Source organism: Schistocerca piceifrons, chromosome 1 (genome assembly GCF_021461385.2).
Source record: "Schistocerca piceifrons isolate TAMUIC-IGC-003096 chromosome 1, iqSchPice1.1, whole genome shotgun sequence".
Lineage (NCBI taxonomy): Eukaryota > Metazoa > Arthropoda > Insecta > Orthoptera > Acrididae > Schistocerca > Schistocerca piceifrons.
In genome coordinates, this window is record NC_060138.1 from 471,704,465 (window position 1) to 471,776,553 (window position 72,089).

Below are 72,089 nucleotides of genomic sequence, written 5' to 3' on the forward strand. Positions count from 1 at the left end.
GTCCAAAAGAAAGACATGTACCTTTGAGTACTTATCGACAATTCTAGTGGTTGTGTGGTATTACACACGGACAGTGATGACTTCGTAACGAGCAGCAAGTTACCTGTTATCTAATAGCTACACCGATGAGACAAAACATCATAACCACATGATTAATAGCGTGTTAGCCCACCTTTGGAAGTGAATGTAGCAGCGACTCTGCGTGGCATGTACTCTCTAAGTACTTGGTAGGGTTCCTGTGGTATATAGCACCAGATGTCTACACACAGGTCCTACAAATCCCGTAAACTGTGGGCAAGTAGTTTGTGGGAGCGGAAGAGGCATCACGTGTATGTTCCATCGGGTTCATATCAGATGAATTTCGTGACAAAAACGATGTCTGGCATTGGACACTGACATTTATTCCCCTACAGCATCCCATCGCTGTAGGGGAAGACATCAAGGTAATTCGAAATAATGTTCACGTAGTCCACAGGTGTCAAGGTATCTCCGACTACTGGTACCACTTAAGGAGCCATAGAGGCCCCTGTGAATATACCCAAGAGCATAATACTGCCCCACCGGTCCTCGTTCATGGCACGGTGAATATTGCGAGCCTGGATGGTAGGAACATCGATCTAGTGTAACTATAAACGTGATTCATCTAGTGAATTTAGAATTATTGACGGTCCAGTATCGAACATCCGGAGCTGAATGCAATCGTAGTTGACGATCTCATTGGGTCAGCGTGGGAAAGCGTGGGGGTCATTTGTTGGGGAGTCCAATGCTTACCAATGTATGCTGAACGGTGTCCTCCAAAACACTTGTGCCTGACCAGCATTATGACCTGTCATCATATCTGCCACAGATCGCCACCTATTCTGTCTTGTACATCGGGCAAGCTTCTGACATCCAAGTTCTTTGATGAAGCGTGGACGTCCAACAGCCTATCTCGTACTCATGCTTCATCATCCTTCAACCGCTTTCCATAGATGCTGTGGCGTGCGAACAACCGACAAGTTTCACCATTTAATAGATGCTCGTTCGCAAGTGCCCGAACACAAAAAGCTGCCCTTCCTAAAACTCGTATATGTCAGTGGATTTCCCCACTTTTAGCCCATATCGTCACCTCTGGTCTGATTGTATACTTAACGCGCCATGTACCCGAAACGCCAGCAGGCGGCATTCAGTCTCGCAGTGGTCAGTGGTCATAATGTTTGGCTCATCAGCGTATGTCTACTGGGTCAATTTCAACATTGACAAGTAGAGTGTCCCCAGATAATACAGTCATTGTCTGGTGTTCCACTATTTGAGAGTCAATGCAGAGGGCGCAAGGCCTGCTGAAGTATATCCGGATCTACGTCTACCCCTACACCAATACTCCTCAAGCCACCTGACGATGTTTGTCTGAAGGTACTTCTGTTACCAGTAATTTATCTCCCTTCCGTGTTCCATTCGCGAATGCCACGTGGGAGGAATTATTGTTGGGAAGCCTCTGTATTAGCTTTAATTTCTCGAATTTTCTCGTCTTAGTCATTTCGCGAGATGTGTGTGGGACAAAGTAATAAGTTTTCCTACACTCCCCGGAAATTGCTCTCTCGAAATTTCAATAGTAAACCTTTAGTCTATGTGATGCACAACACCTCTCTCTTAGCGTCTGACACTACAATTTGTTGAGCAGCCCTGTAACTTTCTAGCACCGACTAAACGAACCTGTGACGAAAAGTGCCGCTTTCGTTATCTCTTATCTACCTCTTCTATCAGTCCTACCTGAAAATGTACCAGATTGATGAGAAATACTCAAGAATCGGTCGAATAAGCGTCTTCGGAGCCACTTCTTTCATGGATGTTTACATTTCCTTAAGATTCTTCCGGTGAATCTCAGTCTGGCGGTAGCTTTTCCTACTTTCTGATTTACGTGATCATTGTATTTAAGGTCACTCGGTCAGATACTCCTAGATGTTTTGCCAGAGATATTGTTTCCAGCAATTTGTCATCAGTAGTGTAGTTGTATAGTATTGGAATACGTTCCCTCTGGGTGCGCAATATGTTACACTTGTTTACGCTCAGGGCCAACTGCCGGAGCCTGCACCATCCTTCAATCCTCTGTAAGACATTCAGCAAATCGATAGTGTTTTGTAGAATTTCTGTTTTCTTATAGACAACCACATTTTCTGCGAACAGTCTTAAAGAGCTTCCGACGCTTTCTACTTTTTTTGTGAGTAGATGATGTAGATCTTCTCTACGTGCACCAACATTGATTCCAGAAATATAGCTCTTGAGAAACAGGTATCGCTCCCTTAGTTCGTATGACCCAATAGAAAATAGTTATATGGCATTAGGAAACATGAAGTACTGACACACACACACACGTATAGGCGAAGATTGTAATGCAAGGAAAATTCTAAAACACGGTTGTGCTGGAGCTTTCACGCAAGCCACTGCTACTGGAAATGTTGGTGATGCAGCATAGGTAAAGATTTCACAAAATATGAAATTCATCAGTTCCATGACAATCTGTCGAGATCACTGCCACAGACTGAAGCCATACGAGACGCAAGGGAAACTCGCGTCCGGTGAGGCTACACGTTTTGGCTCCTGCGAAACAATTCCTCTTGCCATTGGACGACCTGCGTTTGTCACTTTGTCGGCGTTTTTTTCTTGTGGTCCCTCGAAAATTTTTGTATCTACATTTCGTCTGCGATTACAAAATCCTTCCTCGCAATTCTTTTTTACTATTTGGCAGCTTCCCTGTAACAAAGTACGAAAGTCAGCAAGCGACCCCTCCCTTAACACACTCTCGGCTGTCCAGAAGTTTAGCCGTGTTTCGCAAAATTATTCCTTTTATTCTGACAGCGGTTCTCGACTGTTTCCAGGAGTTCGCAACACCGATATAAAAAACAGGTCTCACCTTGTTCACGGACTGACGTGAAAATTTCTGTGGGTTTTCTTTTATTCCCAAGTCGCGTAAGAGCCATAGCCTTAGGCGAAATTCTATACAATAGAGTCCCAGTCGGAGAGAAGGCGTGTTTCACGTTGAGACAGTACGCAACAACTGTTATATTTATACTTACAAATATTCATTTCGCGAGGCACCAGTTTTTCACCGAGATTGTTCGCTACCGACCTCTCACATTACTAACAAATTAAAAGAAGGAACAAATGCAAAGTATCGGAACCTGCAAGTCACATGACACAAAATCCATTTCGAATGACGTGTGCCAGTTGACAAAGAAATTTCAATAAAGTTTAAAGTAAGGCACGAAAAGATCTCTGGAAATAATTTTTGGCTTCGGATTTTAATCAGTTTAAGCAAACGGTGGAACGTCTACTTGAAACACAATCTCATGTGTAGTCATCACAAATAAAGCACATCTCATTCCAAGAATTTACTTAGGCATATCATTCAGTAAGTTAGAAAGCACCAATGAAGTAACACTGTAGGATTACTTAACTGATCTAAACCAAGCGAAACTTCCCCTAGAACCACGTGGAAATCATACAGAAAGAAAACTTAGTTTAAATGTACGAATATTTAGATCGCGAAATAGAACAAATGTTTTACATGCGTTTGCTAAATGAAAAAATCGAGTCTGGAGCACTCCATGAGCCTATTTGGAACTTCCATACATTACAAAGCCCATCTGACCATAGGTGGTTGTAATCGCAAAAATCTATAGGAAAATACTGAGAAAAAAATCACGGAACGTCGGCTAATGATGCAAATCACCGACTAAGCAAATTTAAAGCTGAAAAGACCAAAAAATTTTTAACTGCGTATACATAATCCCACAACCTAACATTCTCAACCTTGACGAAAGTTCACAGAGGAGCAGCACTTCACCTACATGCTTGGTACAACGTCTGTCAAACCTGAAGACAGAAAGCCTGTCTTACTCCCACCACAAACAAGCCGCGTACCCCACTGATTTCTCTGCCCACACCCATTCAAAGTTCTCGCGTGTTGTTACGCCCATCGTTAAGTGGAGGGATTTTGAAAGCTGTTCACACATTGCCCTAACTATTCTAATTCAAATGGACAGTAATGGGGTGGGAATCAGACAAGACTGGGTGAACTCGTTTTAAGTGCAGTCATGTGATTTATCGCTGAATACAGTACGACGCCATTCATCAGTAGGTTATGATTCGTGGTCACTGCACCAATCTAAAGCTTGCGCTTTGTATTATGGTACTAACGGCGGCTACGTATGGGAAGATATTTCCCTAGTCCAGCTGCTGTTAGTCTTCGACCACTGGCGTGTGACAACACAGAATGTCGCCTTCAGTCCATTACTTGTCCTCTGATGGCATGCACATGTGAATGGGCTACGATGTGCTTGGTGCACAATACTGGATCTCCCTTGTGTTAGTCAGACGTGATCGACCGGTACCTTAACATTGATTATCACTCCCCTCACTTTTCCATGCAGTCCAGCTTCAGGCCACTGTCGCATCCAAATGCCCCACACATTAGAATACTGCACAATTCTGCCAGGTGGCCACAGTTTAAAATCTTTCATACTCTGTATGGTGCTCATAGCACTGTGTCACACAAGAACGCAGCACCACTCAATCTTTCAAAGTGCTCGCACTACATCTTCTGCTGTTCTTGCCTCTTATATATCCTACCACGCATGATGACGCCACTGCCCATTATCGTTGCTAGTGGACTCTAATAACCTTCCCACATGTCACACAAGATTCCAGCCCTTAAACATTTACGTACCCGACACTGATAATTTGAAATTCGACATTATCTTCTCGGTGTTTCACTTTTCTGTCAAGCAGTTTAGCTACATTTCTGCACTTTAGGCAACGAAGCCAGCATTAGGACAGTGGTAGCATCACGCCAATTTTGATATCAAATTGGTATGCAAATTAATTAAAATGATCAATTAATGCCCCCCAACCAACCCCACCCCCATCACGCCCTCCCCCATCTCCAACCACGCCCATCCCCATCACCAGATGGCTGTTTTCTCGGCCTGCGAGAGAGCCTCAACGCTCCCCCTCTCTCACGTACCCTACTTTCGGTCTTGAGTGACCTGGTACTCCAAAATCCTCCTCAGTTCTCCGCATTTTGTGGTACTTTATCTCTAATTTTATGTATTCTCAGTGCATGTAAGTAATTTTGCAAGTTTTTTTCGCAGTTTTACATGTTTCGTCGTATTTCCCTTAATTTTACGTATTTACCATAGATTTGTCGTAATTGTACCAGGTTTTCGTCGATTTTGATGGATTTTATGTCTTCTTTCATATTTTTTTTAATAGTTTACGATGCGTATATGGTCATATTGCAGGCATGCCTATGCGTTGTTTGATTTCATAAGAGGGTATTTGCTTGTCCTATACAGTAGCTTACTAAAACTCCTAAGGATTGCCCTCTTTTCATGATCTACACGCATCATTTAGGGTAGGAAATACGTGAAAAGTATAACAACACTCTCCTCATACCTAGACGAGACTCAACAAGTGGTGCATATTGGAAACTCATAGTCTGGAAACAAATCAGTGTATTGCTACAGGACATCAGAGAACTTGTCTGCAAACTCGTGCAGCCACCCACCTGATGGAAACTCAAAGTCTGACACAGTTCTACACGTTTTTCTGACTTCCACCCTACCGTGCACAGATCTGCAACAGGGAGTTGACATATGTACAGAGGAGATTACTGATGCTGCTCTGATATTCTTTTTCCCCATAAGTATGTACTCATACCACTTACTGTATGAGCTTCGCTGCTATTGTTTACACCATCCAACTCTGATAGGCCCACACAACCACGTCAGGACATCTGAAAACGGTAGGTTGCAGGTACTTTTTTATCCTAGTAATAAGTTATTCTGTGGTTGACAGTGTATCGACTGCACGTAGCATCCTGGACCAAGAGAGTTTCCCATACCTACAGAGTGCGCACCCCCCACAGCATAATTTGAAGATGAACAGCCACCAAGTTGTGCATTTGAACCACAACCATCTACCGCTTACAGCACTAAAACATACATGTAGACACTATGCATGCATATTACCATTTGCGACGTCTCGATTTCAACCACTTGTACGATATTTTCGATGGTGCTACAGCCCTGCAAATAGTGATTCCGTAGAGGATGTAAACACATTTAAACATCCTGATAAAGAGCATAACATCAACCAGAAAGCACAATGCTATCAGCGACTTGTATATGCCTGTAGACTCAAGACAGCATTTTATGCTGGGTGATGGTAACATAGTCGCTAAATTCGTGTTTTTAATAGTGTGGTCCTTATGTGAAATGTATGGTGTGGACTGTAAATGTCGGTTCTCAACAGTGTTCTTCGAAAATTAACATCATCTTACCTCCGTGGATTCCCATTTGACCTACCTCGTGAGTGCAATCCAACCACTGAAAAAACAAACTTACTCACTATGCAAACTGAGACTCATTATCAATTTAATTACTTTGCCTATGAAATTGGCTCTCATGATTCGTTCTTTTAGATGGTAGTACGATACAGCATCGGATTAGTAAAATGGGACATGCCACAGTGTACAAAACAGATAAGTCCTCTTGAATTGTAGCTTCTTGTTGTCGAACGTAAAATGATTTTTTTTCGACATGTGAGCCAATGGCGTGAAAGAATGTATTCTCTAATGTTATTTCACATGTCTGCAATGTCTGTAACAAACACAAGCACAACAGTTTATTTACAGACTCTGAGAGTGATAGACGATCTCAGCTCGTGTAATTTGTCCATCAATCTGAAAGAGGACATTTATTATCATCATCACAATTGTGTTCTCCTTTTTTAACAGATGCTCGATTTTCTCCATCACAGAAAGGTAGGCGAGGGGGTCGAGTCTACTGTGGCTGGTCGATAGACATAGCCGTGGTCCGACTAGGGGTGTGGCAGTGTTACTAAATTTCCCTTTTGTGTTGGTACACAGCTGTCGCCTCAAGGCAGGCCGCATACTGTGAGCGACCGTGGAGGGTAGCAGAAGGCCTGGTGAGACTAGTGACTGCAGAAGGGTGGCAGTGGGCCCTAGAAAAAGCGCTCAGCGGAGCAGCTAGCCGTGTGGAAAGGCAATCTGGAGCGTTCTCTGGAATTTCGTTGTTGTTGCAGAGGGATAAGGTCTTTCAGAGAAATACGTTTAATAGATTGCAAGAATGTATTGTGTTGACAATAAATAAAATTGTTCTCCATCGCAGAACACTGGGCTACTAGGGTTGAGGGGTGTGTGTCTACTGTGGGTGGCTGCTGGAAACAGCTGCTGAGTATGGGGCCTGTGTCACACTGTTTTAAATGAAAAAGTTGCACTTGGGGAGGCCGTCCTTTTATGTCCAATTGTTTACATGCTATTGTGTTGGCGAAGGAGTGCAGCCTCGAGGCAGTTATGACCATGCGAAGCACGGCAGAGCAGCTGGCCGTTTGAAAAAGCCTGTGTCCTTCCTGTAGGTGGATGGATGGTGGGAGGGAGGGAGGGAGGGGTGGCTTGAGAAGAGGTAAGAGGGCCTCGATTTTCAGCGGTTTGTGAGCGCCTATCGATGAGAAAGCACGTTTCACTACTGCCACCACTGGGTAAACGCACTGTAGCGATCCTGGTCATTGGATCGAACTAGCACTCATGTTCGCAGCTAGTGTATAACGGCAGCAGGCTGAACGTCTCGGCCAGACAATACATTAGACGATTTGTCCATGTGATTGGCATAATATGTTAGGATTGACTTGTTTAAACTTCCTGTGATTTGTGTTTCCTTTGATAAAAACACAGAATACTATCATGCAACTACCTCCTTGAATATAATCCTTGGATCTCGTTTTTCTTTGAAGGCGGAGCGATATGGGTTTTTCCTTCAGAAGTTTTGGAAGGTCTTGCTATCGTCCTTTCTGTTGACTGTCTCTGTTAGTGTCAATATGAAACACTCGTTAACACATTAATATGCTGGAAGGGACATGATTAGCTCTCCAATACGTTGTGGTGTGTCAGAGACGTTCTACAGTTCTTGTAGAACCCGTTGTTGATCTATCGAACTTCTTTCAGACGTAAATGCAAAAATGCAATCGAAAGAAAAACCGCAACTCTACACAGTATTCTGAGGGACTAATTGAGATGCTTCGCGACCAGGAAGTGTTATAAAGACCTCAAATACAAAGCAATAACTACCCAACAGGCACTGGATTGTAAATTACCCCTAACCTGTTGGCTTATATACTTTATGAGTCGCAGCCCTCGATTGTTTTCTATTATTTTCTGTTTCGTAATACAGTTAGTCCGCAGGAAATGATTGTTGTAGAAATGATATTTTAGGAGAACCAATTTAGAAGCAGAGCGAAAATTTTTCCAAGCGAGGAGAGAAAGACGGGAAACTACCAAGTTTTAAGAACAGAAGAAGTAATTGGTAAGATAGTTTTAAATTCCACATGATTCATAGTCAGCCAGAATAGAAGGAAGAAGCGATGAAGGAAAAGGAGAATGACATATTCACATATACAAGACGTAAGTTGCTTTATATTTCGTTATAAACATTAGGATTAGTTAGGAATAGGAGACAGGGTAGGGAATGAGTTAATGTGAACGGATGAATGATAAGATTGTTCACAGCAGAATCAACAACAAATCAACGCCAACGACAACTGTTCAGGAATACACGATGACGTCACAAGCAGAAGGTGAAGAGGCAGAGAAAGTATATGTGGATACTGCACTGGTAAAGGGAGATGAAAATTTGATAATCATGGGGGGTTGGAGCGCAATAATAGAGGAAAGTATAGAAGAAAGTGTTGCCGGAGTATATGGGCTTCGTAGTTGCGGTCAGAGTGAACAAGAAGAATTCTATTGTTAAACGCAGAGGAGAGAACAGGTAGATAGATGGAGTACATTTAAAGCTTCAACGAGACAGAGGAACTGTCTGATGAGGTAATACTCGTAGAAGTTTAAATGGAAGTCGGTTATGAACATAAAGGGGAGTCAGAGTTTCACAAAACTTTTGGAGTACTTGTGATCGAGTATTATGGAAGACATAGAAAACATTACCTCGGAATTTATGAAATCACTGGGGAAAGTGGTAACTAAACGTAGGCTCAGATTGGTTTTTAGAATCTATGAGACTCGAGACATACCATCAGACTTTCAGAAAAGTATCACCCCCTGCAATCCAGAAGATAGCGAAGTTAGGTAAGTTTGACAACTACCGCAAAGTAATCTTAACAGGTGATGCCTCCAACTAGCTAATGAAAGTAATATACAAAAGAACGGAAAAGAAAACTCATCATCTGTGAGATGACGATGAGTCTGGCTTTAGGAACGGTGAAGGCACCAGAGACGCAGTTCTGATGCTGCCCTTGGTAATGGAAGCAAGTCATAACTTAAAACGAGATACATTCATATGACACGGCGACCAACAAAAAGCTTTCCACAGTGTAGAATGGTACAGGATGTTGGAAATTCACAGGAAAATAGGTGCAGCCTCCAGGGAAAGACGGCTAATGTACAGCAGGTGCAAGAAGCGAGAGGGAACAGGAAGACTGATTCAAATGGCTCTAAGCGCTATGGGACATCTGAGGTCATCAGTCCCCTAGACTTAGAACTATGTAAACCTAACTAACCTAAAGATATCACACAAATCCATACCCGAGGCAGGATTTGAACCTGCGACCGTAGCAGACTCGGGGTTTCTCACTGAAGGACCTAGAACCGCTCTGCCACAGCGGCCGGCAAGAAGACTGGTAGACCTAGAACGAAGAGCTCTGGTTAAAAACATACAGGACAAGAATAAAGTCTAGTGTACCTACCGTTTAATGCTCCTACTCTTCAGTGCATTCATTGGGGAACCAAAGACGGAAACAAAAGAAACTCGATTGCAGTCTGCAAAGACTATAGACCGTTTCAGGTCCATGTTATATTCCACCAAGGTCATCACCGACGAAAAAATCTTACACGGCCTGCCGTTATAGAGCGGAATATCGGACGTACAGATATCCACAATATATGAATTAAAGTGTTTACCTTTCTCTTTTTGACCATACTGACATTTACGGAATTCATGACTCATTATATTCTAGTAAATGATCATTTTATTTCATTGTAACCACAGTCTGAAAGACATTAACATTGTCATATTGTAAGTCTATATGGTCTTTGGTGATGGCTCTCTTGAAACAGCGACTGCGATTTCTCAAGGTTGAACGGAGTGAGCGGTGACATAATCACTCGTATTCACGAGAAAAGTGGTTAAAATCCAGTTCTGGCCTACCAGTTTTTCGTGATTTCCGTAAATCTCTTTAGGAAAGCGGCTAGGATAGTTCCGTTGAAAGTGATAGGGACTTTCTTATCCATCCCTCCTGAATCTCAACTTGTGTTTCGTTCCTAATGGCCACAGCATCGACGGGACTTCAAACCCTAAACAAGTTTTATTCAACACCATTAATATTCGAATGTATATAATTACACAATGTATCTACTACTAACCATTTCAGTGGAGAAGTTTGTCGTCTCGGCTGTCATTCGTGTACTATAATAATATGTTTTTCTCATGTTATCTTGCGTGTCCTACATTTCTTCATCTCCGTGTCAGATGACCATCAGGCTACGTGAGCATGATTCGGTTCACAGCACCTACATCTGTACCTACCTCATATTTGATGCAGAGGATTCGTGATGGCCCTTACCTCTGTAGCTCCAGTCGCAGCTTGGTCGATATGCGAAGTTTATGAACTGACATACAGTCTAACAAGCTAAACAGCAAAGACCTCCTACGAGAGAACCTGTCATGTTTTAACCTTCAAACAATGTTGTGGCAAACGGCACATAGAGTAGTTTCCTCGTCAGGTATTGAAATTCGTGCCGTTAATCCCCTACCAGCACTTTTGGATGCGAACATTGCATAATTTTTTTTTTCCTTTTTGTGATTCTAACCCAACCCTTTACCTGAAAGCAACGTTTTTCAAGTGTGTTAAATCGCTATGTTTATTCATGAGGGAAACAGCCATATCCGTAGGCAGCATGTTGGACAGGACTTACACACCACGAGATATAAGAAATGTACTGCCTGTTGTAATCGTCGCAGGTATTAGATGTCTTGCAACTGTAATTTTACAGTGTGCTCCTCAACAGCTATGCATACCAAAAACTTTTTGATATCGTCAATGTATCCATTCTGAGTAGCACCATTTAATTTCCGTGTAATCATACAGAGTTTAAGCAATATACAAACACAGTTCGATGCCAGGACAGCGCGTTTCGGGCGTGAGTCATTGTCAACTTCTTTCCATGTTAAATGAGTCAGTTTTTCGCTGTAGTCTAATGGTAGCCAATGTTTGTATTATGTGCTATGTTTTACTGATTAATCATAACGAACACCATGTGTTCTGGTGATGATCTTACCAAGTGAGAAGTGGCCCAGGCTAAGAGAGCGGACTGACATTGCAAAATGATGCTTTTAAAAACCCATTCGACCATCCAGATATGTATTTCATGATCTCTCTGAATTGCTTCAAGAGAATTCCGGAATGGATTGTTTGAAAGGTAATATAAGGTTTCCTTTCCCATGCTTGTCCGATTGGAGGTTGTGCTCCACTTCTAATGACTTCGTCGTCATTGGTCACTAAACATTTCTCCATTTCCGTGACAGTACGACTAGTCCGGAAATGATCCACGCTTCTGAAAAGATGTATTATCTCAAGATACCTGCAAAATCATCATCTGCTCCTCATTTACCGTTTACTAAGTTATTATAGTTTTTAGCCCAAGCAATGCCCATCCGAATCTCGGCGACGGGAAGATTACAAATGGTTCAAATGGCTCTGAGCACTATGGGACTCAACTGCTGAGGTCATTAGTCCCCTAGAACTTAGAACTAGTTAAACCTAACTAACCTAAGGACATCACAAACATCCATGCCCGAGGCAGGATTCGAACCTGCGACCGTAGCGGTCTTGCGGTTCCAGACTGCAGCGCCTTTGACCGCACGGCCACTACGGCCGGCGGGAAGATTACAGTTATTGTATATTGGACGTCAGTCTGTGACGTCTTTCCGGCAATACCATTCGTGATCCCTTTGATCTTATGCCAGTGTTCTGAGCGAACTGTTAAATGTCTCTAGGTTATATTGTGGAATCAGTACACAAACATCTTTAGATATCTGCGCTTCCTCTAGCTAGGAACGTTATAGGAGGGGCTGTGGAAAGACTTGTCATGCCAATATTTGTTGCAGTTTCCTGTTCGTGCGTGACATTCGTCAGGCGCCTCTGGCGACCGTTTATGATTTACGAATAAAAAATCTTCCCCAGTGCATATTCTCTGGAACTGTAAGCTAATATTAAAGCAAGTTTAATTATGTACTATCGTTCAACGTGCAGGTTTTGTATTGTTTTATACTCTTGTTTGCCAGCCTAGCGAAACCTTTTCTTGAGGAAATCTTCTAGATTTATCATACTGGAACGGAAAAAGGTATGCAGTCAACTATTTAAAACGTAGCCTCAAGATGACGCTGTTACCCAGTGATAACCCGAGAAGTTGTAATCAGTGAAAGTCGCTAAGAAGACCTGCGTTGTCGTGTAACTCATTTTTTTCCGAACTCTGGTTTCCTTTGGGTCTAGTCACTCATTCTTGTTATATTTATCGAAAGCAATAGGTGTAGTGCTACCCGATACTGCCTCCATACTGACCAGATTAGTCAACAGCGAGGAGTTACATGTAATAGATATAAGCACAAATGACTCGCGACGAAGAGTCGAATGTGTGTGAGTGCGACTACGTCCATGCTCAGCGGCTGTGTATTGTCGAGTGATTACTCCGAACAGTTAGTATCAGACTAAATCGTAATCAAGTCAAAAACATAGAAAAAAGTAGTAAATTACCTTCTGAAATTCACAGGGATCGATAGCCTATTTCTAAATCTGAAATACATTATATTTGTCTGATTTACCTGAGGATGAAAGCTAAAGACAAAACTAATCAGTTTAAATTATCTTTAATCCTTACATTGTAAATTCGTATATTGTCTACTGCTTCGACAAAGACGCTTAAAGGCTTTTTTTATTGATGATTATCACGACGGTAGGTAGCAGTCGACATGCACACATATGGGCAAGTGAATTACGGGTAGCAGCTGCTGTGTTGATAAGTGAGCCATCTTGATCTACGGCGAATGGAACAATATGTTCTGTCACTGGTCTGATGTGTTTGTACTGTATTGCACTGTATGGAACTGGGGGCCTAGAAACGACGGAGAGGCTTCGTCCCCGCCGTATCCTGCAGTGGTACCCAACCCCACACGAGGCTACAGCAGTCCACTCACCCCACACCGAACCCAGGGTTATTGTGGGGTTCTGCCTCCCAGTGGACACCCTCCCTCCCCCCCCCCCCCCTCCCCGGGAACGTGTCACACCAGAAGAGTGTAACACCAATGGTTGCGTGTTAGAGTAATTATGGTGTGCACGCACGTGGAGAAAGTGTTTGCACAGCAATCGCCAACACAGTGTAACTGAGGCGGAATAAAGGGAACCAGCCCGCATTCGCCGAGGCAGATGGAAAACCGCCTTAAAAACCATCTACAGACTGGGTGGCACACCGGACTTCGACACTAATCCGCCGGGCGGATTCGTGCCGGCGGCCGGCACGCCTTCCCGCCCGGAAAGCAGTGCGTTAGGCCGCATGGCTAACCAAAAGGGCACCGGGGTCGAATCGCACAGTAACCCTGGGCTCGGTGTGGGGCGGCGGAGGGGTGGACTGCGGTAGTCACCTCTGGGTTGTGGACCACTGTGGCTGCGGTGGGGTCGGAGCCTCTCCGTCGTTTCTAGGTCCCTGGTTAACATACAATACAATACATACAATGGTCATTCAGGCCGCAGACCACATCACGTAAGCCTATTCTCAGGCATACAACTGAAAAGTATTCTGTGTTAAAAGATACTTCTGAACTTGTAGAATTTCTTGCCATTTTCGAGACTCTTGGTTCTCAACATACTGTATCCTCCGAAAATTATCTGAAAAATTTGGAAATTAATATGTGTGAAAAATATGAACGCTCTTAGCAAAATATTGTGTGGGGGTGCGAGTCACGACTACTGTGATTCTCTACCCCCGCCCTTCCTGCTTTGGATCCACGCTTAAAAGTGTGCAGAACGTTTACATGTGATGAAATTGGCGCCTTGGTTACTCTCGTATTGGAAGAGACTGCCCAACCACGTAAATCCATTTGTTCGACTACAGCATGGCACCTCTGAGCGAGACTAGGTTCAAATGGTTCAAGTGGCTGTGAGCACTATGGGACTTAACTTCTGAGGCCATCAGTCCCCTAGAACTTAGAACTACTTAAACCTAACTAACCTAAGGACTTCACACACATCCATGCCCAAGGCAGGATTCGAACCTGCGACCGTAGCGGTCGCGCGGTTCCAGACTGTAGCGCCTAAAACTGTTCGGCCACTGCGAGACTGGGCTTTCATCGATCAAATGAGTTGTATGTGGAGCTTGAGTAGCCATGCGTCAATATGATTCCCCGTTACTTTCAATGCCCTGTAGAGTGCATACAACGCATCACCTTCTTCATCAAGGTAAAAGGGAGAGGTGTCTGTAATTTAAATTTTTGTGACTGTAATCCGAGAAAGTCAAAAAATATGTAGATAAATGTGCAACTCCATCTTTAATAACAATTCTGAAACGCTTCAAAAGTCGTCTGGATCTAATTCACTGTGTTGTTTTTCACGCAAGATAACTTTCGAAGATCCAGAATGAGATTTTCACTCTGCAGCGGAGTGTGTGCTGATATGAAACTTCCTGGCAGATTAAAACTGTGTGCCCGACCGAGACTCGAACTCGGGACCTTTGCCTTTCGCGGGCAAGTGCTCTACCAACTGAGCTACCGAAGCACGACTCACGCCCGGTACCCACAGCTGTACTTCTGCCAGTACCTCGTCTCCTACCTTCCAAACTTTACAGAAGCTCTCCTGCGAACCTTGCAGAACTAGCACTCCTGAAAGAAAGGATATTGCGGAGACATGGCTTAGCCACAGCCTGGGGGATGTTTCCAGAATGAGATTTTCACTCTGCAGCGGAGTGTGCGCTGATATGCAAGGTTCGCAGGAGAGCTTCTGTAAAGCATCGTGAAGACAGTTTTAATTTACAGCAATATATTGCAATATTGTAAGCATTCTAATTCTACGATCCAGCGATTACTAGAGCTACACATGGCAATTCTAATTATATACGCTTAAAAAAAGAAAGAAGGGGCAGGGAGGGGGGGGGGGGGGGGGAAGGGGATCGACGCGCCACGAAAAATCCGAATGGGAAAATGGATGATTTATTCAAGAGAAAGAGCTTCATAAACTGAGCTCGTCTGTTTTGTATTGCAATTTTTAAACATGATACCGGGAGAGAAGCAAGTGCATTCCCATACATTTTGTTTCTGTAATTTAATTTCATCCTCTGCACTTCACTTTATCTTTAGAGTGTGTCTTGTCTTAAATCTAATTTATTTCAGCAGTGCACCATAATACTGTATAATTAGTATTTATACTCCTGAATAGCGCAGATAGCACTTTGGAATATATTATTATATGTAGCTACTTCCCCCATATTAGGTTAAAAAAAATTGTTCAAATGACTCCGAGCACTATGCGACTTAACTTCTGAAGTCATCAGTCGCCTAGAACTTAGAACTAATTAAACCTAAGTAACCTAAGGACATCACACACATCCATGCCCGAGGCGGGATTCGAACCTGCGACCGTAGCGGTCGCTCGGTTCCAGACTGCAGCGCCTAGAACCGCACGGCCACTCCGGCCGGCCCCCCATATTAGGGCTTGGTAAAAAGATATATCTTGGGTTTATGAAATAGCGTCTTGTGATGTATTGTCCAAATTTGTCGAGCTGCTCTGTTGACTGTATCATTTGCGAGCATTTTGTGTCTTCTTTGCTTTTCCTACAGGTGCAATGTGTACGCAAAGTAATACGTAAGATTTACGTTGCCAGGTTTTGTATGAGTATTCAAGTCAGAGTGAGTGCTTTTGAACAGATAACACGTATACTTTTACGCTACTCTGTTGTCAACAAATTTTCCTATCACGTCCCCTTGCACCTAGAAAGCTGTATGTCGTCAACAGATGTAGAAAGGTGTTGTTATACGAAGCTTACAAATGCTATCAGCGCAATATACTATCACTGATAAGTGCAGAGGCAGTTCGACTTTTGAATGTATTTTCTCGCCAACGGCCTTGGTCAACATTGAAACAGTGTGTCAGAACTTGATTTGAGGCGCTTTATGTGAAGTATGTTAACATTGGTAACAGTTTACGCAATTTACATCATTTCACGATGTATAGATCTTCGTCCTCTTTTGAGTTTACTGTATTTATACACTGAAGAGGCTGATTTTTGACGATGATGTGTTTGCAAGCCGAAGAATTTTAAATCCTGTCATATGCTGAAGCTAAATATAAGACATTTGTTATTTTCATGATTTTTGTAAGATATTACTATTTACATGACGTGTTTGTGCAGTTTTGTATATACACTCCGTGATTTATTTTTGCGTTATTTCTGCGTTTGCTGTGACATTTGGAAATGGCCCAAGGGTCGAAATTGCAATTATGAAATAAATTATTTCTACAGACAAGGGCGATTATCATGTTTAAAAAAAATTGTTTCTTACTACATGTAAATCTCATGTGCCTATTTCCGTCCCATTCGGATAATTTCACCTTGGTGCGTCTTTTGTGCGTCCTTTATTTTTTTAAATTTTTGTTATTTTTTTTAAACATTGTAATTGTGCCCTTTGCTTTCTGTCCTCAGGCTTACGCAGTCGGTAAGCAGGAGGGTAGGCATAAAATTTTAATTACCATCTCGAAAAGAAAAGATACGTAATTAATATTTTGTTTGTTTCCAGGTACATGTCTGCATTTTTGGTAGAAATTGAAATCGCAGCTCAACAGTACCACCGCACTCTGCTAGAGAAGACAAAGCATAATTGCGAGGTGGTCCATTTATAAGGCGGAGTGTCATGCAGTAATTCGTTTCCAACACCAGCAATAATGAAGTAACTATGCTCGTAAGGGGCAAACAGTCAGAGAAGAACAAAAAATAAAAAGCTACTGAAGAGGTTATTGGAGCCTTTCAAGACGAAGCGTTGCGGGAACCTGTCGAAGATCGGGTTTTCGGTTCATGACACCGCTTCAGGTTACTATGTATGGGATGCGGTCACATATGCCGCTTCTTTCGACTATCAGGTTTTGCCTTCCTGGTCTTACCCATCTCATCTTTCCCATTTTCCTCACGTGGCACTGAGTACCTTCTTTCTTTTCCGCTAGATTAAGAAACCATTGTGCTGTTAAATGAAGACAAGGTGATTGTCAAGTGAAACGTTTCCTGAAGAAACAAAATGCAGGTTCCTGCAACAAACGCCTCCACCAAGTTATTCATCATCGGAAAAAGTGCCACTCTCAGGGTAACAGTAGTAGGGAAAGCGAACGGTCGAATTCGGTTTATTTGAAGAATTTTAGGAAGGGGTAGCTCATCTATTAGCGAGACCGCATATAGAACACTAATGAGACCCATTCTTGGGTACTGTTTGAGTGTGTTGGATCCCTAACAGGTCAGATTAAACGAAGTATTGATAGGATCGAGCAGCACGTAAATGCTACGGAAATACTTACTGAAACTAAATGAGAATTCCTGGAAGGAAAACGACATATTTTTACGAGGCATTATTTAAGAATACAGGTACACGAAATGTATCCGCAATTCCGAATATGAACAACAATCGGCTTTATATGGGAATGAAGACAATGTAAGCATGTGCCAGAACGGTGCATCTCCGAAGGAACATTGCACCGTACTTCTGAAAAACACAACCGCTGCTATATCGTATTTATTCGTCAACACCACACCCTCGGCCGCACGGGCTAGCCGCGCTGTCTAGGGCGCCTTGTCGCGGCGCTTGCGGCTCCCCCCGTCGCAGGTTCGAGTCCTCCCTCGGGCATGGGTGTGTGTGTTGTCCTTAGCGTAAGTTAGTTCAAGTTAGATTAAGTAGTGTGTATGCTTGGGGACCGATGACCTCAGCAATTTGGCCCCACAAGACCTTAACCACAAATTTCCACACTGTCCATTGTCAGTAAGTACGAGTATGTCCTTACTGGACGGGAATATACGTAACGTACGAGTGCAAGACTTTCGGCGTAAGAAGTCACCCTCATTCTGCCAATTGCCTTGTCAAAGAGGGCGGACGAGCGGACAGAGGTTCAGGGCACTCTCTTGTCCTAGGGGTGGGAAACGTCCCCTAAAGGCGGAAGAATCAGCAATGATAAACGGCATGAGGATGCAGTAGGCAATGGAAACCACTGAATTAAAGACACGTAACGTGTATCCATAGGACATGATCTCTCCATTGGCAAAAGATTTCGGAATAGTCCCCCGTTCGGATCTCCGGGAGGGGACTGCCAAGGGGCAGGTTACCATGAGAAAAAGACTGAATAATCAACGAAAGGATAACATTCTGCGAGTCGGGGCGTGGAACGACAGTAGCTTGAAAGTGGTAGGGAAACTAGAAAATCTGAAAAGGGAAATGGAAAGGCTCAATCTAGATATAGCAGGGGTCAGTGAAGTGAAGTGGAAAGAGGACGAGGATTTCTGGTCAAATAAGTATATGGTAACACCAACAGCAGCAGAAAATGGTATAACGGGAGTAGGATTCTTTATGAATAGGAAGGTATGTCAGGCAGTGTGTTATTGTGAACAGTTCAGTGACAGGGTTGTTCTTATCAGAATCGACAGCAAACCAGCACCGACAACGATGGTTCAGGTATGCATACCGACGTCACAAGCTGAAGATGAAGACATAAGGAAGGTATATGAGGATATTGAAAGGGTAATACAGTATGTAAAGGGGGATGAAAATCTAATAGTGATGGGGCACTGGAATGCAGTTGTAGGGGAAGGAGTAGAAGAAAAGTTTACAGGAGAATATGGGCTTGGGACAAGAAATGAGAGAGAAGAAAGACTAATTAGGTTCTGTAACAAGTTTCAGCCGGTGATAGCGAATACTCTGTTCAAGAATCACAAGAGGAGGAGGTATACTAGGAAAAGGCCGGGTGATACGGGAAGATTTCAGTTAGATTACATCATGGTCAGACAGGGATTCCCAAATCAGATACTGGATTGTAAGGTGAACCCAGGAGCAGATACAGACTGAAATCACAATACAGTAGTGATGAAGATTAGGCTTAAGTTTAAGACATTAGTCAAGAAGAATCAGTACTCAAAGAAGTGGGATACGGAAGTACTAAGGCATGATGAGATGCGGTTGAAGTTCTCTAAGGCTACAGACACAGCAATAAGGAATAGCTCAGTAGGCAGTACAGTTGAAGAGGAATGGACATCTCTAAAAAGGGCCATCACAGAAGTTGGGAAGGGAAACATAAGTACAAAGAAGGTAAGCACGAAGAAATACTTCAATTGATCGATGAAAGGAGGAAGTACAAAAATGTTCCGGGAAACTCAGGAATACAGAAATACATGTCGCTGAGGAATGAAATAAATAGGAAGTGCAGGGAAGCTAAGATGAAATGGCTGTAGGAAAAATGTGAAGACATCGAAAAAGAAATGATGGTCGGAAGGACAGACGCAGCATACACGAAAGTCAAAACAACTTTCGGTGACATTAAAAGCATGGGTGATAACATTAAGAGTGCAACGGGAAATCCACTGTTAAATCCAGAGGAGAGAGCGGATAGGTGGAAAGAATAAACTGAAAGCCTATATGAGAGGTAAGATTTGTCTGATGTGATAGAAGAAGAAACAGTAGTCGATTTAGAAGAGATAGGGAATCCAGTATTAGAATCAGAACTTAAAAGAGCTTTGGAGGAATTAAGATCAAATAAGGTAAGAGGGATCGATAACATTCCATCAGAATTTCTAAAATCATTGGGGGAAGTGGCAACAAAACGCTATTCACGTTGGTGTGTAGAATGTATGAGTCTGGTGACATACCATCTGACTTTCGGAAAAGCATCCTCCACACAATTCCGAAGACGGCAAGAGTTGACAATTGCGAGAATTATCGCACAACAGCTCATGCATCCAAGTTGCTTACAATAATAATACGGGAAAGAAAATTAGGATGCGCTAGATGGGGATCAGTTTGGCTTTAGGAAAGGTAAAGGCAAGAGAGTGGCATTTCTGACGTTACGGTTAATAATGGAAGCAAGACTAAAGAAAAATCAAGACACGTTCATAGGATTTGTCGACTTGGAAAAAGCGTTCGACAATGTAAAATGGTGAAAGATTTTCGAAATACTGAAAAAAGTAGGGTTAAGTTGTAGGGAGAGATGGGTCATATACAATATGTACAATAACGAAGAGGGAATAATAAGAGAGGGCGACCAAGAACGAAGTGCTCGTTTTAAAAAGGGTGTAAGACAAGCATGTAGCATTTCGCCCATACTATTCGATCCGTACATCGAGGAAGCAATGCTGGAAATAAAAGAAACGTTCGGGAGTGGAATTAAAATTCAAGGGGAAAGGATATCAATGATACGATTCGCTGATGACATTGCTGTCTTGAGTGAAAATGAAGAAGAATTACATGATCTGCTGAACGTAATGAACAGGATAATGAGTACAGAGTATGGATTAAGAGTAAATCGAAGAAAGTCGAAGGTAACGAGAAGTAGTAGGAATGAATACAGCGAGAAACTTAACATCAGGATTGATGGTCACGAAGTAGATGAAGTTCAGGAATTCTGCTACCTAAGCAGTAAAATAGCCAGTGACGGACGGAGCAAGGAGGACATCAAAAGCAGGCTAGCAATGGCAAAAAGGGCGTTCCTCTCCAAGAGAAGTCTACTAATATCAAATGTCGGCCTTAATTTGAGGAAGAAATTTCTGAGAATGTACGTCTGGAGTACAGCATTGTACTGTAGTGAAGTATGGACTGCAGGAAAACCGGAACAGAAGAGAATCGAAGAATTTGAGATGCGGTGCTACAGACGAATGTTGAAGATTAGGTCGACTGATAAGATTAGGAATGAGGAAGTTCTGCGCAGAATCGGAGAGGAAAGGAACATGTGGAAAATACTTACAAGGAGAAGGGACAGGACGATAGGACGTTAGGACGTCTGTTAAGACTTGAGGGAATGACTTCCATGGAACTAGAGGGAGCTGTAGAGGGCAAAAATTGTAGAGGAAGACAGAGACTACATCCACCAAATAATTGAGGTCGTAGGTTGCAAGTGCTGCTCTGAGATGAAGGGGTTAGTACAGGAGATGAATTCGTGACGTGCAAGAGAAAAAAAAAACAGAAAAACGAGTGCAAGTTTGACACATGGCCGACGATGTATGGAAGTTTGTGTTTGGCCATAATTCGTGCACTGATAGCGGAAGCAGTTAAGGCGACCGCTTGCGTAAAGCGAGAATTCTGGGTTCGAGGCCTGGTTCGGCAGAAATTTTCATTGTTGTTATTCCAATATACGACCGATGGTATCGCACATTCGCAATTGCGATTGCAAAAATGTGTGTGTGAATTCCTAAGGGACCAAACTGCTGAGGTCATCGGTCCCAGGACTCTTTAAAGTAACTTATGCTAAGAACAACACACACACCAATGCCCTACGGAGGACTCGAACCTCCGGCGGGAGGGGCCGAGCAGTCCGTGACATGGCTCCTCAAACCGAAGGAACATTGCATTGGATTTATGAATAACACAGGCACTGCTCTTTTGTAATATTGATGAAACTTGAAGAACTGGCATTTGAGGCTGATTGCAAAACGATTCTGTTGCCGCCGACATACATTTCATGTAAGGGCCACGAAGATAAGAGAAGAGATATTGGGGCTGGTACGAAGACATGTATGAAGATAGTTGTTTTGTCCGCGCTGTATTTGCAAGTGGAACAGGAAAGAAAATGCATAGTTGTCGTACAATGTACCCTCCGCTACGTCCTATTGGCGGCCTGTATGTTCAGAGTATTTCACATTTCATGTTACACCCTTCTAGAGCTTGTATAGGGGACTTAGAAGATAAAGTTTTACATAGTAAGCCATGTCCAGAAACGCCAGACAACTTCGCTCCAGAGCGGGAAGGCTGTAGGCGGCGGCGCCTGTAAATACTGATATATGTAGGGTGATTCCGTGATGATGTTACAGACTTTCAGGGATGATAGAGAAGGATATGTGTATAAATTTGAGGTAAATATCCACGTACCGGAAACGAACGAGTCGAAAGTTATAGTCGAAGACGTTCTGATACCTCTGTTAGTGGAATACATGTAAGGGTACTGTTGTTGCTAAGATTGTGGGGTATGCAACTTTCAGAGGTGGTAGCATGGACCTAAGTAAGGAAAAAAGTTAAGTAAAAATGGACTCTAAAATGCATATTTTTAGAGCTATGGTCAATTGTTCAGTAGAGGAGATGTGTTCCACAATAGCTAAAATGAAGAAGGGCTCATAGCTCATCAGGTATGCATTTCAGGACCCCTGTTTACTGAACATTTTTTTCGTTTCTTGGTCCGTACTATCACCTCTGTAAGTTGCATAGCCTACGTTTTTAGTGACAACAGTACCGTTATTACATACACTCCTGGAAATTGAAATAAGAACACCGTGAATTCATTGTCCCAGGAAGGGGAAACTTTATTGACACATTCCTGGGGTCAGATACATCACATGATCACACTGACAGAACCACAGGCACATAGCACAAGCAACAGAGCATGCACAATATCGGCACTAGTACAGTGTATATCCACCTTTCGCAGAAATGCAGGCTGCTATTCTCCCATGGAGACGATCGTAGAGATGCTGGATGTAGTCCTGTGGAACGGCTTGCCATGCCATTTCCACCTGGCGCCTCAGTTGGACCAGCGTTCGTGCTGGACGTGCAGACCGCGTGAGACGACGCTTCATCCAGTCCCAAACATGCTCAATGGGGGACAGATCCGGAGATCTTGCTGGCCAGGGTAGTTGACTTACACCTTCTAGAGCACGTTGGGTGGCACGGGATACACGCGGACGTGCATTGTCCTGTTGGAACAGCAAGTTCCCTTGCCGGTCTAGGAATGGTAGAGCGATGGGTTCGATGACGGTTTGGATGTACCTCGACGATCAGCAGTGGTGTACGGCCAGTGTAGGAGATCGCTCCCCACACCTTGATGCCGGGTGTTGGCCCTGTGTGCCTCGGTCGTATGCAGTCCTGATTGTGGCGCTCACCTGCACGGCGCCAAACACGCATACGACCATCATTGGCACCAAGGCAGAAGCGACTCTCATCGCTGAAGACGACACGTCTCCATTCGTCCCTCCATTCACGCCTGTCGCGACACCACTGGAGGCGGGCTGCACGATGTTGGGGCGTGAGTGGAAGACGGCCTAACGGTGTGCGGGACCGTAGCCCAGCTTCATGGAGACGGTTGCGAATGGTCCTCGCCGATACCCCAGGAGCAACAGTGTCCCTAATTTGCTGGGAAGTGGCGGTGCGGTCCCCTACAGCACTGCGTAGGATCCTACGGTCTTGGCGTGCATCCGTGCGTCGCTGCGGTCCGGTCCCAGGTCGACGGGCACGTGCACCTTCCGCCGACCACTGGCGACAACATCGATGTACTGTGGAGACCTCACGCCCCACGTGTTGAGCAATTCGGCGGTACGTCCACCCGGCCTCCCGCATGCCCACTATATGCCCTCGTTCAAAGTCCGTCAACTGCACATACGGTTCACGTCCACGCTGTCGCGGCATGCTACCAGTGTTAAAGACTGCGATGGAGCTCCGTATACCACGGCAAACTGGCTGACACTGACGGCGGCGGTGCAAAAATGCTGCGCAGCTAGCGCCATTCGACGGCCAACACCGCGGTTCCTGGTGTGTCCGCTGTGCCGTGCGTGTGATCATTGCTTGTACAGCCCTCTCGCAGTGTCCGGGGCAAGTATGGTGGGTCTGACACACCGGTGTCAATGTGTTCTTTTTTCCATTTCCAGGAGTGTATATTCCACTGTGAGAGATATGAGAATAATTTTCGCTTCTAACTTTCGACTCGTTTGTTCCGGTACAGGAGCCCTTATCTCAAATTGATACTTTTACTCATTTCCATCATCCTTCAAAGTATGTAACATTATCACAGTATATAAATACATTTACAAGCGCAGGTACCTATAACCTGACACTCTGTGGTGTTGTTCTATGACGTTTCTGGAAGTGGGTTCATACGTAAAACATGGTCTACTAAGTCCTCTCCACAACCTCTATCATTTTGTATCATGAATTGTGAAACATCATGTAGATGTAAATAATTGCTAGCATCATCACTTAGTTTCATGGTCGCAGCTTGAGTTTTTCGACTGTTAATGAAATTTCAGCCTTTCGTGTGGAATAAATTAACTAATTTATCTTCGCAATAGTGACTTGAATTCCGTTACAGCCCTCCCAAGAAAAAAAAAATGCCCATTTTCTCCAAAACACCAGAAATAGCGTATTCTCATACGTCCGATCCTGCAAATTATTTCCTCGTAAACAAAACAGAAATAGGAAATTAGTTTCGCAGAACTGGGACTGAGTTGTTTTCACTGAACAGTACGTTGGTTCACTTCCTTCCCTTTTTTGTTCTTTTACTGGCGCTGCTGAATACCTCTCGTGTTTCGGCTGTGTAATGGAATGCGCGGAAATGAAGTCGCGACCACACAATTATTCCCTCCGAATTTCTGATGCATCTGACCGCAGTGGGCGCCGTAAATAGACAGGTATTTCATTACCTCGTTCGCACCACAGTGCAACAAACGCCGTGTTACTCATAGAACCGCTGTTTAGTGATTCTTTAATCGTGTCTGCGCATGTAACTGCTGTATGCAAACATTTAGGTACATACACAGTAGAGCACTAACACACTTACTCGTTGTGGAATGTATGCATTCGTGTCTCACAATAGTAGATATCATGGGGTTTCAAGCTCCCTATGGCCTGTAACTGTGATCACTTTTGTCGTTTTCATGCTCCGTTATGTCTGTGAAACGTGGACATTCTATCGCATTGATATTAGAAAATTAGTGCTGTTCCACCAACAAAAATGAGATACTGTGACGTCGCGTTTTGTCTCGGCTCGATGGTGATGGTTGTCCCAGTCGAGATGACGAGGAACGGTGTCCGTCGATCACGACAACACCAATCTGTAACTATTATAAATACAAACTCCTCGCGCGGTTTTCTTATTTTTCAGATACTGTCTCTCAAAACCGATATCAACTTCTCGATGGAGCAGCACGCCGGAGTGTATGCGCCGCCCTTGCTTGTAATTAAAGCAATGGTCTTCGATGTCTATCGATCTTCTCCACTTATAAATATAGCGACTGCACCACTCGATAAAGCGATAACTCCCTTGATCGGAAATAATAACTAAAAGTCCTTTGGGTGTTCGTGTCAGAACTTTCAGTGCACGCGAACTTCATGACTGTAGTTCTTATGACCGGTTTGAGAATTGGTATTCAAACGTTGAAAATATAATGTCTTGAATGATTAATCCATCACCCAAGCCGATGACAAATCATGATTTTTGCGAGGATATTGTGTTGTTAATTATTATTCCGTTGTCAAGGCGTCGCTACGTCGCATATTCAACAACTACACGACGTAATTCCAGAGATAACATACCCTTGAGCAATGTTCAGAATGCGTCATATTTCGGTGTGAACTTATTGCTGTTTACAGTTAAATTGTCACTAAATCACTTTTCACTTTATGTTATCCGAAGAATCAGTTAATTCCACAAATACACTTTAAATGTCCATGAAATGATGAATACGACACGAAGAATTAAAGTTGAATTACAGTTTATTCTTCTTCGTAATTATTTATCCATACACTGAGCACAAACACAAATTTTTCATTCAGGGAATTGCGTCTGTTAGCATGAGCAACTCTGACTTTGACGATAGCTTCTGACAACACGGCGCAATTGTAAGTTCTTCGTGATTGCGTTTATCTGTTGCCTACTCAAATCTAATAATTGAGTTTGTGTCGGTGATCAGTCTCTTTCTGTGTCCTTTGATGTTCGTGACTATTAAGTATCACGAAGGCTAAGTCCCATCACAAATCAACACTCAGACGTGTTATTTTTCTGTCACATATATTAACTATCCCCCGAGAGCGCTAACGCGCTGCTTCCTGGACTCGGATAGGCGCGCCGGCCCCGGATCGAATCCGCCCGGCGGATTAACGACGACGGCCGGTGTGCCGGCCAGCCTGGATGTGGTTTTTAGGCGGTTTTCCACATTCTAATAGGTGAATACCGGGCTGGTCCCCACATCCCGCCTCAGTTACACGACTCGCAGACATTTGAAACACATTCACACTGTTTCACGATTTACACTAGACGCGGACAGCTGGGGTACACTAATTCTGTCCTGGGGCATACGGGGTGGCGGCAGGAAGGGCATCTGCTCACCCCTTGTACTTAACCATGCCAAATCCGTACTTAACCGTGCCGACTCCGGCACAATGCGGGATAAGGGCAGTAGCAAAACATATATATACACTATCCCATTATCTGTCTAAATGGTAAACATGATTTTACTTCAGTCAGACTTCTGACTAACACTTCCAACCGTAAAACTTTTGAACTTCAGATCGGTTTTAAAACAATCTAGCAGCGCTTAACATGCGTACTACTATTGCAGGAGTACAAGAGTGAGGTGAAGTTAATATCTCCATTGCCGAGTTACATTGTAATCACAGGGAACTTACAGCTCTATGTGGCTACAACTCTCTTCTAAGATAAATGTTACCTTTGGTCAATTTATGGTCTGGAATTTAACCTTCGTAATTAATAATTTTTTGAATTCTTTCTTTAAAGTTCCTGTTTCGTATCATATTCTTTCATTAAGACCTTTCTTTATGATAAGCATTAGTATTTACATGACATTCTTGTTAATCAAACTGTCAAGAGTGTAAATTTTGTGATCAGTAGTTGTCAGCACTGTCAGAATCACTGATATTTCTATTTCTTCTTGCAACAAAAGGGTGTTCATTATGGCTTCAATAACTGGGATGTTACAGTACATATTGAGCATAATGTGACCAACACTGCGGTTATCGATAAAGTGCATCTAAACAGCACTGAGGCAACCATAATAGTTCATAGCTGAAATGGTTAGGCGAATTTTACCACGTGTGATAGCAGGCTTTTCCGCCAAAAGCTTTATGGCGAACTCTGCTGTGGCAGTGGACCTCATGGAGTCCCTCTTAAATGCTTTGAGGACCAGCTGAAACACATCATGTAGACGACTGGTACAAATATATAGTCGTGGGGAGAATGTGTTGCGGAACATCTACTGTGAAGGAACATTACATCCATCGCTGTCAACTTGTTCGAAGGAGAACAGACAAGAAACGGTCAAGCGAAAATCAAGAAGCCCTGTCAATTTCCACACCTTCGCTCCCTCCGAATCATTCAGTACAGTATACGTGGACGCATGTTTTACTCCAGGAGTTGCTTGTTTGATAATCGGAAACACTCCATGGGAGAAGTAGTTATACTTTCCCGGAATCGGGTTAAAACCATGACGACTACGATCACTTTTACGATGTTGGTATGTAAGTTCCTTGTCCTGACTAATATAGCGCTTACACTATGTAAACTGATGAACAGGGTGTGCAGGATGTGTTGGATTAACTGCCCTTGAAGTGTAGGAGCGTATAGAAAAATGTTCGCTTCATGTGACCGTTATTGTACTGGAAAAGGAACATCGAAAATAATTGAAACTTACAAGAAACATTAATAAGCAAACTCGGTAAACAGTAAGGACACGTGAAAGCTAAAAGTTCAGAATATATCAGTAGAACAAGTGTTCTGAATGAAGCTTATTAACCTCAGTCGGCGTACACTGTAACAGTCGTCTTCTGCAAAGCTGGAAACCTCTACTGCTTTGTCACGTTGCATGTCGAGGATCTGTGTGCCGACGTTAGATGCACTAAAGAGTGTATTCAAGATTATTCTTTTTATTGCTCAGAATACAAGTCGTGGTCGTGTCTTCTGGTGGATATGATTCGGACTGGAATGCACTGAATTCAGCAAGGCTGCTGAGGCGGCTCCATCAGCTCTGGTAGATGCTGATGCCACCCTTGAGAAGAGGTTCACCACTCGCTGGCAAGGTAGGCACGCCTGTCGGTATACTTGCTTGGAGATGGTGGTCACCGCAACGTGTGTGTTTGCTTCACCGCCATTTCGGGGAGTATTGGTCCCTCACAGATCACTGTTCGCATTGTCCCATTAGGTGGACGGCGACGTCGGATGCAGTGATGTCCTGCTGAATGCTGAATTTGGCTCACCGTTGAGGCAAGGCATTAGACTCGCCCGACACTGGAGTCTTAGGGCAGATTCTACCTAGGACTGGAACTGTGTTGGTAGGCCTCTGGACCACCCATCAGTGATGGCTGCTATGCTGTCTTCAGAACTGGATTCTGGACTTCATTATCCGTGGATGCAGATCACTGATCTTCTCGTAAGGCAGGAAGTGTAATACCAACAGTGGAACAATCTCACACACAAGATGTTACCATATCATAGCCAGAGAATCGAGAGCAAACTACAAGACTGCTGTTGATCGTACTGATAGAGAGCTCTAGGCTAGTGGTGGAGGAGTATTAATGTCGTCGAGGAAATGCCCTGCTCTACGACATCATTCGTAATGACCAAATCGATTCTGCTTTTGTCGAGTTGTTAGCGGTCTTTAGTTCCGTTACACTTGCTTAACGAATTTGTTACAGTGTCTTTACTGGTTAGTCAGACTCCTGGTAAGCCATCTTTTATCCTACTTGGTGTCTCTTAACAACGATACAAAGGGAGTTTGGTCTGCCATCTTCTAACGATTTTCTGCTGAGCTTGTTTGTAGTCTCGCTCAAGAGGGTCAAGTTTGCTGCCTTCCTGACACAGTAACGTATTGAAATGTTTACGCTTCCCGGCTTTCGAGATTAGAAAATTTTACTCCCCAGTTTCCCCACGAATTTGTCGCGTGACAGTACGTTCTGTCGTGCGTGGGGTCTCCTTCTTGCTTTCTTAATCAAGCCATAATCAAAGCCACGTTCATTCTTAAGTATACACTGTTTATAAATAATCGGGGCAGGCGAATACACATGATCCCATGGCATCATTTGCTTGTATGTGTCGGACTTGTAGTGATAACCGAACAAGCTTCCATGGTGATTAGGTGGCTAAAGAAATCGTCTTGATTTATCTGACCCACTTGTTACATTTCGCCTGCTGCCAGAAAAGCATTACTGCACGATTCTGCACTTTATCAATGGGTAGCGCTATATTGTTTTTGGTACTGTGGATTAGGCACAGAGATTTCTATGTGCACCAGGAATACAGACATGCATCTGCAAACAACACCAAGCAGAGTGTGTTCTGAATTTTTTGATGTAACAATAAAAAAATTATTATATTATTCGCAGATGTCCTGAGTTAGCGGCAGTGATACTCAGAAGCAGTCTTGAGCGACCATCGAGCTGTCTCCTCTTGACGTCTAGCCCTGAAGTAGCCATTCTACAATCTCAAAGTGAAGTGCTTACTCCCGTGGCTGGATGCTCAGGACGTGTCCTTGTCTTCTCTGTTATCGAGAGTCTTTAGCTACTGTATTAACATCTGTGATGTCCTTAGGTTAGTTAGGTTTAATTAGTTCTAAGTTCTAGGCGACTGATAACCTCAGAAGTTATGTCGCATAGTGCTCAGAGCCATTTGAACCATTAACATCTGTGAGCATGTTGCTCGCCCAACAAAGTGGTTGACACACAACTGTCGCTTTCCGTTGGGGAATGATATTTTGAAGCCAGTCCTCGGTTTTTGGACTTTATTGGCGTCTCTGTCTATGACTCTCATTGTCCAGTTGTAGAGCTCAGGCCGTGTATGGCTACGATCCGCTTTATCTCGGGTTGCAGAAGTCTCATCCAACTCATTGTATGGCTTTGTGGTACGTATCTACTCGTGTCTGGACAAACATGCGTCCTTTCTCATTCACTCACTGTCGTGGATCGACTGGGCGTCTCATGTCGTCGATACAGAACAATCTCCACAGCTAACTGCAGTCGTACTATCATACAACGATGAGGTTCATCAATGCATTAGTGTTTATTTATCATAAAACCTTATTTGCCTAGAACGAACTGTTTTAGTCCTTCCTAAAGCGCGAAGTATTACACATTAGTGGAATGTATCTGGCTCAAAATTATTGAGAGTATAGTGACTAACCTTCGTAGGGAAACTATGCATTTCCAAGAGTCGTGTGACGTTATGAACGGGACGTAGGATAGAACGTAACTGTGCTTACAACCCTAGATCTGTCACAGAGTTAATTACCATAAACAGTTACAACCAAACGATCTCGTTTCAATGCTTACGCTGCTTTTCACTGTCAACGGCTAAGTATAGACAAAATATGTGATCAGGCGAACATCCGCTACTGAGAAACATATTGGTAGCATAAAAAATTCGAATCAGTTGCCAGTAACGTTCTATTTATTGCACGACTGGTTTTAAAGCCTATAGCTTCATCTTTAGGCGCAAAACAACTGCTAAAAGGAGGCGGAGGCTACTGGTGTGAAAGAACTATGCGGCTGACATACCAAAATGAGTTAAATACAGAATAAAATTCTTGTTCTAAAAGCAACACGATTTACTATCGTAGTACGTATCAAAATAAATACACAGCAAGTTTTTTGAAAACGGTGTTCAAGTTGGAAAAAAATCAACTTCAAAGCCTGGAATTTTGTTGATACTTACTGCTGATGGTTTTCTTAAGCTTATTTTCGGATTTTTCTTTCCAAGACCTAGTTTTTTGCAAGGTCATATGTAATTGAGCGCCGGCCGGGGTGGCCGAGTGATTCTAGGCGCTACAGTCTGGAACCGCGCGACCGCAACGGTTGCAGGTTAGAATCCTGACTCAGGCGTGGATGTGTGTGATGTCCTTAGGTTAGTTAGGTTTAAGTAGTTGTAAGTTCTAGGGGACTGATGATCTCAGCTGTTAAGTCCCATAGTGCTCAGAACCATTTGAACCATTTTTTTTTTTTATTTCGCCACATCTCAGTCATAGAAAGGCCAAAGAATAATTGTGCTAATGTAGTCACAAGGTTAAGAAATTCTTGTTTTTGTTCAGGAGTAGAACCAGATGTCACTAAGTGTAACTTATAACCCTGGGTTCGGTGTGGGGCGGCGGTGGGGTGTGTGGACTGCTTTAACCTGCTGTGGGGTTCCGTACCACTGAGGGATACGGCGGAGACGAAGCCTCTCCGTCACTTCTAGGTTCCCAGTTCCATACAATACAAGTGTAACTTTTGATATACTCAGCTCCTTTGATATGCTGTTTAGTGATCTCCTTGGCTTCACCAAACTGAAAGCCATTTTTGTACGATTTCTTCAGTCCATTTAGCTAATTATGATTTTCTTTTTCTTTTCCTCACCATCTGAATTTAGATGTAAGACCTTACTTAAGTGTAAACAACATTTTTTCTGAAGTTTAGAGCATGGGGAAATATCGACCCCCTGTCAACATTGTCCAATATTCCTCTGCTAATATTACACCACTCAGATATCAGAGGGGAGACTAGACTCCAATGGCTTTGCTAATGCTCGAAAAATTACAAACCCCTTCGTAAAACGTGTACTAGAAAACAAACAATCGAGCTACATTATAGCTGTTTTCATTACAAATGTATTGAAATGCTTACCTCTGTTTGAATGTAAACCCAAATGACATCAAAATTCAATAAAACTTAAATTTCAGCACCACAAAAAGACTGTCGTTTACAAGAACTCGTTGTCTCTGCAGTCTACTTCCGGAATCATTTGTTATGCTGCAGCACTTTTTCCCACTGACTACAGCGCTTCTCAGCTAAGAAAAGAATAGTGCCATTATTGTCTGGTATGTTGGTATTCCCCAGATCTCCTCTAACTATGTACACTACCCAGAAATAAATAATTTTTAACTGGGTAACTTCCTGATAAAATTTCACTTTTAAGGAAAAAATGGAGGCAATCAGTTGTTGTGGTAGAAGTTAGTGTGATCTTCATGGTTTGCCCGCATCTCGTGGTCGTGCGGTAGCGTTCGCGCTTCCCATGCCCGGGTTCCCGGGTTCGATTCCCGGCGGGGTCAGGGATTTTCTCTGCCTCGTGATGGCTGGGTGTTGTGTGCTGTCCTTAGGTTAGTTAGGTTTAAGTAGTTCTAAGTTCTAGGGGACTGATGACCATAGATGTTAAGTCCCATAGTGCTCAGAGCCATTTGAACCATTTTGATCTTCATGGTTTCAATTTGACAGTGACATGACCAGACCTGCCCTCTTTAAAATAAATAGCCTTCCAGGTTAGTTCATCTGTACTGACGTTGTTGAACTCATTTACCGTTGCTACTTGAAGTCTTTTGAGACTACAACCAGGAACAGATACATTATAGAAGCTTCACTTTATGTCACTGTTATATTTTTCCATTTAATTCCTGATTAGTCAAAATGAATTAAAATAGTCTTGTTACTTTTATGCTCCTAATGCCAATAGACATAAGACTCACTACCACTTCAGAAGCCGCGCGGGATTAGCCCAGCGGTATAGGCGTTGCAGTCATGGACTGTGCGGCTAGTCTCGGCGGAGGTTCGAGTCCTCCTTAGGGCATGGGTGTGTGTGTTTGTCCCTAGGATAATTTAGGTTAAGTAGTGTGTACGCTTAGGGACTGATGACCTTAGCAGTTAAGTCCCATAATATTTCACACACATTTGAACATTTTGAACGGCTTCAGCTTCATTTCGGCAACCATCAGATTATGATCTAATCACGTCTGAGGATTCTGATGGTTATTTACCTGCTACCTCTGACTATAACGGTGCTGCAGTGGATATCCTACACTACCTTGTGCCATACTCCTTTCCATATAAAAGACCTAGATAAGATTTGTGGTCCTGGAGCGCACTTGCACACTGCAAGTACAGCCGAATATGCTTAGCACTCTGTCTTCTCCGACCATTGCACTATTCCAAGCAGTTGTGTGGAAGTGCCAACGATATATATGGACCCTGTGGTTTACGTCACAGCTTGTGACACCACAGGTATTACAAGTTGCAGCGACCATCCCCGGCGGAGACCGAGTTGCTATTTTAGACCAGTTTAATACTTCATAGTGGCACACGTGTATACACTAATGAATGCTCTTCATAACACATGACAAGGTTAAGGTCTTTCGTGGGGTATCTTCATATAGATTTCCCATCTGGTCCCCGACATACCTGAGCGTTCACAATGTATGCTGGGCAAGGCAACTATTGTGACGTAACAAGTCCGTTTCGGGGTCCACATGTCCCTTGGGCCCTACTTTGTGAGTCAGATTGTGCATGCCAAAGAATGCACACTTGGGAAATTTGCGAAGAAATGTTTGCAACACAGAATGACTACTTCTAAAAGCATACTTTTATGGGGAGGATTTTATCTCTTTGTGTTTATTTTCAAATTTTTATTTTTCTGTCAACGCTGTAACATTACTAATTAAGTACATTATACATTGCCAATTCAGTGAGAAAAAATTAAAAGCTTTAGATACAGGTATTGAACATTAATTTGTGACGTTCATAAATTTATATACAAATTGGGGTTTTTGAATATGTAATATACCTGGAACAATGGTTGATTGTACAAACATATGGTTTTATGCAGATTAAAATATTTTCAATCCCAAGGTTGGTGGGACTTCATCAGTTTCATAAAAGGAAAAAAGCTATTATCTCACATACGTTGAACAGAACAGTGAAATAACTTTAGTGGCTTGCCTGTGTATTCGAGGATATTGTTCTTGGGATAACATTTTATAAGCATCTTGTAAAGTCTTGGATTGGGCAAACAGGTCATTGGGACGGGTGCTACATCTATCAGCTCAAATTGAAAATAATGATGTACATCACTGGCCAAAACCGAGAACGGTCCCACAAATAAATCGAAATCAGTATTCAACACCGAAGTTGTTGGAATCTGTTTGAGAAATCATGATAAAATGTTTCAGGTGCTGAGTTCCCGGAACAGCTCCTTGTCAAAAACTGAAGCTGATTTCTCCATAGAAAGTTTTTTTTCTTTGATAACGTGAATCTTTTCCGCCACATCTGTTACCAAATGATTCTCCCCTTGCATTAAAAGGCTCAGTGAAATAAAACAGTAGGTGATGGCAACGTCAAAAGGTTTTGTCACTACTCCGTTTTCCCTTACAGCAGCTTTTTTTCCCCTATGACCGCTTTGAGTTCATGCAGCATTCACTCTCGTACGTCCTAATACAATTGTATCATTTTGTCTTTGTGACAGGTGTTGTTACGTCGTTCGAATAAAAGCTGTTTCCATATCATAATAGAGCGATAGAGTATTAAGCACTTTGAATAGCCTCCAAACTATACAAAAATATAAAGAAATTGCTATTCAGCATTGAATTATGTGGCTTCCCCACTTCATTTTTATTTGGACAAATGTGCAGTAAGCCATGGTACTCGTAACGTAGAAGTAAATCTAATTTAATACAATTGATATTGTTAGCGAACTGCGAGAAGCCGACTGCCTGTTCTAGCGGCGTCTGGCAGCAATCTTTTGCTGTTCCACCTCGCCCCTCAGTGTCACTGACCACTGCGAACGGAGCGCTACACAGGACCGTGGCCAGACCTGATCCAGAGATGACACATTATTTACTTTATTGAATTATTTATTAAGTTAGTGCAAGTGAATTCTAAATTTGTGAAATGTAAGACAACTGTTTATTACCGCGCAACGTGCGAGCGTACATTATACCTTACATGTGTTCCCCTTCTTGCTGCTGTTTGAAATTCGACGCAAAGATATTTTACCTACGCATGGTAAAGCAAATATTTCCGGTACGGGTAACATGGAACTGCAATTATTTAGCCTTCGAAGTTTTCGCTAGTGATCTCACTGGGTTAACGGTTTCGCTAGTCGATCTATCCTCGCTGCAGCAAAGTTTTCGAGGACTATCATCGTAGACCACATGATACTTCGATCAGCGTCCAAAGCCGAGGTGACCGGAGACTGGCAGACTCGTGTTGTTTTAAACGTCATTTAAGTGGGAAGAGATGGTTCAGATGGCTCTGAGCACTATGGGACTCAGTTGTCCTTTGTCGGTTCCGCATTGGCCACACCCGGCTGACGCACAGATATTTACTGAGGCGTGAGGACCCGCCTCTCTGTCGCTGCGGGGCGACTTTGACGGTGGTCCACATTTTGTTGGCCTGTCCGCTTTTAGCTGTGGTCAGGCAGACGTTTGCGCTGCCTGATACGCTCCCTGCCCTTTTAACAGATGACACTGCCATGGCAGGCTTAGTTTTGCGTTTTATTCGGGCAGGGGGTTTTTATCACTTAATTTGAGTGTTTGTCATTTTTTTGTTATGTATCTGGCCTTTGGCCTACGATTTTAGACTGGGTTATTTTTTAGTGTGTTTCTAGGTGGTTGGCTTTTCCTCTTTTGCTCTGTGGTCAGCCGACCACTGTCACACTGTGTGTGATTTTAATTCCTTTTGTCTGGTCTCAGTCTGCGTCTTTCTTGTCCTATGTCGTCTGTTGTCATGTCCACTGTCACACTCTGTGTGATTTTAATTCCTTTTGTCTGGTATCAGTCTGCGTCTTTCTTGTCCTATGTCGTCTGTTGTCATATCCATCGTTCTTTTTTATTCCATGTGGGTGTTTGAAATTTTGGAAAAAGGGATCGACTACCGTAGCAGTCTGGTCCATTTAATGCCACAAACCAACCAACCAGTATGGGACTTAACATCTGAGGTCATCTGTCCCATAGAACGTAGAACTACTTAAACCTAACTAACCTAAGGACATCACATACATCCATGCCCGAGGCAGGATCCGAACCTGCGACCGTAACAGTCGCGCGGTTCCGGACTGAAGCGCACGGAATCGCTCGGCCACAACGGCCAGCTAATTGGGAACAGAATAAGGAGTAGAACATTCTTTGCTGGAGCACTTGTAGGGTCAATTTGTAGATCGTCATTATGTTATTTCAAAGGAATCCAGTAACCAGGCAGCAACAAACCATGGAGTACGTTTGATATAATAACTCAGCACTGATGACGGAATTTTGTTGCTGATACAGATAGCAAAGCTTTACTCTATTGGCCTATAAAAAATAAAATAGAAGTAATTTCTTACTACTTCTTCAATTCGGTACCAGCATATGGAAGGCGAGCTGGAGCTCGTCAGAACGAGCACACTACTTAATTCATTAAATAACAAATGACAAGCAGCAGGTATTTTCTGTGATTTGTCAAAGGCATTTGATAGTGTGAACCACTACATCCTTTTAAGTAAATTAGAATTCGATGGTGTCACGGGCAGTGCTGCAAAATGGTGCAAGTCATACCTCACTAACAGGAAACAAAGGGTGTCAGTGCAAGGGACTAGCGAATTAAGTCATCAGTCATCATCAGAATTGGAAGAAATTACATGTGGTGTCCCACAAGGATCTATCTTAGGGCCATTGCTTTTTCTTGTGTACATTCATGATCTCTCATCAGTTACACTGCCAGAAGCAGAGTTCGTTTTATTTGCAGATGACACAAGTATTACAATAAATAGTATGTCAAGTGTAGTTCTAGAAAGATCTGCTAATGATATTTTCATGGATATTAATAAATGGTTTAAAGCCAACTCACTGACATTAAACTTCGATAAGACTCACTATATGCAATTCAGAACCTGTAAGAGGTTTCCACCCAGCATATGCATAAAATACGAAGAAGAGCAGATAGAAGAGGTTGACAGTCTTAACTTCCTGGGATTACAACTTGATAATAAATTCAGTTGGGAGGAGCACACCACAGAACTGCAGAAACGCCTTAACAAATATGTATTTGCAATTCGAGTGCTAGCAGGCATAGGCGACATAAAAATGAAAAAGCTTGCATACTTTGCCTACTTTCATTCCATAATGTCATATGGTATAATATTTTGGGGTAACTCTTCAAGTCAAACAAAAGTTTTCAGAGTCCAAAAGCGTGTAATACGTATTATTTGTGGAGTAAATTCACGGACGTCCTGTAGAAACATCTTCAAAGAACTGGGTATACTAACTACTGCCTCTCAGTATATTTACTCATTAATGAAATTTGTCCTAAATAATATATCTCTTTTTCCAACAAACAGCTCAGTTCATACATACAGTACCAGGAACAAAAATGATCTGCACAAGGACTTAAAAGCACTTACTTTAGTTCAAAAAGGGGTCCACTACTCAGGAACACTCATCTTCAATAATTTGCCAGTAAACATAAAAAATTTAGTTACAAATAAAGATCAGTTTAAAAGGAGCCTGAAAGACTTACTAGTGGCCAACTCCTTCTACTCCATTGACGAATTTTTTAATAGACACAAATGATGTTTTGTATATATTCATACTATTAGTCCTGTTATTTCAGCTTAAAAAAAATAAAATTGACATGTTCCACATCCACCAGGATCTCCTCAGCACGGATCTATGGAACGAAAAACTAATCTAATCTAATCTAACTCCCGACTGTGCATATGCTAATAAATTCACTCGTCGATTTTGGTTTACGTAATAAAAAATGACTGTCGCAGAACATGCGTCGGTGGCGAGAAATCAAGTATTGAGGCTAATGAACAACGTACAAAACAAACAAACACTCGAGAGAATTGAATCAGAAACGTGCATGAATATGCAGTAGAGCATTAGGGGCGAAGTCTTGTTGCCTTGTGGAGGGAGAGATTTCCTTCACTAACGAGTGCGTCTCAGAGTACTGCGGAGCTTCTGCTGCATGGAAGCACAGCCAAGTGAAGAACTTTGCATGCTGCAGTGGCGCTGCTAAGCCTCCACTTACTGTAGTGCAGTTAGGGAGTGTACTGGCACACGATCCTATGAAAACTATCCGGACACCACTACATAATTCGGAATTGTGCACTAGATGTCATTACAGACGGACACTATAAAATATGCTGCGAGGAGATGGGGGGAGTATTATTTTGTCAGTAGAGAAGGAGAAACGGCTGAACGGCTTGGCCTGGAGGGCTCAGCGCCCTCCAGCGCGGGCAGATTATTGGACGGTGATTGCTTGTATCAGAATCAGAGTGCATCCTTTCATGAACTAATAATATCTGTTAAGCAATGGTTCGTGGACAGTAACATCCCTGAACTGAACTCTGTTGTCCAAAGCCCCGACGCGAACCGAATGGAACAGCTTTGGGATAAGGCAGGACGTCGACTTCGCTCCGAACCGCAGCATCGAACGTCCCTACCGTCTCTGGTTCCGGATCTTGGGAAAGAACGGGCTGTCATTCCTCCGCAGACATTCAGACAACTCACTGATAGAGTCCCCAGCAGAGTTCAGGCCGTCGTAAGGGCGGAGGGTGGATCCACCCACATTAATGTCCGCTAATATATGTCCGGATGCTTTCGATCAAATAGTGTATATTGGATAACCTAGGTTATTATTATTTGCTGATTTTACATTGATTTTCCTAGAGCATATCCGAATGAGTTATACCTTCTACGTAGATAGTCATGAAGTCTTACTTACAACATCGAGAAAATAAAGTAACACTTCTCTTTTGTTTATGAATAAAGTGGCGGAGCCCATTGCAGCATTTTTTTTTCCACTCCTCTCTCTGGGTGCTAAGGTTTTGTGGCGCCAGGATTCCTGCGTGTACCATGTCTGCACTTGTCAATAAACAAAAAATTATGTTACTTTACTCTCTCGCTATTGTAAGTATTGACTATATCTTGTACATGTATACAATCAAATATTCAAAAGCGAAGTATGATCAGGATGTGGGAGCATATTCCCTGAACAGGATGTAGAGTGTTTTTAGAACATAATAAACCTAAATTCAAGACCTTCTACCAGAAAAGCGTCCAAAAGGAGAAGTAGAAAAGCCCTGAAACTGAAGATAAACGTTTACTAACGTAACAAAGCCACAAAAATATGTAATTCACAAACCAACATAAGCTATGTGGAGGAGTGTAATTTGTTGTTCCTCTACAACTTTCAAAAAGAAATCAAGAATGGGTCCAGTACCTTAGATGTTAAAGATCGGCTAACGATGATTGTGCCACGTGAAACAAATTACTTTTTGTGTGCATAAATTGTAACTCAGATGATAATGATAAATAGGCTTTTAATTAACATTCAAACTTTTATGTAGGCCATAATATGCTAAATAATACGAATTTCACTAAAAATTTGTTTTCTGGATGTAAACTTTTTGTATTTTACCATCTTAAGTGGTGTAAGCGAGCCTGTATTTTTGTTTACTTCCAATGAAGAATATGTTTATTCATCATTGTGTTCTATGATACCCGTGAAGGTGCCCCCATGTGTCCGTAAACCTACCCTATACTTGGGGCATGTTTACACACTCGACTTGAGCCTATGTAAAATAACTTTTCGCTATTAATTGTAACGCTGAGTTAGAACTATATATACCCAGGTATACTTCAATAGCCATTTCATAAGACTCTACAATTTAAACACGATAAATCTAACCAAAATAAATTAAAGTATTCCGAAAATAAATCGTGTTAACGTGCTCCAGTCTCCTCTACCAGCTTTCAGTTTTCTTCCATGGTGGAAGTGTTGCGAGAATAATTCTGCAAAGTAGAGTTCTGCTCATCTACTATGTGGACAGTGCACCACTGAGTCATGGTACAATCTCAACATTGCGTACAACAAAATAAATTGGCTCGTCTCTGCAGAGCAATGAATAGGGACACGCACACTGCTTGTGCTTTAGTATAGATTTTCTCTGCCTCGCATGGGACACATGGAGAAACGACTTATTTCAAGGTGTACAACGATTCCATCCTGCAAAAAAGGACAAAAGTGTCTTTAAAGCATTAAGTTATTAACTTCACTAAGAGAATGCCCTCTCTTCGCTGCGAAAGTCCACACAAAATACACTGAAGAGTCAAAGAAACTGGTAGACTTGCCTAATATCGTGTAGAGCCCTCGCGAACTCGCAGACATTCCGCAATACGCCATTGTATGGAATAGATTAATGTCTTAAGTAGTGTTGGAGGGAAATGGCGCCATGACTCCTGCAGGCTGTCCATAAATTCATCAGAGTACAATGGAGTGGAGATCTCTTCTGAACAGCACGTTGCAAGGCACTCCAGATATATTCAATAATGTTTATGTCTAGGGAGTTTGGTGGTCAGCGGAAGTGTTTAAACTCAGAAGAGTGTTTAAACTCAGAAGATTGTTTTTGGAGACACACTGAAGCAATTCTGGACGCGTGGGGTGTCGTATTCTCCTGCTAGAATTTCCCAGGTCCGTCGGAATGCACTATGGACAGGAATGAAAGCAGGTTACCAGACAGGATGCTTACGTACGCGTCACCTGTCAGAGTCGTATCTAGACGTATCAGGAGTCCCGTATCACTCCGACTGCACACGTCCCACACAATTACAGAGCCCTCACCTGATGACATTCAGGATCCATGGAATCATAAGGTTGTCTCCATACCCGTACACGTCCATCCGCTCGGTAAAATTTGAAACGAGGCTAGTCTTGCCAGACAACGTATTTCAAGTCATCAACAGTCCAATGTTGGTTTTGATGGGCCCAGGCGAGGTGTAAAACTTTCTGTCGTGGAGTCATCAAGGGTACACGAGTGGGCCTTCGACTCCGGAAGTCCGTATCGAGGATGTTTCGTTGAACGGTTCGCACGCTGACACTTGTTGATGGTTCAGCACTGAAATCTGCAGAAATTTGCGGAGGGGTTCACTTCTGCCACCTTGAACTATTCTCTTCATTCGTCGTTAGAACCGAACTTGCAGGATCTTTTTCCGGCCGCAGCGTTGTCGTAGATTAGATGTTTTGCCAGATTCAGGATATTCACGGTACAGTCGTGAAATGATTGTACGGGAAAATCCGCAGTTCATCGCAACATAGGAGATACTGCGTCCCATCGCTCGTGCGCCGACTATAACACCACGTTCGAACTTATTAAATCTTGATAACCTGCCATTGTAGCAGCAGTAACCGATCTAACGACTGTGCCACTCGTTGTCTTATATAGGCGTTGCCGACCGCAGTTTCGTGTTCTGCCTGTTTATATAGCTCTATATTTGAATATGCATGCCTATACCACTTCCTTTGGTGCTTCAATGTAGAATCCTTATTTATATAGGGCAGTGGTCTTTAATATCTTTGAACCATACGTGTATTCGAAGGAAGACGGAGTAAATATTCCTGAATTCCAGTCAAGAACAACTGCCAAGATGAGAAACATAGAAGTAGATAACCTCGGTGTAGCAAATGTGGCGTTCGCTGTGTTATTCAGTGGTTTGGTATTTAACTAATTTGTAAATGGAAATGATAATCTTATTTTATTACATTGAGTAATTACTAAATAGTTTTTCTCCCGGCTAAAGATTTGATCAAGTTGCTAAAGAACTCCATGTTAACGTCGTGTTAAAGGGCTGTCTGTAAGTTGTGTGTCACTAAATCACAGTTCATACAACAGATTCCTTACAATTATTGATTAAGATGGAAGCAGTTATCTTCAGCAAAATGATCATTAAAACCACCGAATATCAGCCGCGCACAACACTGACGTATGTTACCTGAAACAATATTCTTCGCAACTCGTGCGTAATTAATTTCGGCTCCATACATCAGCTAGAAAAGTCTGTTATAACGATCGTGCTATGAGCACTGTTTTTAAAGAACCAATCTGATTCGAATTATTTTCATTAAAAGGAGTTCGGGACCACCGGTGCACATTTATTTTTACACATTTGTATTACGTTTGGCATTTATGTCTGCAGGGTTGCGTAATTTAAATTTGAATTTGCCGCTGAGATAATTGTTAAGATGGCGGCAGACAATTGATTGAGACTTTCTATTGTTAGAGCAAATAACTAAATACTTAAAATGGTTATTAAACGCTATAAAATCTACTTTCGTATTGTGCACTATTTACACTTCATCAAGCAAACATTTGATTTGTTTTTAAGGAAAACACTGACAAAAACGTGATACAAATCGCTGTCATCAATGGCTGCGCTCCTTGCAGCGGAAAGAAATAATACTGAGAGAGGAATTAAAGTTACAAATAATTATTCACTCATATTTATAATAATAATGAACTCGATTTTCAAGTAATAATTAATAAATAATTACAGTTTCTTGACAGACCTCTGTTCGATATGCGTCCACACAGAAAATCATTGAGTAAAACAGAAGTAATATCCGGCGTTCCCCAAGGAAGTGTTATAGGCCCTCCATTGTTCCAGATCTATATTAACGACGTAGGAGACCATTTGAGTAGCTGTCTTACATTGTTTACGGATGATGCTGCCATCTAACGTCTTGTAAAGTCATCAGGTGACCGAAACGATTTAGATATCTGTATCGAGCTAAAAGTGTCAATTGACCGTGAATAAAGGAAAGTGTGAAGTTATTCACATGAGTACTAAAAGAAATTTCGCAAAATTTCGATTACGTGGTAAGACACACAAATTTGTAGGCCGTAAATTCAAGTAAATACTTAGGGATCACAATTACAAAAAACCTACATCTACATCTACATCCATACTCCGCAAGCCACCTGACGGTGTGTGGCGGAGGGTACTTTGAGTACCTCTATCGGTTCTCCCTTCTATTCCAGTCTCGTATTGTTCGTGGAAAGAAGGATTGTCGGTGTGCTTCTGTGTGGGCTCTAATCTCTCTGATTTTATCCTCATGGTCTCTTCGCGAGATATACGTAGGAGGGAGCAACATACTGCTGGACTCTTCGGTGAAGGTATGTTCTCGAAACTTTAACAAAAGCCCGTACCGAGCTACTGAGCGTCTCTCCTGCAGAGTCCTCCACTGGAGTTTATCTATCGTCTCCGCAACGCTTTCGCGATTACTAAATGATCCTGTAACGAAGCGCGCTGCTCTCCGTTGGATGTTCTCTATCTCTTCTATCAATCCTATCTGGTACGGATCCCACATTGCTGAGCAGTATTCAAGCAGTGGGCGAACAAGCGTCCTGTAACCTACTTCCTTTGTTTTCGGATTGCATTTCCTTAGGATTCTTCCAATGAATCTCAGTCTGGCATCTGCTTTACCAACGATCAACTTTATATGATTATTTCATTTTAAATCACTCCTAATGCGTACTCCCAGATAATTTATGGAATTAACTGCTTCCAGTTGCTGACCTGCTATTTTGTAGCTAGATGATAAGGGATCTATCTTTATATGTATTCGCAGCACATTACACTTGTCTACATTGAGATTCAATTGCCATTCCCTGCACCATGCGTCAATTCGCTGCAGATCCTCCTGCATTTCAGTACAATTTTCCATTGTTACAACCTCTCGATATACCACAGCATCATTCGCAAAAAGCCTCAGTGAACTTCCGATGTTGTCCACAAGATCATTTATGTATATTGTGAATAGCAACGGTCCTACGACACTCCCCTGCGGCACTCCTGAAATCACTCTTACTTCGGAAGACTTCTCTCCATTGAGAATGACATGCTGCGTTCTGTTAGCTAGGAACTCTTCAATCCAATCACACAATTGGTCTGATTGTCCATATGCTCTTACTTTGTTCATTAAACGACTGTGGGGAACTGTATCGAACGCCTTGCGGAAGTCAAGAAACACGGCATCTACCTGTGAACCCGTGTCTACGGCCATCTGAGTCTCGTGGACGAATAGCGCGAGCTGGGTTTCACACGACCGTCTTTTTCGAAACACATGCTGATTCCTACAGAATAGATTTCTAGTCTCTAGAAAAGTCATTATACTCGAACATAATACGTGTTCCAAATTCTACAACTGATCGACGTTAGAGATATAGGTCTATAGTTCTGCACATCTGTTCGACGTCCCTTCTTGAAAACGGGGATGACCTGTGCCCTTTTCCAATCCTTTGGAACGCTTCGCTCTTTTGGAGACCTACAGTACACCGCTGCAAGAAGGGGGGCAAGTTTCTTCGCGTACTCTGTGTAAAATCGAATTAGTATCCCATCAGGTCCAGAGGCCTTTCCTCTTTTGAGCGATTTTAATTGTTTCTCTATCCTTCTGTCGTCTATTTCGATATCTACCATTTTGTCATCTGTGAGACAATCTAGAGAAGGAACTACAGTGCAGTCTTCCTCTGTGAAACAACTTTGGAAAAAGACATTTAGTATTTCGGCCTTTAGTCTGTCATCCTCTGTTTCAGTACCATTTTGGTCACAGAGTGTCTGGACATTTTGTTTTGATCCACCTACCGCTTTGACATAAGACCAAAATTTCTTAGGATTTTCTGCCAAGTCAGTACATAGAACTTTACTTTCGAATTCATTGAACGCCTCTCGCATAGCCCTCCTCACACTACATTTCGCTTCGCGTTATTTTTGTTTGTCTGCAAGGCTTTGGCTATGTTTATGTTTGCTGTGAATTTCCCTTTGCTTCCGCAGCAGATTTCTTACTCGGTTGTTGTACCACGGTAGCTCTTTTGCATCTCTTACGATCTTGCTTGGCACATACTCATCTAACGCATATTGTATGATGGTTTTGAACTTTGTCCACTGATCCTCAACACTATCTGTACTTGAGACAAAACTTTTGTGTTGAGCTGTCAGGTACCCTGTAATCTGCTTTTTGTCACTTTTTCAAACAGAAAAATCTTCCTACCTTTTTTAATATTTCTATTTACGGCTGAAATCATCGATGCAGTAACCGCTTTACGAACCTAAATTGGAACGATCACATAGATAATGTTGTGGGTAGAGCAAACCAAAGACAGCGATTCATTGGCAGAAGACGCAGAATTTGCAAGGAGTCTATGAAAGAGACTGCTTACACCACGCTTGTCTGCCGTATTCTGAAGTACTGCTGTGCGGTGTGTGATCCGCATCAGGTGGGACTGACGGATGACATCGAAAAATTTCAAAGAAGGGCAGCTCGTTTTGTATTATCGCGAAATAGGGGAGATAGTGCCACAAACATGATATGTGAATTGGAGTGGCAATCATTAAAACAATGTGTTTTTCGTAGCGACGGGATCTTCTCATGAAATTTCTGTCACCAGTTTTCTCCTCCGATTGCGGAAATGTTCTGTTGGCACCCAACTACATACGGAGAAATGTTCATCACGAGAAAATAAGACAAATCAGGGCCCCCACAGAAAAGTGTAAGTGCTCGTTTTCCAGGGGCGCCGTAAGAGAGTCGAGCGGTAGAGAGACAGCTTGAAGGTGGCTCATTGAACCCTCTATGAGGCACTTTATTGTGAGTAGCAGAGTACTCACATAGATGTAGATAGGTGTAGATGTGGAACATCAGCGGCACAAAGTTGTTGTCCTGAATACTTTCTCTTTGCTCTTACGTTTATGTAATATCGCTTTCACCATTTTGTTGTAGTTAAATTATTAAACACTGCGGTTCAAGTGATCGGTCTTATTCTTCTTTGTGTTCACTTTTTGTCTGTGACAATTTCGGGTGCTGAGACCAGGGAGGGGGAGCTTGTGTGCTACTATCAGATGACACACTGCCACCTTCCTGTCACTGACACAAGATGGAACTACTGCAAAACGACAAAAGGTACGATGCACAATCGTATGCTTTAGACTAGTTATTATACAGAAGATCATTACCAAAGTTGAAAGACAATTATTACAATTATTAGAGGAACATTAGGAAGTGCCTTTTCTGAACTAAAAGGAATATATCGTTGTGTGCATTTAATTAGAAAGCATGCTCGTCAATTGTTGCAAGCTGTAGTCATTAACATCTCTGGCTATCAGCGAGTCTCTTTGTCACGATCTGTTGCTTTAAGTATTCAGTCTTTGCACTCTTGAAACAACATATTTGACAGCGCTTGTAGGGTATTATTTGAAAAATAATAACAAAAAGTATCAGCGTAGTCTATCGTGAACGTTACTGCAGTCAATAAAATTCTTCTCGGTATGTGACTGTGTAGCCAATGAGTAAAATTTGTCGGAGCTTCGGCCACTGTTGCAGATGGTCTTTCTCTGGGTGTTAGGCCATTTGCAACAGTGGGCGAAACGTCGGCTAATTTTACACATTTACTGTGTGCTCAAATACCCACAAGAGTTTTGTTGACTCATAACAGCAATGTCCTTTGAAGAAGTACACGGTTTCAAAAGAATACGATCGCGGCAGGGAGGTCTTCTAACGCGCCTAGTACCGATCATTGAAGAATTTTCGGAAAACACAGCGCTCCACGACATTAAATATAGCGAAGAGCACTTGGGAGAAAAGCTGTCACTTCTCACACAGATTGACAACACTTTACACAACTATCTCTAGAAGGATGAGTATAACATTTATTTATTTCTTTGCAACGAGTATCTTGACAAGACGAAATACGCAATTTTTCAGGTTCAGGTGGTTATCGAGAACAAAATTTTCTTCTTCTAACGCAACATTGTTTTCGAATGATTCAGTCTTGTCCGTAATTCTGATTCCAAAGATTAAGCTACCGTCTATTAATCTCGAATCTTTCACTGCAGACGATGAGAGCTGGTCCAGATTTTATGATCAGTTTGAAAGCTGTATCGATACTAATACTTCCGTGCTTACTGTTAATAAATAATATTCTTAAGAGCACATCTCGCAGGTGAGTCAAGCAGATGGTCGGTGCTATTGCATTGATTACTTCGACTTAAAGAGATATGAATCGAATTCTTCGGGGAAGGTATGGAGACCGCAACCGCGTGATACACGCTCACTTAGACTACTTAAAGGAACTGGCTCCAATTCGAGCTGAATGTTCAGAAACTATTAATGCAATATATTTAGAGAGCAGTAAACGTGACTAAGCTCTGAAATACTTGGATGGCAATGTAAATGCCTGCGGCAAGATGGTCACGCGTCCCCTTCTATTGACGACTCGTCAGTGAGAGAAAGGTAGTTCTACGAACTTCCAGCATGCTGGAGAAGCTTGGGTCAACAACTTCCGTTAATCAGTAGAACGAAAAACCAGTCCTAGCTGCAGACTTTTACTTTTTATTCATTCGATGACTAGTTTCGGGCCGACACCCATTACCAGATCATTCTACAGGGCACAAATCCAAATTTACACTCACATATAATACAGTTAATACCAAATTCTTAAGCATACGCCAAGCTTAGAGAATATGTCGTTTTAAGCTTTACGTAACAAAGTCGAAAATGGCATTTTCGAAGATGTCAAAAATGTGCAGTGAACATTTACAGTGCATACAGATAACTTGCAGTTACTCTCTCCACTGTCGTGAGGAAACCTCATGAAGGGGGCATCCTATCAAGACATAAGAAACCGTTCTATTCATTGAAATATTCTCCAACCATATGTAATACAACAATTCATACAGTAATCGTACAAGTCCACAATAAAATTAATACTTTTTAAAATCTTACCAAAAAATGTGAAATACTTGAAATTACTGACCACTAATACACAGCTGGACTACATAGGGCGCGTATTACAAAGCTGTATGCCATGTTGGTACGCATACATCAGTAAATGTGAACAGCAACATTAGTATTTAAAAAAATACGAAATTAAAAATCTTCATCATTCCCGACAATGTACAAGCTTAGAAACACTACCATAGAAAAATTTACAAATTACGTGCAGGTAAAACAACTTTTCCATAATATATCCCACGTAAAGAAAAACATTACACCACAAAGTTGTCTTTTTTCGAGGCATCAAAAATGTACTTGCCGTCCTGAGGCAGGCACAGCATAACTATGCCCATGGGCGTGTAGGGTGGAGCGTGTTTGTAAGGGCAGTGCAGAGGGAGGACGAAGAATGGAGGGATGGGAAACGGGGAGGGGAAAGAGCACGAAGACGACGGAGTCAAAGAAGGGGAGGTTAAGTGGACAGCACACCAAGAACCTAAATGTATTATCAGTAGTATTAAGAGAAAATTACTGAAAATTGGATGAGAAACGGCAATACACCATTTCTTTAGTCACGTACATAAGAACTACCTTGTTGAACAGAGAAACCACATCTTACTCAAAAGTAATCGTACACATAATGTATGCTAACAAAGTTTTCATGCTCCTCCCCCTCCCCGTTTTCTAGCCCTCCATTCTCCCATCTTTTCCCCTCCCCCCTCCTCCTCCTACAAACCCAATCCCTCTCTACCAGGGGCCGGCCGGAGTGGCCGTGCGGTTCTAGGCGCTGGAGTATGGAGCCGAGCGACCGCTACGGTCGCAGGTTCGAATCCTGCTTCGGGCATGGATGTGTGTGATGTCCTTAGGTTAGTTAGGTTTAATTAGTTCTCGCACCGTTATCGCACTTCAGTAGCTTACTTACCATAGTGCTCAGAGCCATTTGAACCCTCTCTACCTCCCTACACGATCATGGGTGTGGTTATGCTCTCTTCCTCAGGTCGGCAAGCACATTTTAGGTGCCTTGAAAAACGACAACTTTGTGGTCTTATCTTTGTTTTTACGTGGGGTATATCATGAAAAACTTGTTTCATCTGCACGTAATTTATAATGTTTGGTAAAGTTTCTATGCTTGTACATTGTCGTAAATGATGAAGATTTTTAATCTGCTATTGTTTTGTTTCCCTTTATTTCTAATGTTACTGTCCACATTTAATGATTTTTACGTGCCAACATGGCACACAACTCTGTAATACACGTCGTAGGTGGCGGTTCTCCGTATTACTGGTCAGTGATTTTAAGATCTGACAGTTTTTGGTGAAGATTTTAAAAAGTGTTAATTTTATTGTGGACTTGTACGATTATTGCGTGAATCGTTGTATTATTGGTGGTTGGAGAACAGTTTTATAAATAAGAACGTCTCCAGTATCCTGATACGGTACCCGCTACGCGAGGTTTCCTCACGACAGCGGAAGGAGTAAACGGCCAGTTTTCTGTATGCACTGTAAATGTTCATTGCATGTCTTTGACATCTCAGGGAATGTCATTTTCGACTTTGTTATGTAAGTTTAAAACAATATGTTCTGTATCTCTGGAATATGCTTAAGAATTTGGTAGTAATTGTATTATATGTGAGCGTATATTTGGTTTTCTGCCCTGTGGGATGATTTGAAAATGGGCCTCGGCACAAAACTAGTCATCGAATGAATAAAAAGCAAAAAATTGCAATTTTGACTGGTTTTTGGTTCTACTAAGAGGTAGTTCTGTTTGCGTATAATCCTAGCACAATATCAACTTGAGGGAAAATGTTGACTGTTATCTTTTTTTCCATCGGTGAACATAAATCACGATAAAAAGTAGTTATTAAATGTGTTACGTAATGTACACGTTGTGTAATGTGTGGCTATTTCAGTAGCATAATACATAGAAACATGCTCCTGCCCATGCCCCTGTGCATGCAACACTCGGCAACGACACCGTGAGTTCATGTCGTCGTGCGTTGACACAGATGGTGGGGATGGAGATATAACGAGCTGTACCCACCTGAGCAGGTAGACAAGTGATAGTAGCTACCGTTATCGCACTTCAGTAGCTTACTTACCATCCCTCATCATAACAAAACTACTGACATGCTAGTGCAGCCAGGGGTGGCACATAGTGTATACACAGTGCGCTCACATTAGTGTTACAACATCTACGTTCGACATCAGGATACAAAAATATCTCTATCAAGGGACGATATAAAAAGCTTGTCTAGGCCCTTTAGTCCAGAACCGCGCGACTGCTACGGTCGCAGGTTCGAATCCTCCCTCGGGCATGGATGTGTGTGATGTCCTTATGTTAGTTAGGCTTAAGTAGTTCTAAGTTCTAGGGGACTTATGACCTCAGATGTTAAGTCCCATAGTGCTCAGAGCCATTTGAACCATTTTCATAAAAAGCTTGTTGGGGGAACGCAGAAAACAGCGCAATTGTTTAGGTATTGCGGAAATTGAGCAATTTGTCTGGCATGTAAAAGGGCGCGAACATTCACTTTCAGGGTAAGGGTCGTAGCATTTCCGGAACGATTAAGTTTGTAAACTGTTTTCGTGCTGCTATGGTTATAGTACACCGTGCATGCCAAAATGACGCTGTGCAAAACCGACTCCGAGCCAACTGTGATGCACCACGGGCCATAGGTGGCAGAAGTGAACGACGACTGCGGAGATTTGTACAGGCGAGTAGACGTGGAACTGCTCAGTAGCTGACCGCCTGTATCAGCCAATGGACTACTTATAGTGACCACTCAATGACCAACAAACGTTGTTGGAAACGAGCCTCCGCAGCATGCGCCTGATTCGTGCATCCATGCCGAGTGCTGTTTATTGGCGACAAAGATTAGAACTTGCACACCAGTACTGCAACTGGATGTGCACTGAGAAGCGACAGGTCGTCTTTTCAGGGGAGTCACGTTTTATGTTCCATCGGACAGATGGCCGTTGGCGTGTACGCTGTGAAACGTCTAAAAGCAAACAAACTGCAACCAGGAGAGAGCGTTATGGCCTGGAGAATGTTTTAGTGGCATTAGCTGGACAATACGGGCAATCTAGAAGGCACAGTGGAACAACACATGTATGTATCTACGCTTGTCACCATATCCAATCATACATGTAGTTCGTTGCACTGTGTCACCTTCCAGCAGGACAATGAAATGTGTCACACAGATCGCAGTGTACGTGCACGGTTTGAAGAGCCCCAGTATGAGTTTTCAGTACTCTCCTGGACACCAAACTCCCCAGATTGAGCCACAGTTCTGTGGGACCACCTCTAGCGCGCCATACATCCTCAACTGAAAAACCTAGCGCACCAGGCGACGCCACTGGCATGATTCCACATCCCTGTCGGTACCTCACGGAACCTCATTGACTCCCTCCTTGCTGGTCTCGTAGCAGGCTCCGCTGCAAAATATGGTTATTCAGGCTTTTGACAGGTGATTACATTCACGTGACATGAGAGTGCGTATAGAATTCACTCTGAGTGTACAAAGGTCATGGGAAGGCGCTGGACGCGTGTTGGTAGTCTGCTGCTGAAGCATATGCGGTGCATTTGTCTCCATACACTGCTGGCAGAAATATGTTCCTGACGCCCCACATTCAAATCGGCGTCGATCTGACTCACAGCAGATCGTTAATCACCATGTATGGCTTTGCTGAGCCGATGTGACGTCAGCTGATAAAACTCTTGTGGTCGTACTGTGCGACTGTTTAAACGTGTGGAAACATTGTCTCAGCAATACTGGTAGTCCAACCTAGAAACTGCTGAGCTCGAAAATCCGAGTTCTCGTGTAATCTCCTGTACAGGGTGAAACGAAATTCGCGCACTCGGGTTTCGCAGCGCGACTCCTCACATGCCAGCGATAAAAAAGAAGTCTGTCACAAAATATCGTCAGGCGAGTACATCCGGCAGAAAAAGGGCGTTACAGAGTGTCATTCTAGCAACACTGTAACCACATGTGTACTAACTGGCTCTGTCAACACATAAAAGCTGTTCTGTACAGTTGGTGTAGTGGATAGAGTTTTGGGTTAGCTTGCAGGAGGTCGAGAGTTCGATCCTGGGTTCAAGAATACAGTATCTGGCATCTTAATCGTCGACAGCGATTGCAGCGGGTTCCCTGGAAAACATTTACTCTTACATACGGCAATCGTAGAAATGGAACATTGGTCAGCTTTGAAAGATGCCCTTTCCACGTCGTGGGCTCGAATTTATTCGCACCACCTCCTCTACTAGAAGCGAAACCTGTTTTCTTTGTTCCCTCCTCTAATGGTCACATAGATTATTACCAACTACTATTCTTGCCTCGTTCGTTAGGGCCTTACATTACAAGTAGGACTAGCAACGTGCTTTGCGAATAATGTCCAAATTCGGTTACTATTTGTATGTGTTATCACCATGGTCCGATTAATTGTTTCAACTGTCTATTTCTTATTCGTCGAACCACGTATTTGTTGTGTTCAGCGTTACAAAATGTTGCAAATTTAGGGTGCATGTGACATAAGAAATCGTGTGTATTACAGTATGAAATTTCAGAATGAAATTTGAAAAAAAAAAAAAAATGCACCCCACCCCACCCTCGACCTCCTGCATGCTAACCCAAACTGGTATTCACTGCGCCAACTGTACAGCGCTATTAAAATGTGCTATCAGAGGTAGTTGCCTTAGGTGTTGTTACAGTATTACCAGATTGCCACTCTTTAACGTCCTTTTTCTGCCGGATATACTCGTCAGACGAAATTTTGTGACAGACAATTTTTTATCGCTGGCGTGTGAGGAGCCACGCTGCGAAGTCCGAGTGCTTCAATTTCGCTTCACCCTGTATATAATGATAACGCGCGTCTTACTCCAATTATCATATCGTGTTCAAATTGGTCAACTCGCGGCCTGCTGCCGTGTTCCCTCGACACCTGCGTGTGACAAATTGCTCATGTGTCGTATCCACAGTCACGCCCTAATCGGATCTAGCCCGAACATCCGGACTTGCAAAGGCACACCGCCAATGGAGACAACTCTCCCCGTGAATTTTGGACAGTCAGTTTATCGATTGAAGCAACAAGTTTGCTGTTACCAGTCACTGTTTATTTATATCCACAACACATTTCGAAGGTTTGAATATCCATCATCAAGTGGATTTACATGTATTAGTATGATACATTCGTGTATGTTGTGTTACGATTTTTGGATAACTTGTGGCACTGACTAATGGAGGAAATAAAAATTATTTCAGAACGTGGATTTCGGGAGGTGTTTTTCTGTTAACTAAACGTATACCTGAAAGTTAAAATAAAGATGTAACGTAGACTACCTCCAGTGGTCACAGGCTCCATTCTCTGCCGGAACACATCAAATGCAAACAAAGTTGGTTTTCTGGACTGCAGTCGATTGTTCTTCCAGGCACAACATAATGTGCTATGGGAGGCCTATGTCAGCTTTCGTCGACCCACCGTATTAGGGTACTACCATTATGTATTTCGAAATCGATTCGTTAATTATACGTTACACGTGTACCAGCGCAGGTGCGGTCTATCGTAAGAGCTGAAATTTTATGACTGAAGAATGGCGAACATTTATGACTAACAGGCTTCCGTCGAGATCGTTTTACACAAATGCACGGCGCTATTTCGAACTCCGCTTTGCTCTAATTATCTCTCGCTGCTGTTTATCCGTTTACGCTAAGCGAGTCACGAGCATGACATTAATTAACTACGCCCGGGAAACGTCGATCGGAAACGGATTTCGCAGATGAGCCCCGAAAATGCTGATAGTCAACCATGCCCGTATTTAGACTCCTGCTGACGGCAACACGCGCAGTCGAAATATCAGTATTACTTTTACGAAACACGTTCAATCAACTCTTCGATCCCTTTTCCAGATCGTTATCTAATCTATATAAGGTTTGTCTTCTGCAGACAGGGAGGTACATCAGTAAATTAAATATGTTCCAACAAAAACTTTAATATGTGGGTTTTATTTGCGTCGTTTTCATAATAAATATCTTATACCTCTGTAATAAGCGTGTCCTGTTATGCCCTAAAGTTTCTTTGCGTTCCATTGACGCAAGCAGTGAAGAAAGACTAAGGCATATATGACTCTGTGTACGTTGTGATTGATCCAATATTACTTTCAGGATTTCTTGGGTAGAGTTACGCAAAGGTCTGTGAAATATTCTTAGACTAAGCACTGGAACGCCTACCCTTACTTGTTCCAGGGACGAAAACTGGTGGTCTGAGTCCAGGAAGATAGAAGAAGTTTATAGTTGGGCGGCAACGAGGCCATTACAAAAAGATCTCAAGATAGGATAGCGGAGTGATGGACAAGGTCTGAATTGTTGTAGGGAAACTGTGGAAAACCTAAATCTGAATGGTCGGAAGCGTGGAGTGCAGTTCAACCTCGCACTTTCTCAATACAAGCTGCGTGAGATAAGCTCAATTAAAACAGTCGTCGACCAACGTACCACTATCGTCTAGCTTCATTGTGATAACTAGACTCGCATATAAATAACGGTTGCAGCACATCCCCTAAACCCATTCGCGACCAAGTGAGTGCACATCGTGCACCATGTCCTTAGTAATCCTATCATATGGAGATCGTAGACACCAATGACAGCATGAAAAGTCACAATGTATGCGTCACTCACAGCGCTGACGTTACATTTGGGAACGCAACTACCACACCGATTTTGTACTTCAACTACCACTCCGATTTTGTGCCTCATTGAGATGAATAAGGCGCGATCAAAAAGTTTCCGTTTGAGAGCGATGCTGCAGCGTATATGCAACACAACGTGACTCAGATGCGGGTATATAAGCCCTGACATGTAGGAAAGAGGTTAGTGTGGCCTGCTAATGGAAACATTTTGATCCGTCCTTGTATCTATATCAAGAATTCTTTGGCTGAAGCTAAGAAAGATGTGTAGCATTTGTGTGTGATGTGGTCCTTTTCCACGTCAACGGCCTTGCCGCAGTGATAACACCGGTTCCCGTCAGATCACACAAGTTAAGCGCTGTCGGGCTGGGCTAGCACTTGGATGGGTGACCATCAGGTCTGTCGAGTGCCGTTTGCTAACCAGGGTGCACTCAGCCCTTGTGAGAAAAACTGGGGATCTACTTGATTGAGAAGCAGGGGCTACGATCTCTTAAACTGGCATACGGCCGGGAGAGCGGCTGAACACATGACCCTCCATATACGCATCCATGACACGGCGGCCTTTCAGTACCGTTGGGCCTTCCAAGGCCTGTTCGGACGAAGTTTAATTTAGTTTAGTTTAGTGGTCCCTGTTCCACCTACCTCTCCAAATTTTGTCGGATTATAATTGTTTTATTGGTTCAAATGGCTCTGAGCACTATGGGACTTAACTTCTGAGCTCATTAGCCCCTAGAACGTAGAACTACTTAAACCTAACCAACCTAAAGACTTCACACACATCCATGCCCAAGGCAGGTTTCGAACCTGCGACCGTAGCGGTCGCGCGGTTCCAGACTGTAGCGCCTAGAATCGCTCGGCCACTCTGGCCGGCAATTGTGTTATTATTATTATTATTATTACTATTATTGTCATTATTATTTTATTAATTCGGTTTTATCTTCTAAACACACACAAACATATTTCTTGTAGCAGGTGTATTGTGCTGTTACTGTCATTCTTCTCCTCCACCCTCCCTTTTTCAGGGATACGCTATTCTTGGTAGCACCGCTGACATTATCTTAGCTCCTCTTAGACATCTCAATTAATTGTATGAGTGCATGGTGTCTGTTCTTTCGGGCATGTGTGATGAAGGGTCCTTTCAGACAGACGAACGTGCAGGTAGGCGGCGGACTGTGCGACACCAGATTTGGAGCTGTACTAGAGTCTCAATATCTTGTAGAACCCGATCCTCCAGATCTGGTGAACGCACAGTTCCCCGCCTCCCTGCAGGTTCGTCTGCCTGAAAGCACGCATGATCACACAAACGCCCAAAATGAGCTTGAAATGTTATGTAATGTGGTTGATGTCTGCGAGGGTGCTTGGTTTAGTATAGCCGTGCTGCCTCCCTACTGTTTTCATCTGAATTGCCGTACACAAAAACCACCTCTGTTCCTGACATGAATATCGGACCACTCTACTGCTCACAGAATGTTGCGTCAACCAAGTAGCCTGCAGCACACAAGGAACACACCCCTCGTGGCCAGACGAACCACCATTTGTCAGCGCCATCTACCGTGGCAACGATTCGTTTCCGGACACATTTTCATAGGATGTTTTTTCCTCGATTTCCAGTCAGGAATCCGTCCCAGCAGTTTGTCGGTTTTATTAAAGTTCACCCTGTATAGGAGGCACTCAGTGGCGTACCTTTATAGGCTGCGCGTTCCATGTCCTACTGAGTAGCACATGTGAATATAAGTCATTTGTGCTTTGGTCTTCTCATGGCATTCTAATTAGCCAGTGCATTTGATAAGCGGTGCAGGAAGCTATAAGTTGGTGTTGGCACTGTTAACAACATCGTATAGTATTTGTCTGATGCGTTGTTACATCGTTTGATGCTCAAAAGGTTTGGAGGTTGTTTGGGAACTGATGCCCGAGCGCACGAAGAGTACGTGTACGGAAGTTGAAGTGTACGTGTTTCCAGAAAATTATAAGAACATACAGTTTAGATCTTCTTCGCTACGCGGGGTAGCCGTGCGGTCTAGAGCGTCATGTCCCGGTCCGCACGGCTCCCCCCGTCGGAAGTTCGAGTCTTCCTTCGGGCATGGATGTGTGTGTTGTCTTGACCATAAGCTAGTTTAAGTAAGCCTAGCGACCGATAACCGCAGCAGTTTGGTCTCATAGTCCATACCACAAATTTCCAATTTGGATCTTCTTCTCCGCTAACACTTGGAGGGGTGACACGTAGATCGAGGCGGTAGAGGTATTTGTTGAACTTGCAATGATTAAGTTTCAGCCGTGTTATAACTTCATGAAGTTCATCAATGCTTGTGCCTTATTATACCATGGTACTCTCTCAATCATGAGATGAATTAGTGCGTAACGGCCACCTTTCATCTTAAATGTCCTCGACCATACCTCTTGCCAGTCCGATGACAGCCGCTGTCTGAGCATGGGTATCATATCCGCTAGAGCGAATTTGTCATATTTAATAACTACATGTAGAGATGCTTGATTTACTAGGACATATGCTTGATCGTTTACAGATGTCCAGAGTTGCCTTTCATCCATACTATCACGACGCTGCCATAATACCGCTGTATCCTAAACACGACGTCGACAGCTGCTGCCGATAGTTGTGTACTCATAATGCATCTTATTACATCTTGTGCTAAACAGACCTGTACAGGGTATATTTTCTGCTATTTAGTGGTTGATGGACATAATTGCCTTATTACATCCTCGAGGTGTTACATTGTAGCTATCGACAGTGAGGGAGATCTGATTAGATGAATAAGAGCGTCTCATAGACTGTCAACAGTTGCTCAAATTCTGGAAAGAGAAAGGGGAGGGGAGTTTGTTCAGACAATAGCAGCAAAGACCGAGAAGTTCGCTGTTGAACTGTATATCCTCTAATTTAAGGTATGCTATTCCAGTTGCCGATCAATTTATTAATTTTTCCACCATTACCAATAACCACCACGCACTCTACATATTGACTCAAACAAGTCTGAAACATCTTACGCTGAAAGCAAAATCACGAAGTGCATATGTAAAGCTATCATCAACACAAAGGTTGGTACTGGACACAGTGCGATTGGAGTTGGTATGCCGTTGCTTTCCTCCGATCCTTACCCAACCAATTACAGAAGGACCAACGACTTAACTTGTATTTAGAATCACGATGCGGCTATACGTTTTTCCCATCGACATACACAGGACGAGGAAAATGAAACTGGCCTAGAACTTACTTATAAGACTATGGTGGATTGACCCTCGTTAATGAACAGGAGAACTTTTCATTACAGAAAATGCTGTAAACCTCGATTTCGATGCACGCTTACCGCGTCATGTTTGCGCTAAGCAAGTCCCCTGCGTTGCCTGTCTCGAGCGCTTCGCTGTATCATTGCGTCCAAGTGAGTGAGAGGAGTAACCATGTTTAGTGACCAGTCGAACGCAGCACAAAATGATGCTTACCATAAAACATAATGTGTTGTCTGTCGAGTTTTAAGCGAAGCACATTTCGAGGAGAACGCTTGGGAACTGCTTGTGCAAGAGTTTAGAGCTCTAAGTGTTTTGGTGAAACCTCCAGAAAAGTCTTGGCGGAAAATGGGGTGAATCGAGCTCCGTAGCGAATAAAAAAAGTAACTTTCCGAAAAGAGCTCGAACACCAGAAAGCATTGCTCGAACGAACTAAATCCTGGAACTAAGTCCGAGGTTATCTCCATATTGTTTATATGTGTAAATGGGAATTAAGAAACCGTCATTTCGAACGTTATCAGAAGAGACTTGAGTAAGTATCCTTTGAAATTAGTTTTTGTGTATGACGTAAGCCTTTCCGACAAACTCCCGTTTGTTGAATTCCTTACGTGGTTCTGGGTGCAGTGAAATCAGGACTTTTGGATCCTCATGTTGGTAACAAAATCCTAAAAGGTGCTTCAGAACTCTACAATAGACTGATGTCTGTCATATAGATCTATGGTGGTGTGTGTATCCTCGCTGCCCCTTCTTGAAAATGGAAATGTTCTGCCCGTTTTTCGAATCACTTGGAACGCTTCGTTACTCCAGCGACCTACAGTAGGTTGCAGCTAACTGAAGAGCAACTTGTTTCGCACCCTGAATCTTAGAGGAAGACGATCAGATTCAATCGCCTTTTCTCTGTTGAGCAATTTCATTTGATATTCAATTCCGTGACCACATACTTCGACATCTGTCAATCTGATGTTCATGCCACAATTGAAGTACAGGGTTTCCAGAAACGGAGCCCCTGATTTCAAAACCAAATTTCTGTAAAACTAAGATCGATAAACGAATGCATCTAAAGGTGTGTTTATTGTAAAAACTGTAATAATTTTGTGCGTATGTTACATGGAAGGATCTAAAAAGTTGGGAAAGATGCTAACAGATGGCGGTGTATGTCGTGTAACTCGTACAGTATTAGCGTGCATAATTAAACTTGTCCTCTGCAAGCAGTCTTTGCAGTCACATCACAGTCTTTTCGAAATGTCCGCCATTCACAGCACGGAGGTGGCGTAGACGAAAAATGAAATTTGCCATAACATCCTTACATACTGTAGTGTCTCAACGGAAATAGATTTAGACGTCACACAGATCGCCGATTCAAACTTGACCAGCGAGGTGATAAAGCTCCGGTATGCAGTGTCTTTGAATGTGCCCGACTAACAGTAGTCATAAGGAGTCAGATCGGGCGAATATGGGGGCCAGTCATCCCTGCGCCAGTAAATTTACAACAATCCAATGCAATGACTCTGTTTCCGAAATATTCATCAAGAAAGTGGAACAGCTGTTCGGAGTGACGTAGTCTGGCCTCATCTTGCACGAACCACTCGGTGCCTGGTAGATCTGTGTGGCGACACATTGTTCCAAAATTGCAACGTAACGTTTACTCGTTATCGTTCCTTGCATGAGAAAAGGATCAATAATGTATTTGCTGCATACTGATCTTAATTAGATGACAATGATTTTAATTCACACAAATGAGAATTATCGGAAACCCAAAATCGTCAGTTTTGTTTATTCACGTTTCCGCTGAGGTGGAAGTGTGCTTCATGCTTCATCTATGAACCAGAAGCAGCTATCGTTATATCCTTCATCATCAGTCATTGTGAGAATCTGGTTCGCAAAGTCAGCTCTCTCTTACAAAGCTCGTACAGGTTGGAGGCTTTGGATTTTGCATGGAAACATGTACAGGTCCTGTCACAGTATTTTCTGTGTGCTGGAGTGCCTCAAACCAGTCCCCCAAGGAATTCTTTGGACTGATTTCCTTTGATTTAGCTGATAATTTCAGAAATCACGACAACGTATTCAGGAGTAGCAAAAACTTGCCTGGGGACAACATTCCCCGCTAGATCGTCAACCACGTTGCCTTTCCTTTGAATTTGGCAAAGAGCTTGCGAGTAGCTTCCGCAACGGGTTCTTTTCAAAAATTAAATCGTGTTTCAAACCGTCACTTTGTTGCTGTAGAGCTGTGTTCTAACTAGTTTTGTGGTAAATGTGTGGGTTGAACCACATAAGTGCTAAAAGGAATCCGTTAAACTTAGGTTACATGGTAAATCAATAAAATTTAAAGACCACAACTTCAGCTAAATACCTAAGAATTACAATTACGAATAGCTTAAATTGGGGAGGGAGGAGAAAGGCGAACCAAAGTTTGCGTTTTATTGACAGAACACACAGAGATCCAACAGGTCTGCTAAAGAGATTGCCTACACTACGCTTCCGTCCTCTTTTTGGGGTACAGCTACGCACTATGAGGGCCTTAAAACACAGCAAATGGTTGGTTGTAATCATGTAGTGCCGTCGAACATATAAATGCAATTACAATTTGCTCAGTGATTAATATGACGTAGTCCCTATTTTTGCAGTGTTTAGTAAGTTATCTCCCTGGACCATTCATTGTCACTTTTAAAAAAGTAGTTTAAGCAAAAGATTACTGAAGCATCGAAAGACTAAGATCTTAATCATAAAATATAGATCTCCGAAATTCTGAAGGAAACTACAAAAGGTCATTGTTCTGTGTACATGTACTGAGTCACCAGTAAAGAGCTGAACAGACAGCTGGTGATGCCTAAGGTGAACTCAGTACATAGGTTGCGAATGTGTAAGCGGATAACTTCGGCTTAGTGTTTAGTATTGATGGTGACATTTTAACATAAAAAGTGGTGTTTTGTTATATTTCAATACAAAGGGTGCTAAAGCAAATACAACAAAAGCTCGTAAGTCGATTTTTTTTAAAAAAAAATATCACTTTAGAATAGTCAGGTTGTACAGAGTAACATAACGCTATCACAGCAGTATTTTGTTATAAACACCTTGTACCGACCGACCACCGTGACATGCTCCGCCGACAGGTCTAATTGTATGTGGATATAGAGGGGCTTGTAGTCAGCACACAGCTCTCCCCGCCGTTGCCAGCTTTCATGACCGGAGCCGCTGTTTCTCAGTCTAGTAGCTCCTCAGTTATTGTCTTCACTCGGGCTGAGTGAACCCTACTTGCCAACAGTTTTCGGCAGACCCGGCCATTCATCCATGTGCTAACTCATCCCAAGAGCTCTTAACTGCGGTGATCTGCCAGAAACCGATGCATATCGGATGGAGGTGTAATTTGCAAATTGAAGAACAAGCAGGCGATTTCCCCCCTCTGTCTACCATACTACGTCACAAGAAGCACTACTAACAGTTTGACAAAGGTACACCCACCCTAAGAAAAGGCACATTTTGAATCAGTGGCGACTCAGTATGCGGCGACAGCCAGGGAGGGTTCACTTCCTACTAAATGCGACAACACTGTGTACAAGACAGGAACTGTAATATAACTTACGCAAGGAGCCCCTCACGAACAGACCTAGGTTAATCACAGACGCTACACTCCTAATAATGCAGTATGGCAGGTAAGGTGTTCCTCCTGGAAAGCCCACTTCCCTTACCACAGGCGCCGCTCGCTCTCAGTTTACAGACAAAACTATGTCGGAAGATATTGGGTATGGAGGCCTGAATGTACAAGTCTGAAAGTTCAGCTGCTCGACTGTATAACACTTTTGAAAAACACTCTACTTCGTGAAGTACTTACTAATAACCTTGAGCATCGCCAGCATCACACGAGCAGTTTGGCAACTCATCTGGGAAAGCACGAATGTTCAGTGTAAAACTAATACGGTGACAGTTCGATGAGAAGGAGGACGCTTGCAACCGGCAAACATCCGACGTAGGACATCAACTTTTACGTACCAAGACAAGACAATGCTTTAAAGTATTCAAAAAGGATTACAACTTTGTTATTTATACTAACAGAACAAAAGACTCTTGTCCGTCACGTAAATATTGATTTGTAAATTTAGCGTTGGTACGTGTCAGGACTTACGACAATGAGAAAACAAATACGGAAAGAATGTATAAAAATAAATGAAGAATAAGGAAGTCTTTCGTCTAGACGTACAAGAAAGGAGTAAGAATAGAACAGAATGGTGCAAACAGTACAGGCATGATCCACCTGGTAAGCTGTTGTTTAGAAAATTACATCTGCAAACGACAGTCTGCATGCAGTTGGAATTAGAGATATCAATTTGGTCACACTTGTTGATTAGCTGATACGGTAATTCATCGTTTTGCTTGCAAGAACTTTCCGCTATATTAACTCATGTAAAGTATAATTTCGAAAAGGAACTGTGGAGAGACAGTGCTGTGGAGGAAGTGACCGTTCGAGATGTGACTTCTTTTCTAAAGCAAAGGAGGAATTCTGTTGTGTGGGTGTTAGCTGATTTTGTAAAACACGTTTTCCGTGAAAGGCAACTGAGTAACATCAATAAAAATAAATACAATATTTATTTATTTCATTAACAGAACAGAGTAACCCACCACCTTGAAATGTAAAGTGGGTCGGATACTTCTGAATCTAATAGCAAAGACTTCTCATTGTTACAATCTTATTGGTATACATTTCTTAATGTTTTTTTAAAAAAATTGTATAAAGAACATAATATATAAAGATTTCTCTGAGGTTACAGCGAATTGAATGCTTAACAATTGTTAAAATGGTTCCATATAATTTGTTACTACCTAGTTGATGAGAACATAGTTTATGTAATGCAAATGTCAAAGAAAAATAAGAAAAGAAAATATAACGCAATGAGCGTGGTGAAAATTATTTGTAGTATGTAGAGGGAAGTGATATACTGTATTGGCATGTCTAATACAGTCTAAGTAGAATGTTGGTTAATAACGGATTATTTCTACCTATTTCAGATGTGAAGGTCTCGGTATAACTTCGAGGTATTCTCATCTGAAATGGTTTGTGCTAATGTATATTTAAACAGATTATGCAGATTAAATGCTGATTGAGCACTTCATACATGGAATACATGAATTCTAGCTTTACTTGAGAAATACAATTACGTTTGTAACTTGTTAGTAGAAATAGAATATAGCTCATTGGTATTTGCATGCATCATTCCTTACATAACTTTTTCTGATACATAAAATTCATTGACTGTAGCTTTGAACAGAGAAGAGAATATACTTCTGTCTGCACACAATAAGACGAAAAGTACATTACTGCTTGTGTGCAGTATGCTTTAAACACTATGCAGGTTGTCATTGGGGAGGAGGAGCCTCGGAATAAAAGTTCTTCGAGCCTTCTCCTCCCAAGCGACATTACCTCATTACTACGGTCTTAGTATGTGGTGCCTGTGTTTATTTGTTTTATGATTGTTGTGTTGTTTGTGACTGTGTTGTGGCATGCAGTGTGATGCATTGTTAGATTTGGTCCCTTACATGTTGATCCCTTCTGAGTCATGCTCACTTAGTGTTCCTTCCTCGGTTTCGGAATCTGTGCGCGTCTGCTGGTCTGCGGGTTGCGTAACCAGCCGGCTAGGCGCCAGGCGGGCAGTGCGGCACAATGCTTTGTCAATTTTTTCAATCTGTTGCATCCTTGAGCCCCCGGTTCGAGATGTACCCTTGTCCTCCCTTGTGGTTTGTTGTGTTGTTTGTGCTTGTCTACGCCTCCTTTCAAATGGGTTTTGGCTCTTGTACTCTTCGTGCAGAGTGTTCGATACAATATCGGCTACGCTATTTAATGTGTTCCAGTCATCTGGATTACGTATTATTCTGGCGATGCCATTGTCGTTTTGTATAGGTCTCAGTTGTGCTAGCGTCTTGCGCAGCAGTGTGACGTGTTCTGGTGTCCCAGTTTCTCCGCATACGCATACTTCATCGTTAGTTAGTCCTATACGGTTTAAATGTACCGGATACGGCCCGTGGCCTATCAGGAAATGGACCATCCCCCGGCTTGGATCGACATGTTTCAGTTGTAGTCTTTCGTTTACATCACGAAAGAAAGAGTGTACTCGGCGACCCTTGTCAGATGCATCCCACTCTCTCTGCCATGTTTGAATCCGCCATTGTTTCATTTGTGTTTCGTTCATAATGTTGGTTCCCGTGATTTCGGCGACTTTATCGAGCCTGTCCCTCTTAAACCAGTAAAGTGCAGCTCTGTAACGTATTGTTATGTCTATAGGGCAGGTCCCTATCACAACGCAAAGTGCTTCTAGTGACGTGGTGTTGAAGGCTCCGCTCATTCTCAGGAGGACATTACGTTGACGTTGTCTTGCAATTGTCTTGTTAGCCTGTATGTTCAATCTGTGAACCCAAGCACTTGCGGCGAAGCATGCGATGGATTCAAATATCTCAGTGTGGTAGGTCCTTATCGGCTTAATAGGTAATTTGTACTGAGATGTGATTAGTCTTGCTAGTTTGTGCATAATTTTGGAGGCTTTGTCGATTGTCAATTTTAAATGATGGTGGAAAGTCTGTTTTTCGTCTAGATGCAATCCGAGGTAACGTGTAGTTTGCTTTCTCTGTATGCTTGTATTGTCTAATTTTAGAATTGGATTCCTCTGTAATGTCCCTCTGAGCAGTAAATATACAGTTTTTTTGGGAGCTATTTTTAATATCTTTTCTTTCCACCAACTGTTAATTTTCTGAAGCAGTTGCGTGCCTTTTGTCTCTAGTGCAGCTCTCGAGCACACCACTACGAGGAAGTCAAATTCCATAGTGAAGTGGGGCAATAGGAAAGTCTGTGGAGCAAGCCCGTGACTGGGCCATTGGCTTGACTGCAGGAAGAGTGTAGCCCTTCTTCACCGCGGCAGCATGAGGGGGATGATGGCAGGTACATTGCAACAGCTGCCTTTCACCGCCTGGGAAGGTTTCCGGTACTCGCTAGACGGCAGGCTCAGTGCACCTGGGACCGTCCAGGAGCAACTAGAATGAAGAAAAACCGCCGCCCTTGTGAGGAAGTGAACCCGGGCCCTTCGTGGCCGGAGTCTAGTGCTCCAGCCGCTAGACTACCACAGAGTCAAGTACTTCGCTGTAAAGAAAAGGAAAACTATTGGCAATGTGCTAAAATCGTAATCCATGAGGAAGGCATAGAATAAAATTTTACTAGTAACCAAATCAGAGCATAAACTCACAAGTGTGGACACTAACTTGAAGTAGTTGTGAAGGGTAGAGTCGTGCCGTATCGGCCGGCTTAAGAGTTTTGACCTTACTGTGTAACTGTGATTGGTTGGCTGATTTTTTGGCGTGGGGCGGGGGGGGGGGGGGGGGGGGGAGGACCGAACAGCGAGGTCATCGGTCCCTCGGATTAGTGAAGGAAGTCGGCCGTGTCCTTCCAAAGGAACCATCACGGCATTTGCCAGATGCATATTAGCGGTATCAAGGGAAACCTAAATCAGGATGGCCCGATGCAGGATTGAACCGTCGTCCTCCCGAATGCGAGTTCAGTGTGCTAACCACTGTGCCACCTCGCTCGGTTGGTAACTGTGATGGTTAATCGGAATATTAATATACTATTCTGTTATCTCATAACATCTTCTATGAATAGCACAGAGTACTGATTTTTATTATTTTTTTATAATACTTAATTACATCGAAAGTAAAAGACCTACAGTCACAAGGCTCATAGAAAGTATTGGACATAGCCTATTCTGTAATAACATCGGTTGTTAGGGAAACACTCTTGATGAATACTCAGTATTGTAGAACACTCAGTATAATGTCGTTTAATGAAACTGAACTACACTTCTCGAAATATCACTAATACACACAAAGAAAACAAATAACATGTAGACGACTATTCATTAACAGCGTCGGTGAGGTCCGTCGGAGCTGGTCCTAGCTCGGCAAGGAACTGGCTGTACTGCAGCTGCGCTGGTCTTATAAAGCCGGTGGAGGTCGGCGGAGTACTCCAACTTTCCCTGTGTCTGTGAGGCGACCTCTGCAGAAAAAGGTTCGCATTAGTCTCCAGCAAGTTCTGTGTATATTGAAGAATTGTTTTCCTCTTGGTTGCGCCTGCAAGTGCTTGTGTATGTTATATGGTACGCAGGGGTGTCTTGAGTGTAGTCTGTCTGGCAGGGGCCATCTGTGGCAGACGTAACAGCTCTATTGATGCTTACGGAATAATAACGGAGCATACAAGCATGGGAACTTATTATTATTATTTCAACACAGTTCACGAATGTTTAGCAAGTAAAATGCAAAATATCCTCTATATTTACATATCCAACTTCTTTCCAGTCCCTACACTTGATACACGGCACCTAGTCTTCTTCAATACACTTTTCAGTTTCTTCTAATGACCCGTTATTTAAACAAATTCCAGCTTTCTTTGCCAATTTGCAATTGGCTTTTCATTGCCACCGTTTGGGTGTTGAATTTATTTTGGAACATTAGACTTTAGTTCAGCTATCTTCAACTCTCTTTCAGACTTTATTTTTCTTTTTTTAATCTCTTCTTTTCGGTGGCGATTTTTTTCTTTTCTAAATGGAAACGCTTCAGCTGCCTCCATCACTGTCATTTTATTCGACAGCCACTTCCGTGCATCTTCATTCCGTTTTCCTCCTTTTTTAATCGTTTTCTGCCATATCAGTCTGAAAAGAAGTGAGGAGAAGATAATATAGATTAGAAACGCAAAACAAACACACAGTATGATCTAGGTACATTCTTTCATATAAATTAAAATGAAACCTTTGTTAGATGTCATTCCGCACTTAACACAAATAACAGAAATACAGCAGCGAATTCAGTCACCTTAAAAGCGGCTACCACAGGCCTTAAAATTATTTCCGCGCCCTAAGAGCAATAGCAACACTATCGAGCACTCAGAGCAGACAAAGCGCTGGAGACAGGAAGAAGTTATCTGACTCCGGTGAACTTGAGTGCACAAACTTGCATTTGCTTACTGTACATCACTGCCATTTGGAGGCGGAAAGGGAAAACACACTATTGTAAGCCTGCCGATAATGCACGACCCTTCCCTATCTAAAAAGGCACTTGTCGCCCCTCTTAGTTGAATTACAAGGGGAATGTGCGGATGTATTGCTTTCTGTCGTTTGTTTGTGCTTCTAAGCAAATTTGTGCTTAACTCAGTTTAATGTATTTTATACAACACTTTTCAGGATTTGTGTACTTCATTATCAGTATTGTATTTGAATACCGTCTACGAAAGAAACGAAGTCACAGTACAGCGAAAGAAGATGAGTGAATCACTGCTCGCGAAACGTATGTTCGAGTCCCAGGCTGGTATGCAGTTTTCATGAGACAAGATAATTTTTGCAGTCTGAAGATGCGATTCGACCCAGAACTATATTCTACTTCAGAAACTGTAAAAAAAAAAAAAAAAAAAAAAAGATTCTTAACATCTTTACGATTTTAAACAGTTCTAACGTTATATCCTCTGGGGTTGTATTATTTATCTTAACTGTAGCTTGGAATAATGCGGTAAAAATTTAAGAGCAGTACGAGGGTAAATTCCTCAAAATTAGATAAAACAAATGTACATGGGGAAAGGGTTTTAAGTAAAAATGAAACTCGTTGAAAGAGAAGAGAAAATAATAATATATATTTCCGTTTGCTACTCGGACAGCACTTCTGTTCAGTGAGCAGTGATACCCGAGGCCTGGGTGGAGAGGGAGGCTTACCTGCCACACGTAATTACATATGTCTCATTAACGCTGACGCTAATAGTAATTGACCATTAAGTGACAGCAAACTGTAGTTATAACGTTAAGTGTACAGTCCGATAACGGTAACAGTTTAATCTCTGTTAGACCGAGAATAACTCGAATGCAAACATATCGCACGACAGCCTAAACACTAAGCGACAGGTATGGGGCCACGGCAGAAACGCGCGACAGTCGCGCCTGCCCGCAGACGAATGTGGGTCTATCGGGCGGTTTTGCACGCGCAGCGGTTGCGGAAACGCGTGACGCAGTTTTCAGCGCGCCGCGACTGTACGCCGCAGTCGAGGTTAATGCATTAAAGCACAATGGGCCGGGCTGAGGGGATGTGGACCGGCTAGTTATTAATTAATAATTAGGAACTTAAAACCTCCCTTCCCACTCTGCTTTCGGGCGCCGTCAAATATTCATAACCCGAGACCGGGCTTGGCTAGCTGGCTTTTTGCAGCACCCCACCAAGCCGAGCAAGCTCCTCTGTATGTGCGCGCGCATGCGTGTTATGCGGGTGGAGAGGAGAACTGTGCGCAGGGGGGGGGGGGGTGAGGGATACAGAAAGGCAGGGAGGGGATGGGAACAGAGAGATGGAAGGGAGAAGGAGAGTAGGCCGGCACAAGCGCATACGTACCAGCGTATGTGCGCGCTTAGACGCTCTGTGTTTTCACAGTGAACAAAGTGAGCGCTGGACGCGGAAAGCTAGGGGAGGGGTGTTGCCGATGGTGGTGGTGGTGGTGGTAGCTGTCTGACCTCGCAGGGCGAAGCGCAGAGAACACGGCGTGCTGCCTGGCTTATACTCCACCTGCGAAACACAACGGCCGGCGTGGCCGGCGGCTACCAAAGCCGACCTGGGCTGCCTGCGAAATTGCACTTCAAAGTGAAAAGTAAAGCTCTTTTAAAGCCTGCGTGGATCGCCTTGGAAGTCGCGTCCACTTCACGCTGATTCCGCATAAACGGATGGAATTAAAAAACAGCGGTGGGGGAGGGGGGGGAGGGAGGGTTCGGGGGAAGAAAGGAAAAAGAGGAGGCTGGGTGAACAGTACGTGTGCTCTGGTGGCTGTAATACACGTACTCTGTAGTGGTGGAACAGACAGGGATGAAAAGCACCCGTGAAATGTTCGCTGGCCGGGGCGGCGTGATGCGTACAAGCGGTCGGCGGCGAGTAGCTGGTGCCGACAGGTGGTGGGTGAGCTCACATGGGGCAGCTGCCGACCTCTCGTCAAACGTGAGCCTCTGAGTGGCCGCCCGCCACGCCCGTCATACGCCTCTCACGACCGGCCTTTCTCTTTAATACCCGCAGCCTCTCTAATTTCAGTGTTTGGTTTCATGCAGCTACCTGTTTCGCCAGGAAGACGTCACGTGCCGTACGCTTGTACATGAAGAAGCCTGTCCAGAGCAGGAGGCAGTTCTAACACTGCCGCTAAGAGATGACGTGCAGCTGACGACTGGGTTACCGCCTTTGAAGCAATTTTTTCTAGCGGCTCACCTCATTTATAGGACAGTGGCCTTGTGCGTCGTCGGTTGTTGGGGTACGTTATCCTCCAGTCATCTCCGCTCTCATCTCCTCAATACTATAACACAAAATATTGTCTCAATAGGATCATGAGATGAATTGCCTCCACTTGTCATCCAGTGATTTCAAGTTTTTGCTCGGAAGAAACTTGGAAAAGAGGTCGGCGTCGCAGCGGCGGGGCAAAATTATCAACAACAAATACGAGTATGTATTGGTACCTGTTAAGTAACGTCATTTTTTCTTTGATTAAATATTAGGCAAAAGTCTTAAAGTCACACAGCTTATTTCAGTCTCTGAGAGGAACAGTGCGAGATATACATACTTGAACATAAACGCAGATATTAACAGAGCACGCAGGTTTCGTTCTTCTGTTTCACCACAAACGGCACTTGTGGATGCCCTCAGGAAGTGAATTCGAACGTGGGTAAATTGTTAGTGCTGTAAGTACCTCCGTGACCAAGTGTGCCGAAGTGAACGTTGTTTCAAAAGCCACCGTATCGAAGATTAATACAACATACAGGGAAAAGAAAAAAACATAGCTAAGGCACAACATGAACGGACGTGCGTGTTGAATGATCGTAACCGACGGTCATTGAAGAGGTTTTTGACGAAAAATAATAGGAAAAAAGATGCAAAAGGCACTGCAGAACTAAAAGTCCTACTCGCGAACCCAGTTAGCACCAAAATAACGTGAAGAGAGCTCCATAAGTAAGGGACTGAAGGGCGAAATGGAATTCCAAAACTTTTCATCATCGGTGAAAACGTTGTGCTGAAGCCATAAAATTATAGACCAATGCAAGGTAATTTTGTAAGATGAGTTTTGTTCCACGCTGTTTCCAACTTCAGGCCGAATTCACCTCCCAAAATTGAAACATGGCAGGCGTTTGGTGATGATTTAGGCAGCTGTATGGCTCGGAAGGGCCACGAAGATAAGATACGAGAAATTAGGGCTCATACTGAGACATACAGGCAGTCATGTTTCCCTCGTTCTATTTGCAAGTGGAACAGGAAAAGGAATTGCCTATTAGTGGTACGGAGTACTTTCGACACACGCCGTAAGGTGGACTACAATGTATCAGTGTAGATGTAGATGTAAATTCTATGACTCCCACAGTTAGTCTGCAATGCTACGTTACTGCCAAGAATTATGTGACCATTTTGACTTGCCAGGTCCATACTATGCTGCCATGTTTGTTCCCCAGTGGTGATGGTATGTTCCAAGACGCTGGGATCCCTGTTCACACAGCTCGTATCCTCCACGATTCGTTTCGTAAGTTCAAGGATGAATTGTCGCATCTCAGTGATCAGATCTGAGTGTTTTGTGCCTTTGTTGTGTACTTTAGAGGGAAGAATGCGTGATCGCTATCCATCCCATCACCGTTACCTGAACTTGCCACTGTTTTCCTGGAAGAATGGTATAAGGTTGCCTTGAAAATACAGAGCCTTCGATTACCCATTATTGAGACAACTAGAAGCTGGTTTGAATGCCTAGGTAGTATTACGCATGGCAGTACCTTCCTATCTCTTTACCACCCCTGTAAATAAAACAGAGAAAAGTGCGTAACGATTCAGATTCTTCCTGTTCTGTACGTACTGATCATTCGAAAATAGCTGTAGAGGCAGAATTTGGCTTCTTACTTGAAACGTATAGGTCTCATAACGGCAGCCAAATATGTTTGATATAATTAGGTCTCATAGCTGCAGCTAAATAAATGAAAAATGACGTCATTTAACGCTTTTGCGCAACTTGCAAATCCATATACCGAAGAATTTTCCATGCATTCAGCCCTAACATATAAATATCGGAGACATAGAAAACTAGCGTGTGACGAAGAAACACTATTATTACAAATTGCGTTTCAGCACAAGAAAGGAGTGGAATAGAATGTCAGGAGACAAAACATTTTTAGTAGTCCTACTGTACGATATTTATTAGTTAGGTTCGGCGGTGACCCATTCAGAAAGTAATTATTTAGTTAATCCAAAAACATGCGTCCCTTGCTGAGAGCTATGCAGCTACATCAAACATAAATTAGGTTTCGGAATCAATTAACTGTATGACTGTATTCTTGAACTATAAACCAACTTTTGAAGCACTCCTCTGAGAGAATATTCTTGAGGAACTTACAAGTACTCGCTTCATCTGACGATGATGTAAGGAAGGAAGGTTACGGTTTAATTTCCCACTGACAGCGTAGCTACTAGAGACAGACTGCAAGTGCGGGTTGGGGAAGGCTGGGAATGTAAATCGATCTGCTTTTATCTTAAGTTATATAGAATACCAAGGAAAACCTATATGAGGAAGGGCTGACAGGAATCTGTACTCTCGTCCTTCCGAAGGGAGGACACCACGTCTCCAACGCTAGTATTGGTGTGTCCTCAATGTTTTTATACAAATATTAAGGAAAGTACAGCGTCGAGAACGTCATTAACTACAGGAGAAAATGTGAACCTCCAGAAGCTGGAACTTCCTTACGGACAGCTACGGTGAACGAGAAAGTAAAAAACTAGTCCACGCTGCTAAGATAGTCTCCCTCCAAAACTCTTTGAAATAACGTCCCTGTTCCGATCCACAATTAGATGATAGTGCGCTACGTCAGGAGCTAGTCCTCATAAAAACGGTGGACGCTGGCCCTCACGGACGAAACGAACATTGTGTGTGATTGTGGACACGCCCAAGACTCGGACCACCTATCCAACTAGTGCCAATAAAAACATTCTTTAAAAAATTAAAATTACATTTGAAGGGGAGATGTTGTAAGGTGCATATTCCTGTCAACAGCCTAGTCCAAAGAGCTCGTAAGATAAGAATCACAATTTCCACCGTGTGTGTCAACGTCGTATGGACACTAACCCGCCTAAAATCAAGATTGCAGCTATGATGAAGCACTAGGTTACTTGAAAGTAAGCGTGGAATGCATAAGCAGCACATACTCATCTAGGGCTCATAGCGTTTTAGAGCGACATAATTAGTTAAATTGTAAGCTACGGCCTCAGCAGGAAACTTGAGTCGAAGCTGAAAGCTTACTGAAGGATGTAACTGAGACGGTAAAGGTGGTGTCTGAATTAGATCTACAGTATGATATCTATTTGACTTCAGGCTGCTTTAATAAAACGAATAGTTATTGGAGTACAACACTTACTGACAAGCATCGAACAGGCTTGCACAGTTTGTAATTACTGAAGATTGATACGAATTGTTTTCATGTAATAGTATAAACGAGTTCTGCAAACGCTTGTTCCATCGCTGTGGCCTGCTCTATGGCACATATACAACGATATACCACAAGCTGCTGCCAACAAAAGAAATCGAATCATAAACTAATGAGTTCGTAAAATACGTTAAGTGCGGAGAGCACGAGGCGTTAATGATAAACTCAAATACGACTGAGGAGAGGGAAGCAGACTGAATACTATAGTGAGATGTAAGCTGTGGAAATGTAATGAGGAAAGAAATCTACCGCAGGTTTGAAGGAATTATAGCAAATACAGCGTCGGGAATAATCACAAGAAAACAATACGTATTTAGAGTCATGCTATTTGGAATTTGTAATGTTTAGGCAAATATTTATGAAGTAATACTCA